This window comes from Pinus tabuliformis, chromosome J (genome assembly GCF_031772625.1).
Source record: "Pinus tabuliformis cultivar Carrire ecotype Pingquan chromosome J, CPIR1, whole genome shotgun sequence".
In the NCBI taxonomy this organism is placed as follows: Eukaryota; Viridiplantae; Streptophyta; class Pinopsida; order Pinales; family Pinaceae; genus Pinus; species Pinus tabuliformis.
Window position 1 is genome coordinate 1,448,175,295 of NC_142295.1, and position 72,089 is coordinate 1,448,247,383.

The window sequence follows — 72,089 nt, forward strand, 5'->3', positions numbered from 1 at the left end:
GCAGGCATCATTCAACATAAGACCCAACTGGAAAACAACACCATACCTTTTAAGAAAAAACTAAGACCTATTAGCCCTCTCTTATTGTCTTTTATTGAGAAAGAAATCAAGAAGCTATTGGATGCCAAAATCATAGTCCCCCTAAGGTATTCAAAGTGGATAGCCGACCTTGTGGTGGTAAGAAAGAAAAATTGAGAAATCAAGCTTTGTGTTGACTTCAGAAATCTAAACAAGTGCTATAAAAAAGATAACTATCCCCTACTCAAGATGGAACACTTGTTGTAAAGAGTCTCAGGGGCTAGAGTCATGTCTTACCTAGATGGATTTTCAGGTTACAATCAGATAGTTGTACACCCTGTAGATCAGGAAAAGATTGCCTTCACTACTCCTTCTGGCACTTTCATGTACTCAAAGATGCCTTTCGGACTGATGAATGCTGGGGCTACTTTTCAGAGTGCCATGGACATAGCTTTTGTGGGAGAGAAGGAAACGTTTGTAATTATTTATCTGGATGACATAGCAGTCTTCTCCATCAGCCACAAATATCATTTATAACATTTAAAGAAGGTCTTCCTAAAGTGTAGACGGTTTGGAATCTCAGTGAACCCAAAGAAGTCACAGTTTGCTCTAGAAGAAGGCAAACTTCTGGGACATATTGTTTCTGCTGAAGGTGTGAAGATTGATCCAGCAAGGGTTCAAGCCATTCAGACATTGTCCATCCCAAGGTCGAAAAGGACATCCAATCCTTCCTCAGTAAGATTAACCTTGTAAGGAGGTTCATTCCAAACTTTGCAGAGCTAGTAAAGAATATCACTTCCATGTTGAAGAAAGGATCAGAAATAAAATGGAAAGTTGCTTCAAGAAGCTCTTTTAAAGCCATCAAACAAGCTATCATGGAAGCTCCCACTCTAATCAGACCATATTACACTAAGGGGTTTTGCATCTTCTCCTTTTCCTCTTATGATACACTTCAACAATTCTGTTGTAGAAAAATGATGAAGCCATAGAGCACCCCGTGGCCTTTTTCAACAAAACTCTAAGGGATGTTGAATTAAGGTATGACCTTATTGAAAAACAAGCTTATGCTCTCATTAAATCTTTGAAAGCATTCAAAATTTATATTCTGCATTCCAAAGTAATTGCATATGTACCTTTAGCCTCAGTAAAAGATATCTTAACTCAGCCAGATATTGATGGAAAGAGGGCAAAATGGATTGCAAAATTCATAGAATTTGACATAGAGGTGAAGCCCACTAAGCTTGTCAAAGGCCAAGGCTTGGCTAAGCTTATGGCTGAAGAAAATTGCAGCTTGTTAGATATAAATTGCGTAGGTCTAAATTCAAATAATGACCAAACAGAGGAGACAGCAGAACATCAAAAGCAGAATGAGTCTTTGGCTAAAAATCTAGCCACATGTGAATGGTATTACAACATAGTTTATTTTTTGCAAAAGCTAGAAGTCCCTCTTGGGCTTAGCTCAATTCAAGCTCGTGCCATTAAACTTAGATCAGCCAAATTCTGCATTAGTGAAAATATTCTCTATTGGAAAGACCCATTCAGAATCCTCTTGAGATGTTTAAATAAAGAACAATATATAGAGGTCACACACCTATTCCATTCTAGCATCTGTAGAGGGAATCATTATTGGAAAACCACATCTCACAAAATCTTGAGGGCTAGATATTATTGGCCTACTCTCTTTTCTGATGTGTTTTATTTTGTAAAAGCTTGTGACAAGTGTCAAAATTTTGTGGGAGGATAGCAGCTAAAATATCTACCCCTGAAGCCAATACATGTCAATGGTCCCTTCCAGCACTGGGGCTTAGACTTTATAGGTGAAATCAACCCACATTCCAGTGGCCAACACAAATGGATTTTAGTAGCCACCGATTATTTCACCAAGTGGATTGAGGCTATACCCACTAAGAATGCAAATCATCAGGTGGTCATAAAATTCTTGAATGAGAATATTTTCACTAGATTTGGTTGCCTAACCATACTAGTCACTGATAATGCAGCAGCTTTCAAGGCAAAAGAATTGGTGGATGTGACTAAATCCATGGGAATTCAAGTGGTTCATTCTACCTGATATTATCCTCAAGGCAATGGCCTAGCAGAATCATCTAACAAAAGTCTGGTAAGGGTAATCAAAAAGTTGTTAGAGGACAACATAAAGAGCTAGGATTCCAAGTTGAAATTTTCACTATGGGCTAACAGAGTTACCATCAAAAACTCCATAGGGAATTCTCCATTCAAACTGGTTTATGGTGTTGATGCCGTTTAGCCCATCTAGATCATTCTCCCTATGACTAATTTCTTGTAAGAAGAACAAGAAGAAGAGAATGATATGGTAAGAAGAATGAATAACCTGGTTGAACTACTTCAAATAAGAGAGCAGCTAGTTGAGAAATCAAAGCCTCATTAGAAGGAAATCAAAGAAACTTTCGACAAGAAAGCAAAAGTGGACAAGTTCCAAGTTGGTGATTGGGTGCTTAAATGGGATGCATTTAAGGAAAACAGAGGTAATCATGGAAAGCTTGACTCCTTTTGGACAGGTCCTTTTGTCATCACTCAAGTTCAGCACAACAATACATTCATCCTGCACAATTTGGAAGTAGGAGATACCTTTAGTATCCCAGTAAATGGGTGATTCTTGAAATTCTATTTAATTTAAGGCCTTAAAGCCTTGGTATTGTAAATATGTTTTTCTTTCAGTTTTTATTTTTATGCTAAAAAGATCCATGCCCAATTGAACACTAGAAGGAAGATTTAATTTTTTTTTATAGGAAAGGCATTGATATGATATCCTTGAAACCTCATAGGGAGGATTCCATCCCCAGAAGGAGCCAATGTTAGCCTTGCTGGAAAAAGGCCCACAAATGGATCCAATAACACCCTTGACATTTTCAATTTTGGCTCAAAGATCATCTAATGATCAAAAGCGACGCAAGAGGAAAGCCCTTGGACGGGCATAAATGCACTATCAGGAGGCACAAAGCACTCCAAAACCATGAAAAAGCATTACCACAGGCTTAAACTAGGCATTAAACAGCTACTGTTAGATCTGGCCAATCAACGGCCCAGATCTAACAGCAAATCGCATATCGGCCGGGCAGAGGTGACAGGCTTAAAGCAGGCGCATGACACCGTCGATTAGCAATCGCCGATGATCAGATCGGTGGGGAGCTATGTTATATATATATATATATATATATATATATATATATATATATATATATATATATATATATATATATATATATATATATATATATATATATATATATATATATATATATATAGATATATATATATATACATATATATATACATATATATATATATATACATAGATATATATATATATATATATATATATACATATATATATATATATATATATATATATATATATATATATATATATATATATATATATATATATATATATATATATATATATATATATATATATATATATATATATATATATATATATATATATATATATATATATATATATATATATAAGTCCCGAGGAATGAGCGATCAAAGGTTGCGATCGGATCGCATCACTGTATTGCATCGGTGAAAACCAAAGGGGAAGGGTTTTAACATATGCATATGGTGCGACCCGAGAGCCAGGCCTGAAAGGGTTTCGGAGTTAAAATGTGTATTTTTTCAGTTCCACCAGCACCCAACTTTTAAATGTATTTTAGTGTATTTCGTTGTTTAAATGAAATACGAAGGAACACATGGTAGCACCAATAGTGATACAACCCAGACCCGAAAGGGTTTCGGGACAAAAATATATATATATTTTGAAATCCGGGGTAAGCCAATTTTCAATGTTTTTTACAGTTTTTGTGTATTTTCATTGTTTAATGAAATACAAAGGGAACAGGCTTCTTTGCGACTTGCGATGGAAACAAGGGCAGACCCGAGAGGACATAAACCATTTTTGAGGACTTTTGAAGTCCAAAAAGAACAGTAAGGCGCAAGAATTCTAAGAATTTGTTGTGCTTTCTGTTCATAATAGAAAACAGTCACTATCCGCATTTTTAAGAGATTTCTTAGGCTTGAAGAGCCATTTCACCACAGAGCAGGGGCCGAATTCATGATAAAGCAGTCATGGAGCCACAACTTGCCACACGGACAAATCAAAAAAGATCAAGGAACACCAATAGCAAAGACAGTGCAACAACCATCCTAACAAACATTATGGGGCATCTATGACATGAGAGAGCTCCTAGGCATCATGGCAAGTTGCCCAAAATACCTGAATATGGTTATTCTTCTGTCAGAAGAAGAAGCCTCCAAACCATGCCACCTATCAAGGGAATCAATAATTTGAAGAGAGAAAAGGATAGATTAAGACCCCTGAAGCCTCAAAATGGTTAGGATCATTGTAAACAAGATATAAATAACTGTTAGTAAGAAGTAACATGGGTTCGACTTCTAGAGACTATTGCTACTTTGTTCCTTCAAGCTCTTCATCTTTATTCTAGGAATGCAAACTTCTTTTGTGATCATATGTTCAACATCCATTCTCTTTACTATTCTATGCTTGCACTTGAATAGTCTTTTCATGTTTCCTTTGTGTCTAAGGCTAGATAATTGTTATCTTATCTATGCTCTGATAACTTACACTTGCAAGCTTCTTTGTTGCCTGTGGCTAACCATTCATATGTGGTCATATATGCATCCACTAGTACAGTCAATATCCTCCTTTACTACCTGTAGCTAGTCATTCATTTATGTTTATGTATGTAATCTACTGATACAGTCAATATTCTCCATCTATCCATTAAATCTACAAATTATTGAGCATTAGTGGTTTAAAGCCTTGTGTTGTTGAGGGTGTTCATGCATGCCTTGAGTGGGAATAGAGCAGAAATTGTCATCTAACTTGATCCAAACCATCATCCATTCCAATAGTTTTGAGAACAATATTGAATATTATATGTTACCAGGCATCTCTGAGCTGCAACCTAGGAGAGTTTCCTGGAGTGCTAACATGGACTATTCACCATATTAGAGAAGATTGGGAACAATTCCTTTCGTCTTGACTTGCCGGTATATATGCAGATGTACTCAGTAGTGAATGTGGAGAACCTGAAGCTGTATGAACCTCCTTTGATCATGGACACTGATGAGGTGGGCACAGTTCCTACCATCGATGATTTTGCACCTAAATATCTTGATGAGTTACCCGAAGACATCATCCTTGACAGAAGAACCAGGACTTCATGATGAGGAGATGTAGAGTACCTTCAAGTTGGATTCAAGGGAATGCATCCCACCAAGGCCAGATGGCTGGAGAAAGAGAAAGTGAGGGCACAGCTCCCTCACTTGCCAGTTGACTAATGAAAAGCTTTTGGCAGTCCAAAAGCTTCTCAATGGGGAGGATTGATCCAGGTGGATCTTTAGATACAATGGCGTGGAAAAACTAAGAAATCATAGTGACTGAATGAAGTCAACTTAGGACTAGAATGTATATCTCATCTTCCTAATTCCAATGGCACAAACAGTATTTCAATCTGAGTCTGGATAATGAAGTTATCGCAAGAAGAAGGATGCTTTAGTCCTTAAGAAAATGAGGAATTTCCTTTGAAAAAGGAGTCTGAAGCCTTAAGGCCAAATCACAATCGGAGGTTTCATATGGGTAGACTTAGGCTTTGGGCCATGGAACCCCCAATCATCAATCTCTGATCAGATCGGATCGGCAGATCGGAGGCAATAGCAATTGGAGGTCTTACACATATGGATATCGGTGAGCGGATAGTGCGATCGGCGATTAGCCAGATTGGCAGAACCCTTATCAGTCACCCCGGGCGACATATGTGGGAATGCTGACGTGATCGGTCGATGCTGATATCGGTGATTGGCCATCGACGATCGGTCATTCCCGATGACCAAGATAGAGACACCCCGATATACCTATTCGCGACCTCAGCACGAACCCAATAAGGATTATGTGCTTGATTTAATGACATTTGAAATCCAGGTGAATGGTTTTGCATGGATTTCTTAATGTTTTTGGGATTTTTGAAGTTTTATTGTTTTAAATGATAAAAGGCCATTTACAAGAATGGTTGTACCCACCGATACTTCCACTCTACCAACCTCTGTAGTTAACCAAGCAAGCCCTGATTTAAATGGGATCTTGTTCGAGAATCCATTATAAAAGAGTATCAATGGAAGAGCACGGGATGGGGAATTTTATGGTTGTAGCATGTTATTTTGTAGGAGGCCGAGAGCATCTATTGGTCTGTTCTTGAATAGTTTACATACTCTATCCCCTTTTATTGCCGCAGGAAGCTTTGGTGCTGCATACCACTCCATCTCAGGCATTCATTTCATAGCCATCTTATAGATTAGAGGTATAAGCCTCGTATGGACAGTTTGATGAATGTAATCCTGTTTATTCATGCCATTTAATAAGGAAGGCCTCCCCATTGTTGAGCTGGGCCTGGAGACGTAGTCCGAATTGGACGAACTCCATTATCAAGCCTTGGTGTCCTCTTTTGCACCTTTTATGTGTTTACTTCTTCTTTCCTTATGTGCACATTTAGGTATTAAGCTACAAATTTACATGTGATTCTTTTCTATACATCTATAAGTGGAAACATCCTAGATCAGTTTTGTTGTTGCAAGGGCTGACCTTGTCGTTGCAAAATTTGTCCCTATGGCTGCAGAGGTTGGCCCTGCAAGGGTATGGGTTGAGAGGTATGCAGAGCATATTACATCTGTTGTTGCGTGATCTGCTGCAACTGTTGAAAGGACTAGCCTTGCGGTTATTGCAGGTGACCTTGTTGAGGATAATCTGCCCTTGCTATTGCATGGGTACTTGAACAGTGCCTGAGAAATTACTGAATTGAATTTGGCCGTAGCCAAGCTAGATGTACTACCCAGTTTGGAGGGTGTAAGGTTGATTAACCAATCCTTGAGAACCATATGGAACGTAAGGATTTTGGTATTGGACTTGATCCCCATAGGGTTGCTGATACTGAACATTGCTCGATCTAGACAGACCACCAGGATTTTGAACCTGTTGGTACTGGACATTGCTTGATCCAATAGGGTCAGTAGGGTTGTAAATAATACTAGAAGAGGGTTGGTTTATACCAAGCATGTGAGCTTGCGAGCAACTCACATTAGTGGCACCTGACAAAATAGAGACATTTAGGTTCTGCCCCCCAGGTAGTGGCACAATCTGGCCACTGACTAACGAGGCAGAAGAACATGCAGAGACAATCTTTGAAACTGCTGATTGAGACTGACACATAGCTTGGATCGATGATACAAGAGTGTTCGAGATGGTGGGTTTTCACCGGGACTGAAGTAACAACTAGTTGGTAGGTCATGTTTGTGACAAACGGACCTAACATAGGCCTGATGTCTGACGCCCAAACAGAATTATGATAGAGCGATGAGGCACTAGGTGTGCCTGAAACTAAGTGCCCCAAAGACACATAGCCAGGTGGAAAACTAGCGGCAATACCTTTTGAATAAGGGAAACCCTCAGGAGGGAACTACAACTGCAATTCTTCCCCCTCAAGAGAGTGTGGAGTAGAGACTTCAGACTCATTCGGAGAAGTGACTGGGGCATCGCCTTCAGGTTCCATTTCTAAAAACAAACGACGATGAATGGTCGAACGTGTACTGGGGGATAGTTCCAAAGGAACACCCGGTTGGTCGTACGGACTGTAAGGATGTTGCAGTGATATCTCAACAATGTCAAATAGAGGGTTCAGAGGATAGATAAGTAGTCCAAGCTGACCGTCAACTATCAATGAGTTCTATGGAGTTCGAACAGGATTATCCGAAGATTCTGGGCCAAGATTAGCAGATGACCCTAAATCGAAAGTAAGCGGAGGACGAGATGGCAATGGCTTAACACTCAAAACAATTTTGAGTTCAACATTTTGGTCCTCAAGTGACTCTGGTAACTCAGGAAATGGCTCCTCAGACAATCTTTCAAACAGAGGAGAGGAAGAGAAATTGGGTGAACCAGATGGTTTAGCCATGATGACCCTTTCTTAGTTGACAGAACAAGTGACTTCAATGTTTTAAAATGTCCTTTTAAGGGAACTCATGATTTGTTCAAAAGCACTAACAAGATGTTTGTGGATCGTGGGTAATCAATTATTAAGATGCATAAAATACTGATGTTCTTTCATTTTTAACGAGTCAAGAAAGGAACAAAGATGACTTTATCACTTTCTATTAGAAACAATCTAGAAAGAACAAGTGCTCGAATGATATTTTAAGTTTAATAAGTCAAAAAGATCAAATGACTACTCTGGATGATCTAGGTAAACAGGATTACCAGGCAACCGTGAACTGCAAAATACCTCCCGGTGAACCAAGATGTACAAGTAGGAAATCTCCCCGAATGTTGTGTTCGGTGTATCACGCTCACAAGGCAACCGACTCAGCTTCCTAAGGATAAAAGGATTGCAGCCTAGTGGGGTCTCCCAATATATACTTGATGGTACGAGGAGCACAAATCCGTGTTAGTGATGTCTAATGCTGAAGCTAATGACAGCTGCTAGGTTTACAAATGCCAGAACATGTCTCTAGCCTAGACCTTCTAGATATGATCATTAATGTCAAATGCGCCTTAGGTTAACTAAATTCATTTTAGAATTGATCTTGAGTTAAGTTTCAGTTATCATGTCTTAGTGATGTTACTCGAAAAATCTAAAATGCAACTAAATGGGACAAGACCCTTTCAATTCGAAGAAATGCTTACACTAGAGAGGGTAGAAAATACTCAATCAGATGAAAACAATCAAGAAACTGAAAACGAAATGATCTTTCACTATTTCACTTTTTCGAAAAATAAACTAATGAAAAACGCATTCTGATTCCTAATTTCCCGACAAGCACTTATCTATCAGTCCTTTCGAAATGAAAAAATTTCTCTTCTTATTTCAAACGCTGATGTAATTCTAGTTTTTTAAGAGATGAAAATCATAATTATGCAACAAGCTAGAATTTCATATTTTCTCATGAAGAAATGAAACCAACTTTTCGCATACAATCTTTCAATGAAAAAAATTTCGAGACTATGAGCTCTTCAAGCAGATGCAAACATGAAAAGAGAAGTTTATTTAGATCAATGAAATACTGACCTTGCCAAACACAAGACCGACAATGTAATCTATGTCGAAAAAATACGTTCAAACTAGTAAACAAAACTTTTTCAAACTTGTGCAAAAAGGGGTCGAAGTCGTAAGAGGGATGAAAAGAAAATGCAAGGAGAAAACACACCCAAAACCAGACTTGATGAGTCCACAAGTTGTTGAATGGGTGACTAGCTAGATGTCGTAGTGTCACTAGCCACTCAAAGGCTCGATCAATCAAACAGCAAGATGACAAGCCAACAAGCAAGCAAAAACAAATGCAAAGTAGCTTCCTAATCAGGGAGAAAACAATCAAAAGGGATTAGGAGGTCAAAAAGACAAGAATAGAACACACTGGCCCAGATTTGGGTCTAGTCCTAATCTTCACTTGCAGAGATCAGTGCAACTGCCTAACTAACAATAAGCACCAAAGGCGGGTCGACGCGACTGTTCCTTCATAATTCACATTGGTTGCCATGACTGTCAGCCAATTAACCGTGCTATTTGAGGGAACTAAGGAAAAATAAAAAAAATTCAAAATAGGGACCAGATATGCTACTGTGAATTTGAGACTTAGGCCAATAGGCATGGGAAGAGAAACAAAACCAAAGGGAAAATTCAAAACTAGCAAAGTTCTCATGAAATCATGAAATCCAAAACAAACAAAAGATGGGATCTCCCTAGTGGAGTCGCCAATTTGTGGTGAAGTAAAATTATAAGTGCGGACACGAATGAATTCCTCTAGCCCGATAATGGGTCTAGCCACAATAGATACATTCTATGGAGTATTTCCTTAGGTTATAATCAATCAAGAGGGCCTACCTCTTGGTCATGTATCCTGCTTGATGATGTCCTCGCTTGCTTGCTCCAGCAATCTCTTGCTTCCTTCTTCAAGTTCTTGAAACAAGTAAACAACAACAACACACAAACATAATAATAGACAAATTTCAATTCAACCTACTTAATGAGTCAAGAAGCATCAAACCATGAATATTTAATATTACAAAACATGTAGGAAATCAATCGATAGTTGCATATATTAACATCAAAGAGAGATTACAACCATTCATCTTGACAGTGCAAGTCTTCCTCTGAGAAGACCAGGGTTCGACACATTTCTTCTAGCATTCCATGATGGCTTCAAACAACAATAGTTTAAAGGCCCTTCCCTTTCGAATTCACTCCAAACCAAACACACGTCTCCCTCACACAACTAGATGGCTACAACTAGTAATAGCTTTCTTGTCTAATCAAAATAGTATACTCACACTTAGCAAACACTCTAACTAGCTTGTGCTTGGGATGAAGGGAGGTCTATATAGGAAATATGGATAGGAGTTGGATCCTCTTCTCATGGGAGAAGGACTTATCTCTTGAGGTAGTTCCATCATTATAGGGGAAAGGAGCCCAAACTATCATCCTCGACCCAATCTGGTCAAACCATTTACCAAACTTCTGTTACGGAGCTTCTAGAGCTAGAAGCTTCAGCTCCAAATTTAAAAAACTTTCCATAATAGGACAGGCGCGAATAGAACAGAGCTCAGTCGCACCAATCAGAACAGGGAATAGTGTTAATCTCTTCACCTCGGCAAAGGTGAGACAATGGTCATTAGCGCCGGCCTTGTATACTAGGTAAAATAGAAGCTTCAGGGGAAATGGTGCAAAAGGACATTGATCTGCTCATGAAGAGGGAGATAATGGGAGTCTCTCCATGAAGGCAAAGCATGCGGGGTTCACTATAGAGGTCCTCCAGTATCAAGGAACGAGGAGTACAGGGACAGTGACAAAATTTTGTGTAACAGAGGGTAAGATCCCTGATGAAATTCCAGGGTCAAGTGTGTAGTCCCCTGTGTGATGAGTTATCCTATTTATCGTTATGGGTGGAATTTATTGTTCCTCAATGTGGTTCTAGGTTTAGATGTGCTCCTTGATGATATGCTCTCTGATGATAATTGATGATGATATTCTGGGTAGCAACCCGCTAGTAGAGATTTTAGATAGAAGCCTGATAGATAGAGGGTGGTAGCTTGATCTCCCCTCCAGTAACAAATTCTTCTTCTTCTATATTCAAGAGTGTTCATCATATGAACAGGAACAATCAAGTGAGAAGCAGTAACACGTAAAGGATAGATAGATATGTACAATGATGATTTGTGATGACGAGACACTTGAGATGGACATGGCATGACAACTAAATGACAAATATGACCCGTGATGATACGTTATGACACTTGAAGGTTCCAGAATGGCATATTGTTCGATGAACATATATTGGCAGGTGGAATTCTCCCTAGTTGATAGGGAGTGTTAATTTTTGTGACTGTGGTAAAATTCCACCTTGCATACCTCAAATGAATGATATAATGATTTCATTAGATTCCTCTTTTCAAGAGGACCAAAATCGACCTAACAATCACCCAATTGGTTAAGCTGAAGTTGAGTTATGAATTATTCTATTCACACATGTATTATGGAATAGGTGGGACCTAACCACATGAGTAACTGCTTGGATCAGTATTAACCCCAAGTGAACCCTTAGGAAAACCTATAAATAGAAGAGACCTCAAGATCATTTGGACACATCTTCTCTTCTCTTTTTTATTGGTTCGCATAAGTTTGACGAAAGGAGTTCACTCAAGGGTCTGAAATCACATGTGAAAGGTTCCCTCTAGGTTAGGGTTTTCTGGATCTGGGTCACTGGCATAGATTAGGGCATTCTAGTCCCTGACACCAGCACATAAGCCTATGAGAGTGACTATACACCCTCAAATGTTGGCACAAAGGCTTATGGGAGTGACTATGGCTTTAGAGACAGTTATGGAGATATCAATCCACGGTCGCTAGCACAGAGTGGTCCTGAGAGAAACTAGGACCTCTCGATCGCTCGCACTAAGTGGTTCTGAGAGAAACTAGGACCTCTCAGTCACTCGCACAAAGTGGTCCTGAGAGAAACCAGGACCTCTCAACTACTCGCACAAAAACAGTAAGGGAGAAACTCTAGGTTTTAAGTGTATTGTGCCACAATCACATGCATAAATACTTTCTAAGAGCAACCGTGTAGTCACAGTAACCCACATACGTTGACTAAGAGAGTGACGAGGAAGTTTTGGTCACACACAAACAGTTTTGATGAGAGTGACCAGAGTTTAGATCTAGGGTTTGACATGATGCCTTTAGTTGACTTCAGTGATCTAGTAGATTTGGGTTTCTCTCTACTATTATACAAATTTGTAGATGTGTATACCTGATTTGTTAGTATCTGCTGCAAACATGTAATAGATCTGACCTGCAAATTTATCAAAATGGAAATTTGCCCAATACTATAATTATAACCAAGAGACAAAACAAGAACAAATTAGAGAAATAGATAAACTTCATATCTTTATTAATATCAAACCCTTGAGATAGGGTAACACCATACTCACTCCTTAAGGAAGGAGAACACTCCACAAGTCATATGCTTGCCAATACAATAATTTGTAGTAACTCTTTTATTTTTTATAAGTTAGATATTAGTTAAAAAAATCAAAATGCCATATAAAAATGACAAGTTAGGATATGGACCAAAAACAAAATTGAAAAAAAAAAATTGTAGGATTTATTATCATTTCAGGTCCATATCATTAAAATGATAGGGTAGTTGCTCTAGAAAAGGCATTCAAATAAAAAAACATTAGATAAGCAATAAAAAGAAGAATATTTTCTTTAGAAAATAAAAATTAAGGGTGCTAGATCAAATGCACCTTTCAAATTGTTGTTTAGTTTTAAACAATGTTTAAATTCCTTAACTGGGTTTTAATTATTGTTTAAACTTGATCAATTTGCAAAAAGGTCATAACGTATGATGGGCGGAAGCGACAAAATGTCAAATCAATATTAAATAACCACCGGACACCTTTCAATAGATATCATTCACTCCACCTGGATCAATGGTGGAGGAAGCTTTTCAACCCTCCTTTGGTCGTTTTCCATTAACGCGAGGGGGGGGGGTTAGAAAAGTAGTTTTAATGGCTGCCAACTTTTGCTACATGGCACTCCCACAACGTTTCGGGCCCAAAAATCACAAAACCATAAACCACCACACCTCCCGCCCCAAAATCCCGCTCGTGGCTTTCCTTCTTTCCAACCATTGACCTTGTTCCTGCGCCGTGTCATAGACCTGTTATCCCCTCCTCCAAGAGAAATCCACCTTATTAATCTTCTATGTTCTCTGAAGCCACTAGACATATCATCTCCCTGCTATCATACCTCCTAGGTTATGAAAATGATCAACTTGTTGATGAATCCATCCCTGTATTCTTTCCATTTTCAGCAAAGAATATCAACTAGCTTTCATGTATAATTATAGCCAGTTCTTGGCTGATAGTATACATGAACAGTTTATGCATTTTACCACAAAAGGAGTTTTCAAATATCACTCAGTAATAATCCATTTGATTTTGTTTTAGCATGGAGATTCATTGCAGATTCAACTTAGCAAGCAAGATGAGTAGGGAGTGAATCAATCGGCGATTCACTGGACAGAGTTAGTGAAAGCAACATCAACAAATTTTAGGTTCTCTCAGTTCATAGACTCTTTTGTACATCCAGTTCATCAATTACTCAATAACTAGGCAGAGCCCAGAATTGGGGAAGAGATTAGTAAGACATTGGACTTATCAGTACAAAAAAAGACTGGTGACTGGTATCTATACCAGAACTACACTGAAATTAGAATATATGACAGTGAGTTAGCTCCATACAAACTGCCTAAGTATGTGCCAATGAGGATATTCTCACTAGAATACATCAGGTATATGATAAATATGGATGAAGTCCATTTTGTCTCAAGTAAGAAAAAGTCACAATTCAAACTCAAGGCCAAGGTAGGAAGTTTATCTGTAATACTAGGTCTGTAGGTATATAGGTAGACAAAAAATTAAAAGGCATGAATCTCTAGCCAAGCTTCACCTAGTCCTATGATCCTTTTGGGATCATTTCAGCCCTTAGAGTTCAGTTGAAGGCAACACCTTACAACCATACTCCCAAATCAAAATTGGAGAAGTTTATGAACCAGGGGTAGTGTTCTAAAGGGACTCTTTTACAAGTAGAAGAATAGGTTATAACCACTCCATAGGTAAATACTCCAGTCACTCAGAGTACTCAACACAAAAGAGGCAGAGAGGAAACTCAGTCAGCTACAGAATCAGTTAAAGAGTAATATATACTGCAAAAGAAATTGAGCATCGGATAGTCACTGGCATCAGGGAGCAAGCCACCAGAAATCATTGATCTTAGAGATTTGGAATATGCTTCATCAGAAGGGACCACTGATCCCAAACCTCCTTCTACTTCTTCAATTCCTTCTTCAACTGAAACTATGGAGATTATTCAGTAAACTGAGACTAGCTCAGCAGAAGATACTAATATCTTCTCAAAATTTTTGGAAATCAAATAGAAAAATAAAAGTCTTAAATCACAGGTGTATAATCAGTTTTGGAAGCAAACATCCACTTCTTAGCACAGACTTCTTTCTGCCTTTGACAGTCAAAGAGGAAGGATGCAAATGGCATTTTTGCAAGCTCAGACCCAAAAAAACTTGTGAGAAGGGCCAATTCCAAAATAAAACTTCAACCATCTTCTTCTTCTTCAGCCTTGCAGTCTGAAGATATAGTATCATCAGATCCCTTAGGGAACATTCCATGCAATCCAGATAGGACACAATTATCACCTAGGGTTTTTGAACTTCTAGGTAAGGGGGTTGATTTTAAATCAACATTCCTTATTCACTCACTGGAAACATGTCAATAACCCTCACTACCATTAGGATCACCTAAATTTGAGGTTGAATTGGGTGTTCATTTACCTAAATTCAAACCAACAGACTTCATATCCCCCACTACTTATTCATTCCCTTCTACTTCTAAACAACCTGAAGAAAACTTCTCTGTATACTCAAACCCACTCTTTGAAACAAAAGAGGACATTCACTCACATGTTTAGAAGCTAGTTATTAGGACTCCCTTAAAATGATTTAGGATATCTCCTCCTTCATCTCCTCCTTCTTCACCTCCACACAGATATACACCTTCTTTATCACCATCTTCCTCTTTTTCTTCTTCATCATCTACACAAACACCTCATACACCATCTTCTACTATGGAATTCCAACCCATTGTATAGGCTAGATATGCAACTTTAGTTTTGCCTCAAAACCTCGATGCATTCCCTTCTGGATATTTAAAACGCCTTCCTAGGTATAATGGAGAAATGGGTTCCTCAGCTGAGGACCATCTTCAATATTTTCTTGATTTTGCACATAATATGAACATAGAGCAATAAAATGTTTATATGAGGTTGTTTGTGGGTTTTTTGTCCAATCTCTTGATGGAAATGTTAGAGCCTACTTTAGGTATTTACTTGCCAATTCCATTAGGTCATGGGAGGAGTTAAAAAATATATTCAAAAACCAATGGGGTGTGAAGAAAGACCCTCTTTACTTTTTGACTGAGTTTGAAGAACTAAAACGAAACTTTGGTGAACCTATAGCTGATTTTATTAAAAGGTTCAACAAACTTGACCATAAGATGCCCCCTGATTGCAAACCCCCTGTAGCTGTAGCGAAATCTAGGTTTTCAAAAGCCTTTGAAGATGAATTTGTTGTAATGCTGAGAGAAAGAACTTCTAGGACTCTGGAAGACATGCAGACTAATGATATAGAGGTGGAAGCAAATAGGGTTGCCTCAACCACCTTGAAAGATAAAGAGGAAAAGGCCCAAAGAAAGCTTAAATGTAGTCAAGAGGCCTCTACTTCTTCAAAAAATAAAACTGAAGATTCCAAAATTGATGAGATCACTTCATTGCTTAGAAATTTATCCAATAAAATTTCCAAGATTGAAACTCAACCCAAAATAGTTCAACGGACGATCACTTGACCTCAAAATTAGAGTCAAGGTCAATATAGAAGAGCTCCACAAATACAAATTCTTCAAAGACCTAGTAATGATCAAAAGGTTCCAACTCCTTTATTAATCGATGATCAACAACCTAATGACAATACCATGACAATCACTGAAGACATTAACAATATAGATACCTCTTCTGGTCAGACCATTTTTGTTCCTCTTTCACAGAATAAACAAGTTCAAGAAGATCATGGATCCTCAAATATTTCCAAGTACCATGCCTTCTCTGAATTTCTACTTGCTGAGCTAAATAAAAGATATGATCTCAGACCTAGACCGGGTTCGAAAGACCTCTTAAGGAAAATCTAACAATTCAACCTCATACCAAAGTTGTTGAGACTCAGACAACTACTATTTGACCATTAAATCAGTCAACTAATACAACTCAAATTGATAAAACTACCTTAACTACATTTAATATTGAAAAGGAGTTAGAAAGAGTTAATATCCCTAAACCACTTTCATAACTTTCAAAAAACATTGGATATAAAAATCAAGTTTCCAAATGGATACAAAACACCTCTGTTGATGTTGAAAGCGATGTTATTATCCTTCAGGATGAAAAGACAATAGTTATCTTTGGTCCTAGCTCAGATATGATGGATGAAATAGTACCCACTTTCTATGTGACACTAAAGATAGATGATTCCATGTTATACTTGACTGTATGCTTAATTCTAGAGCATCACATAATCTCATGCCAAAAACCATCATGGATCATTTAAATCTTCACATAACTAGATCATATCATGATTTGTACACCTTTGATTGCAAGAGGGTACCTTGTCTAGGATTGATTAAGGATTTAGTAGTCACTCTTGCCTAAATCCCAGTAAAGAGCATAGTATTAGATATAGTTTTCATCGATATCCCTCCCAAATTTGGAATTCTCCTTTCAAGGTCTTGTTGTGCAAAATTGGGGGGACTCTTCTGATGGACATGTCTTATGCCACTATTCTGGTTTATGGGGGAGAACAACTTAGGTTTTATAGAGAAGCTAGATTTGTGCACACTGTATGCAAAACAGATCAACCAAGGAACCACCCCATCCATGCAATTGATCAAGATTTTCGCTGCTTCCAACTCTCTTCAAACCAAATACACGAATCTCAAGTAAAAATTGAAGATGTAGTCCAAAACACTATATCAAACCAAACTGATGTATGGAAGATATTATTTGATGGTTCTTGTAAAAAGGATGGAGTAGGGACTGGGGTAGTATTAATCTCACCAGAAAAAAGAAAACATTACACAATCATGTAAACTTTATTTTGAAGTTACCAACAATGTAGCAGAATATGAGGCTTTCCTTCTAGGACTATAGTTAGCCAAGAGTTTAAAGGTACACATTCTGAGTGTTTTCACTGACTCTGAACTCATTGTGAGACAGGTTAGGAATCCTTGCAAAACAATGAATCGTAGGCTTAGGTCTTATGAAAATTAGATTTGGGATTCCATTGAAAATTCCTTTAATGCCTTCAACATAACCTATGTCCCTAGAAATGAAAACATACATGCAAATTCTTTGGTTGTCTCTACAATCTCATTCAAGATTCTTGATCAAACACAAGTGTTATACAAAATCCAATTCAAGTACAGGCCATCCATACTAGATAACCAAAAGCATTGGTAGGTGTTTGAGGTCGATGAAAAACTAAAATAATTCCTTCAAGTTGTAGGTGAATTTTCTCTTCTGCAAATTGATGAATACAACCTTGACATGATTAATCCTCAAGCTAATGATGATCTAGAACTGAACTCCAAGTTTGCAGACCATGACATCATACAATTATCAAACAACTTCATTCCTAAAGGGTTAATTCCTTTAGAGAAATTATTCGATTATAATGATGTCCCTCTAAACCCTCCATCCCTTTCTCCTAAAGATGACATCAAAGAAATCAATATTGGAACCTAATAGAAAGTGCAAAATATAAAAATCTCTACATCTTTAACCCCAGAAGTGAAAAATGAATATCTTAAGTTACTTAAATAATACAAAGATGTTTTTTTCTTGGTCTTATCTTGATCTTAAAACCTATGACACATCCCTCATTGAACATAAGATCCCATTAAAAATTGAAGCTAAACCCTACCAGAAAAAACTCAGAAGAATTAACTGAGTTCTTCTACAAACTATTGAGAAAGAGCTTAAGAAAATGTTATATGCACAAATTATTCTTCCACTAAGATATTCTAATTGGATTGCCAACCTAGTACCTATCAGGAAAAAGAATGGTGAAATTAGACTCTATGTTGATTTTATAAACTTAAATAAAGCATCACTAAAAGATAATTATCCCTTACCTAAAATGGATCAGTTACTTCAACAAATTTTTGGAGCTAACATGCTTTCTATGTTAGATGGTTTTTCTGGTTATAATCAGATTATGATTGACAAGGAGGATAGGGAAAACACTGCCTTCACAACACCTTGGGGTAATTTCATGTATGCTAGGATGCCTTTTAGTTCGACAAATGTAGGGGCTACATTCTAAAGAGATATGTATATAGATTTTGTAGGCCAGTGTTGTGGCTAGCAACAACCCCCCTTTTATTTAGTTTTAGTAATAAAGCTAAATAAATGGGTACCCTTCTAAAAAATAAAAAACTAGCACTTATGTTTCTTTTTTAATAAAACATTCTATCATAAACTAAGGAAAACAACCACTAAACCTAAAAAATTTAAGTTTTATGATAATTTCTGAATAAAATCATTCTCTTAACAATAAAACATCGCATGGAAAAGGATAATGCAGGACCTCATATAAACAAATTTCTGAAATTGAGAAAACGTGATGCAAGATTGCGCGCCTTAAAGACCCATCGCGCATCACAACTTTCATATGCCGCAAGTATCACCTAAGGTAAAATATCCTGATCCGACGATATGCGATAAGACATATCGTAAATTGCATCTCGTAGACGCATAAGGTGATAAATGATTGTTGACAAAACGGATTAGCGATATTGTAATCTATGATATTGCAAAGAAAATCGCAAAATCGCTTTATCACATATCTGCAGGGCTCATCGTTCAATAAAGTTTTTGTCGTAATCTGATACCAAGTTATGGGCATTAATGTCAATTTAATGGTTAGTTGATGGTCATTTATGAGATAAGATTTAAATCTGATCGAAAGGTTATTTCACGTAGGGTGGTATATTTGATATGATTTCAGAATTAAAGAGCTTTCTCATCACTTTATCTATTATCATTATTCTTTCCTTATATGTAAATTTCCAGGAGCGGCAAGTAGAGTAATATACGTAGTAGTGTGCAGAAAGTAATGGGAAAGAAGGAAAAATCTCTGGTTGCAGAGGACAAAGATATGATGCCCTTATACACAGACACCACCTGTAACAAAGATGCCGACATAACTACTTGGGAAGGCATGCATAGTCTGCCTGAAGAAGAAAATCCGAGAGTTATGGAGGTTAAAGCAACAGTAGACTCACGTGGGTCGTCTAAGGCATCAATCACTGAACTTGCATGTTCGTTCTTGCACCGAATAGCGGCAAGACCGAAGATTCTTCCATACACAGACATGGTCAAGTGGGTACTAGACAGTGCCGATATAACAGATAGACAATTCAAGACTCGAGGCCAAGACCTCATTGGGTCATTCATTGCACAAGATTTAAGGCTTATGTATCATCTACCAGAACTGCAGGAAACCTACAACAAGTAGTTCGTAGAAAAGTTTGCCAAGGAAAATGAAGATTTGGCGGAGTGCACCAAGAACTGGTCGGTAAGGGAAGAACCATTGAAAAAAGGCAAAGCGCACTGACCAAGGCCTATCAAGACGACGCAACAGGCGAAAATAGCACCTGGGAAGCCTAGATCAGAAAAAAGGAAGCAGTTTCTAATGGGCAAAACCCCTCGAGAAGGAAATCCCCCGAGCATTCGATCACATGTAAGCTAAAAAACCACGGGGAAAAGTGCTGAAGGCTAAAGGGGAGACCCACATCCCAAAACTGACGGTATTTATCGGGTGCACCTTTGGGCAGTAAGTGGATTTGGCTGAAACCTAGCGATTCCATTCAACGCCTGACATGTGGTAGCAGAAGAAGTAGCTACAATGGCAAACAACGTCATTGACTGCATCAATGAAAACCTGCACAGAGAAAACCTCATTTCAGAGACTGCACCAGGATTTCTCCCAAAGGCACAACAACTACAGACAAGCTAGAAACAAAAAGCTGAGGAAAGAGCAAAGTCCATCAAGAAGTTAACCAAGTTAAATTGGGAAACTTACTGGCAATACTTGGTTAAACCGCACAGTCAATACATGACCTTCAAATGCCTTATGAACTCTGTTGAGAAGATAGCACCAACACTTGTCGATTCTGTTTTCGTAGGGAAACTAAAATTGGAGGTTAGCCAACCGACGCTCCTCAAGCCGATGCTAAATGCGTTCGACCACAGAGAAAAAATACATAGATAGTTATTTCCAGATTCAGTTTTAGTTTTAGTTTTGATTTATTTTTGCCTTAGATGAGGACGGTCATTTAAACCTCCTCCTATACTTTTGTAATAAACTATTTTTAGTATTTAAGAAGTAGTATTTTAACCCCTCTCGTGCATTTAGAGAAAGGTCTTGAAATTTGTCAAAAACATTTCCTCAGAACATGGCACTTCTGTACCCTCAGAGGAGGTTTTGATGAATGAATGGAACAAGATTTATTGATATCTGTGTTTAATATCTGCTACTGAAATGCGCTTTTGTACTCTTTGTAGATGTTGAATTAGGAAGAGATAAATCTATATTGCTAAAGCTCTGTTGGGATTCAAAATTGTCCTTATTCTCACTCCATTATTCACCAATACCTTCACATTTTACCTTCATGTCACCTCCATTCCACCTCCACATCATTACATTTACCTCATTATTGGGTTATAGCTATGCTTTTCCAAAGTTTATTAATTCTTAACATTTTAAAGTGGATTTATGGTTAAACTTTAGAAAATAATATGCTTATACTTATACCTAACAATTAGAATGAGTTTGTTGACATGTGTTGGTACAAAGGAAGCTTCCAGGGCATCTTTATGTGGCCTTGAATGATCAAATTCGAATTTGATAAGATAAGCCTCATGGAAAAGATCATGATCTCATGGAGAAGATCAAGGACAAAAGGGGGTTATGTGTCTAGATGGTTGAGAAATGTATGGAACTAAAGAGAGATTAGTGGATCATCATTATGAGCTTGTTATCTCATCCCATTGTATAAATAGGAGTACCCCCTCCATTCCAAAGGGGAGGACTCTTGGAGCATGTATCCAACTTATGATGGAATAGAATAAAGCTTCATTTTACATAAATTTCCATTATATAGTTTTCTGATGTTTTAGTATTTAGCTAGTTTTAAATTCAGTTTTTTTAAAACCCCCCTTGCATAAATAAAAACAAATCAAATGATTAGTATTCTCTCTTCCTGCGCTTCGTGCGATCGGGAAGATCAGAAAATCTATTGATTTAGTTCAAACAAAAATACTCTTGCTGAAAAATTGATATGTGACATGACAATTAAAAAAAAGTTTTATGAATAAAAAAAATCATCTTTGCCGAGGTCTCAGACGAGAATGTAGAAGCTAGCGCAAGTGCAGGTTCTGCTTGACCAACGCAGGCTCTGTGGCACGGCCAAGATGATCATCGGCGATGAAGGGAACCATGGGGGGTCCGGCGAAGAGAGGCGACGGGTGTCCATTGGTATTGATATAATCCATGATCCAATTTTGCTGTTCTTGGACGAACCAACCTCTGGGTTGAATTCCACTAGTGCTTTCATGGTTGTCAAGGTGCTGCAGCGTATTGCCCAGACGGGGAGCATCATGATTCTTTCCATTCACCAGCCAAGCTACCGGATTCTTGGACTGCTGGACTGGCTCATTTTGCTGGCACACGGGGAGGCGATTTGTTTGAGGTTTTTTTTTTTTTTCATGGAATTCGGGCACCCAATACCGGAAAACGAGAACAGCACGGAATTCACCCTAGATTTAACGCAAGAACTAGATGCCTCTCCGGGGGGGGATCAAGCCGCTGGTCGAATTCTTTAAAACCTGGCGAAAGACGGCAAGCTATGGCGAAATTGCAGAAAACGACACCGGAATTATGAGCCTCAAGGAAGCCATTGGCGCCAGCATAGCCAGAGGAAAACTGGTTTCTGCTAACCATCATGGCGAGAATGACAATCAAGGTGCTATGATCCCTGCCGCCGCCAATTCCGACAAGGATGCTAATTTCGCGAATCTGTCGTGGGTCGAAATCGTCATTCTGATGAGGAGAGCATTCACCAACATCCGCCGGACGCCGGAGCTTTTCATGATGCGATTGGGGATGGTCATGGTTATCGGATTCCTTCTAGCGACGATATTCTAGAACCTTGATAAAAGCTCCAAAGGAATTCAAGAACGGCTCAGCTTCTTTGCCTTCGCAATATCGACTACCTTCTATACCTGCGCCGACGCCCTGCCAATTTTCCTGCAGGAGCACTACATCTTCATGCGGGAAACCGCGTACAACGCCTACAGGAGATCCTCCTACGTCTTAGCCCACACCCTCATCTTTATTCTGCAGCTCACAATACTAGCCACAACCTTTGCCGTGACCACATTCTGGGCCGTGGGGCTCGCCGGCGGAGCATCCGGCTTTTTCTTCTTCCTTCACGCCACCATTGCCTCATTTTGGGCTGCCAATTCCTTCGTCACGTTCCTCTCCAGCGCGGTTTCGAATCTCATGATCGCCTACACGATCGTCGTGGCTCCGCTCGCTTATTTCCTGCTCCTCAGCGGCTTTTTCATCAACAGAGACCGAATTCCGCCCTATTGGATCTGGTTTCACTACATTTCCCTCATCAAGCATCCCTACGAGGCCGTCCTGCAAAACGCGAATATGGACAACTGTGCCCAATGCAAAATCTACCATTTCCAAAAGTCCTGAGAATTTCTGTTTAAGATTGCAGTTTGTATTTCTTGCAAAAGCTTCAACCATGCGAGTATTGACGGAAGTGATGAAAAATCCTCACATGTTTTAAATTTTGTTTTCCATTTTTTTTTTTGGGTTTGTTTTCCATTTTTAGTTTTAATTCGTTTTGATTGTATTTAATTTTGTATTTAGTTCTAATTTGTTATAATATTACAATTATATTAATATATTAATATAATTGTAATTTGTTATATTTCAATTATAATTCGTTATATCGTTTGTTATCATACTTAATTATTAATTAAGGTTTGTTATAAACATTAATATATTAATATGTTGTTATATTTAATTGTAATTTGCTGTATATAAGAGTTAAGATTCCTATGCATTTGTAATGGTAATTTGTTATTATGTTTGTTATGTTATAATAAATGGTTGTATTAATATATTATTAGATATGATTGTTATTGTTATGTTAGGTTTGTTCTCATTTTTTAAAAATAAGATAAATAATAAAAAAATTGCTATGTGTTTTGTGATTTAAAAGGTGAATATTGGCATGTGCAGGATATTAGCATTTCTATAAAACAAAACTTTGGTGGTATGCAAATTGAGAATTATAAAAAGTAGATGAAACTGCAAGAGTTGGTACAAGTACAAAAATTAAAAAAAATTAAAAAAAATTTCCACAAAATTCACGCAGGTTTGAAAATAAATAATGGAACATTTGGAAGAATAAATTAAAAGAACATTTGGTGGATTATTTAAATGCTGATTAACTTGCTTAGAGTTGGCAATTTGATATTGTTGTATGCTTTTATAACGTACTAATCTGCAGGACGCAACAAATCTATAATGCCAAACTTTTCGCCATACACAAAAGTTAGCTGACAAAAACAGGGATTATTACTTTTCATGGTTATTTTTAAGAATGGGTTGCTTTTAATATCATGATTAAGTCAATTTCAACACTTTGATTTTCCTTAATTTTTTTTATTTGGTATGAAATTTTTGCGTAAGAATCATGAAGAAACTGGCCATTTCTTCTAGAGCACACTTATGTTTTCTTTGTACCAAGTTTTTTACAGGTTACAGGATAATCAAATGATCATAAGGAGATTACATTGTGACGACAATTGGTCTTCCAAAGACTAAATTCATGAAAAATTCTAAAGACAAATCCAACTCTACAACCACTTCTTTGTAACTCCCTTTTTGCAAAAGATTTTGAATTCCACCAATTGTCAAACCATAAAGCATGACCTTTCCATATCCATTTTTCACAGCAAGAGTTCTTATTCACACACCATGCATTTCCTTACATCCATTCCTTACAAGATTATTTTCATTTTCCATGTCATTACCATTCCCCTTCATTACCGCAAATAAAACCCTGCTTCTGTGGATATCATTGAGTCAAAGTCCTAGAGTCCAATTAACTTTGTAAAAACACCTAGAGGCTTGCATGCCTTAATGGCAAGTACTCTTGCCAATGAACAATGGGAGTACATTAATATCCCTTGTTCGTTGGATCTTGTAGGTGACTCGACCACAACAAATTTATTCGTACCTACAAAGATGTGTTAGGCATTCTGACTCCCATTGGAATCAATGGTGGGAGCTCTTGTGTTGGCTAGGGGCATTCATTAATGGCCACTAAGTAAATAACTTCTTACTATGTTCGACATCGACACATTTAATCACATAGTAAGATTTGTGCCATCGAGCGTTGAAGACTTGAAGACCCATATTTTTTAGCAGATGAAGCCAATTTCCTTTCATTGTTTTCCAGTTTGTCATCACTTGAGGACAAGTCAATAAATAAGGCTGGGGGGGGAATGTAACTTCTATATTTTTTATACCTTCCAAGCCTTATACATTTTCAGCCGCATTTAGCAGCAGATTCCGAACATTCAGCAGAAGATCCAACAACAAATTCAACAGCAGATGCAGCAACAATAAAAGATTCACTTTTTCGATTTCATCCACCATTTTCACAACCAAGTAAAGAAGACTATGAACAACAGTTTTTGCAGCCACACGTGCACAACTCTCATCCATTTTTGGAAGGGTAAGTTAGGGTATGATATTTTCTAACTTTTAACCATTAAATTCCTTGAAAAGTTAGAATAATAATTTTTGGAAAAACTTCACTTCCTTTCCTCATTTCACATAACTGCCCAAACCATCCGTTTAAGGGAAAGGATACATTTACATACATACTTTGTCACATTCATGTAACATCCATATTCATATATCACATTTTAAAACCCACTTACCTTCAAAATATATTCACTATTACATGAGCATACAAATGGCTTTGACACAAGTATTTAAAAGTTAATTGGATGCCAACATAATCATGGTTGTTACACAAGAACCAACCATGATGCATTCCAACAAAAATACTTTGCAATAAAAATCACATTATCAATATGCAAAGATCATACATTAAAATTGAATGCAACAAACAAAATATGGTTGAAACACAAGAACCAACCAAGTTGTCGTTCATAAAAAAAAATGCTTTTCAAAAGTTAAGTAAATGATATCATGCAGAGTTTAATCCAAAGCTCAAGTACCAAAAAGTAATGTAATAGATTGCATGAGGACATGCAATACCTTCAGTTTGGGGGTATGTTGGGCTTCAAAATTGTCCTTATTCTCACTCCATTATTCACCAATACCTTCACATTTTACCTTCATGTCACCTCCATTCCACCTCCACATCATTACATTTACCTCATTATTGGGTTATAACTATGCTTTTCCAAAGTTTATTAATTCTTAACATTCTAAAGTGGATTTATGGTTAAAATTTAGAAAATAGTATGATTATACTTATACCTAACAATTAGAATGAGTTTGTTGACATGTGTTGGTACAAAGGAAGCTTCCAGGGCATCTTTATGTGGCCTTGAATGATCAAATTCGAATTTGATAAGATAAGCCTCATGGAAAAGATCATGATCTCATGGAGAAGATAAAGGACAAAAGGGGGTTATGTGTCTAGATGGTTGAGAAATGTATGGAACTAAAGAGAGATTAGTGGATCATCATTATGAGTTTGTTATCTCATCCCATTGTATAAATAGGAGTACCTCCTCCATTCCAAAGGGGAGGACTCTTGGAGCATGTATCCAACTTATGATGGAATAGAATAAAGCTTCATTTTACATAAATTTCCATTATATAGTTTTAGATATAAGTTGTCTTAGTGTAGTAAATGGAATAATTTGTCACTTTGTTCTTAAGAGAATTGAGCTCACTCTAAAAGGATGAAAGAAACATTTTATTTCATAATAGATCTTATTTCATTTAATTGCTTAGATGTTTGAGGGTTTGTTTGTGATTGATGAATGAGTTTTAAATTAAAATCTTATCAGCATATGAGGGGATAACCAAGGGTCTAAGTTAGGCTCTCTCTCCATTTGATTTGCATGAAAATTGAAATTCATTATTTTGCTTTTATGTTTCAAGTATTTCATTTCTTATGCTTATGAATGAATGTTAGTTTAGTTTGGATTAGTATATGAGGGGAAAATCAAGGGAATAAGTTAGTCTTTCTCTCTATTTGAATCTGAACAACAATTAAAGTTCATTCTCTTGTCTTTATTTCAAGTATTTGGTTTTATGTAATCAATTATTTCTTTTCAATCTATGATACTGTAGGGAAGGACAATCGGGACCTCCTTAATTAGGAGCCTCTTCCCTTGCATATTATATTGAATCGTAAATAATTTAGTTAGACATAGAGTTAGTTGCCTACTCCCGCATATATTTTGCTAGCATCATCACAAGCTTACGAATTTCCCTGGTTGATAATTTAATGAAAGCAATTTAAGCAATCAAATTTCCCAACAAGCTCATGAGTAGAACTTGTAATCAATGGTACTTTTATCTCTTAATGATTTCTGCTTATGTGTCCAAGTAATATTTTATGCTTAGTGATTTATATATGAAAGCTTGAATGTTTGAGTTATTATTTGGCACTTTTATACAGAAATGACTATTCTATTTATGCTCAATATATGAATGAATTATTATGAGATATGCTTCTCACAATTGTTTTGGCTAACTTTTTATACAAAACAATTCATTTTTATCGAATTATTTTCTTGTAGCTATTGAATGATATTTATTACCAATTGCAGTTAGAAATTATTTTAGATCGCATAGGTAAAAAATTGAATACTGGGTTAGTTTTAGACATAAATATTTCTATTCATTAGAATACAATTGAATTTTTAATTAGACCTAGATTAAAATCATTTTACTTAGAAATCTTTAGAAAACAAAAATATTAATCAACACACACAAATTGTGAAACTAGTCCCATTATCCCCAGTCGAACCCACCATACCAAACAGAAAAGGAGCTGCTTTCAAGGTCCAGACCGGGTGGATATCCCCCTTATTGTAGACCCGATTTTCAGGGCTTCAACATATTTGGAACTATAAGGAGGGCCTCGAACTATGAATGGCTATTAAATCCAAATCTGAATACCATTTTGAGAGTAAATCACCCTCAACATCTCCCCCGACGTCTCCATCACATTCCAAATCTTTAAATCCTAAGCGAGAAGTTGAGAAAACAATAACCACTACCACAAACCCAAACATTTCAGAGAAATCTACTATTGAACCTCCTGAAGTTGAATCTTTGATTCATAAACTTCAATGATTTTCCATATCACTACAAAAGTTTGAAATATCTCAAGGTAGTGTGACTTCGTAATACAATCCTTCTCATCCTTTAACCAGTTTGCAGAGTGAAAAGTTTGGTATCGAACCAGCTGAATTACCTCTACCTAAAAGGAAAAGAGCAAGGAAATCACCTCAAAGGTTTGATAGTGAGATTCTTTCATCATCAACATCCATTCCAACTTCTCCATTGCAAAGTCAACCATCCACCCCTCCACTTCAAATTGTTGTCCATCAGAGTACTGGAACTTTAACATCCTCATCCCTCCCACAAGTGACTTTGTCTGCACTTTCCTCTATTAGTAGTTCAACGATGGCCCAAACCACATGGAATAACCCAGGGGAGGTCTTAATGCCTATGACCTAGAGTCAAATACTAGCCCATCTTGAAAAATGGCTGCCTAAGTTTAATCCTGAAGTAGGCATGCTAGCAGAAGAACACATAAACAACTTTATGTTATCAATAAATTTAAATGGTGTTACTAATGAATATGTTGTTGTTCGGCTTTTCCCTTACACTTTACAAGGAGCAGCCATATCCTGGTATTTTTCATTACCATCAGGATCCATCACTAGTTGGGACATTTTCTAAGAGAAATTCTTGACTAAGTTCAGTGATGATAGATCTACAGCAACACTGATTAATGATCTATCAAATCTAAAGGTTGAATCAAGAGAACCTATCAAATATTTTAACCTGCATTTCAACAAGCTTTTGAACAAAATTCTGACCGCTTCCAAGCCTAGTGAAGAAGTTCGAAGTGAATGGTACATATCTGCTTTACCATCAAACATAGCAATCTTCGTTGATAGGGCTGCCAAGACAACATTGGCTGAAAACATGAAGGAAGCAATAGTGGTAGAGAAACGTAACTTAGCTTTAGAAAAGAAAAATGTTGTCGATGAAAGAAAATATAAGGTTACATTTAAATATGATCCTAAGAAAAAGCAATTAAAAGACCCATTTGATTTAGAAGGATTACTAGTCTTAAAAACCATGTCCAACGAAATGGTTGACATTAAGAAACAAGTAGCAGAGACTTCTTCGGAAAAGCCCTACAAGCCTTATAGAAAAAATACCTCAACTAATTCAAAGCCTCCCAACGCTATAACAAACACATAATCAGAAGAAGAAGAAGAGGAAGTTTCTAACGAATAACCTACTGTTGAAGATGAAGTTGTAGAAGTACAGGGAATGTGGGACTTCATTCTTCTAGACGAAGAGGATCAAGAGATATTACTAGTTAGTACAAGAAGTAGAAATCAACTCGATCCTCCAAAACCTAGTCCTAAACTGAAGAGTGCAAGCTTGACATCTAAAGATAAAGCAAGCCCAACACTGATTCAAACAAGCCCAATCCAATCTGATCCCTCAACTCCATCAAAAACACTGATTGTTTTTTATGAGATGGAGTATAATATCGTTGAAGGCATGAAGAAGACTAGGGCTAACATTACTTTTCATGAATTGAGCAAATTGAAACATCAACAAAAGATACTTTTGAAAGAGTTACGTGCAATTCTCGTTGCACCTCTTCTTGCCATTGTAATCTCGCAAGCTTCTCATGAGATGGGAAAACCTCCAAATAATATGGCAAATAAAGTTGATCCAAATGATATTGCTTTAATTGGAGGTAGGTCAAAATCCCATACTCCCCCATTCCTTCTTACTTACGAAATTTTCAACAAAAACTTGCATAATTGTTTGGTAGATTCAGGAGCTTCATCTAATATCTTACCTAAAACAATATGTGCAAAGTTAAATGTACAACCTCAAAAATCTGCAGTACGCATAGCTCAGCTCGACCAATCGCAGGTTGAAGTAATCGGTGAACTGAATCAAGCTACAATAAGGCTATCTTCTAATCCAATGGTATGTCAAGTTATTGATATTCTAGTTGCAAGCATTCCTAAATTTTATGTCTTAATTCTTAGTAGGGATTGGTCTGAAAAGCTTCATGGATACTTTGCGACCGACTAGTCACATATGTGGCTCCCTTACAATGGTAAACCGAATCAGATAAAGGTTGAGCGAGAAAGACACCAAAAATACATAGTGATGGAATTGGAAGGAGAAAATGAACCTGTAGCATACAACAACAATATAATTGGCAACTATTCTGTTGACTCTTTCTTGGGAAATTTTAATGATCATACTTCGCCTTACCTAGAACATTATGTTCTGTCTCAAGTGGAAAATTTTTCTCAAACAGATAGTTCTAAATGTGTTAATTTTATAGATAGTCCTGTAAATAAATCTTTATTTTGGAAATTATTTTTTGATGGTTCTAAGTCTAATGATGGAGCAAGAGCAGGATGTGTATTAGTTAGTCCAGAGGGAAACAAAACTATGCTAACATGTAGACTCGAGTTTGATTGCACAAACAATACTACAGAATACGAAGCTCTAGTCCAAGGACTATACAAGGCAATCGGATTAGATATCAAGTATCTACAAGTATTCGGAGACTCTGAGATTGTTATTAAACAGGTACAAAATACTATACATTGTGTATCAAGTCATTTAAAACATTATCAATCTTTAGTGCAAGATCTAACTGAACATTTTATAGCATTTAATATTTCACCTATTCCCAGATTCAAAAATGCTAGTGCTGACCTCCTGGCTAATGTATCTTCCAAGCTCATTCCATTAGAAGACTATAGCCCAGACATATTCTCAATCTAATTGATCTTTAGGCCCTCTATCCCTGATAATGTTACAAACTGGAGAATTTTCAATGATGATCCTGATATTGTAAGTTTCCTAACATTGGAAGGATCTTACACTAATCAGATAATTGATTAGGACCAACACGACCAACCGTTACAATAAGAAGGCACTAATAATGTTATACCAAAATTTGTAATCAAGTTGGAAGACCTATATGATTTGAAAGACCGTTTTAAAAGATCTACCAATTCAAAACTTCAGAGTTCAACCCTAAACTATGAATCACTAAATCTAGGAACAGATACCAAGCCACAAAATATCAACCTAAGTCTTGGCCTAGCCCCAGAAGAAAAATTAGCCTATGTTTGTCTACTGAAACAATAAAAAATTGTCTTTTCTTGGAACTATGATGACCTTAAGGCTTATGACACTTCAATTATTCAACATACTATCCCAATGATAGCTGATGAAAAACCTGTCCAACAAAAGTTGAAGAAGATCCATCCTAATCCGGAAAGTTAGATTAAGTCTAAGCTTAATAAATTATTTAAAGCCAAAATTATTTTTCCCGTTTGACATTCTAGATGGATTTCCAACATGGTTCCTATCAGAAAGAAAAATGGAGATATTAGAATTTATATTGACTTTCGAAATCTTAACAAAGCCTGCCAAAAGGATAATTTTCCCCTGTCTCCTATGGAACAAATATTTAAGGGGTTGCAAGATCAGAATTAATGTCCTTTTTAGATGCTTTCTCCAGCTACAACCAGGTTTTGGTCCATCCTGATGATTATCTAAAAACAACATTCAGAACCAAATGGGGTACTTACGCATATCAAAAAATGCCATTTGGTTTGATTAACGTTGGTGCCACATTTCAAAGGGCCATGGATATCGCATTTAAGGGATTAATAAACAAATCAGTATTAGATGACATAACAACATATTCTAAAAAATGCAGTAATCACCTCAAATACTTAAAGCAGATCTTCCAATGTTGCCAAAGGTAAGGGATCTCACTTAATCCAAAAAAGTCCTTTTTTGCATTAAGTGAAGGAAAAATTCTTGGATTTATAGTGTCAAAATCTGGAATCCATATTGAACCCGATAGAATTAAGGAGATTTCCAAAATATCCTTACCGCATAATAAGAAAGACATGCAATCCTTCCCTGGCCAGATTATTTTTGTCAAAATATTTGTTCTAGACTTCTCAAGGATTGTGTCACCATTACAAGCAATGATATAGAAGAATTCACTCTTCAAATGGGGCCAAGAGGAATATGAAGTATTCAATCTAATCAAGCAAGTGATTATTAATGCCCCATCCTTAGCGACTCCAAATTTTTCCTATCCCTTTATTTTGTATACATTTTCCTCTGATAAATCATATGCTACAATACTAACTCAAGCCAATCAAGACAAGGCAGAAGCTCAAATTGCTTTTTTTAGTTCAAGTCTGCAAGGGCCTGAATTAAATTATTCTGATGTTGAGAAACAAGCTTATGCTATTTTCTTGTTATTTATCTTGATGATCTTATAGCCTTTTCTAATTCTGATAAAAAAACATTTAAAGCACTTGATGAAGGTTTTTGAAATATGTAGGAAATTCAGAATATTGTTGAATCCAAAGAAGTCTTTATTTGCTATCACAGAAGGGAAATTGCCTGGCCATATATTTTCTAAAAATGGAGTAGTCATTGATCCAAACAGAGTATTAGCCATTCAAATATTATCATTGCCAAGAAATAAAAACGAAGTTCAAGATTTTCTTGGTAAAATGAACTTTTTAACAAGATTCATACCCAATTACGCTGAAATTGTCAAGAACATAACTGATATGCTTAAGAAGTGTCACGAAGTTAAATGGAATGTCTCTTCCATACATGCATTTGATCAAATCAAGTAAGCTATTTCTGAAGCCCCAACCTTGGACAATCCTAATTATACCAAACCATTTAGTATCTTTTCCTTTGCCTTTGAATCAACCCTTGCTACTATCTTATTACAAAAGAATGAAGATTCCCATGACCAACCTATAGCCCTTTTCAGCAAAGTCATGAGAGATGTTGAGCTCAAATATGACATAATTGAGAAGCAGGCTTATGCCCTAGTCCAGTCTTTGAAATATTTCAGGATGTATGTTTTACATTCAACCATCATAGCCTATGTCCCCAACAATGTTGTTAAAACTATTCTCACTCAACCAAATACTGATGGGAGAAGAGGTAGATGGATCACCCAAATTTTGGAATATGATCTAACTATCAAAACTACAAAGCTAGTAAAGGGTCAAGGATTGGCTAAGCTTTTAGCTGAGTCCAACTGTAATGTGCTAGGCATCAACTCTGTTTTGGAAATACCAGGGGAGAATCCACATGAACCTTCCCAAAATTCAAATGAGAAGAATCCATAAGAACCTTATGTCTATGTAGAAGGGGAGAATCCACAAGAACCTTCCCAAAATTTGAACGAGGAGAATCCACAAGAACCTTCCCAGCACCCTGAAGAAAAGAATCCATAAGAACCTTTACCTTCAGATTAGACCATTTCTGTACATATTGACAAGAAATTTCTTTTGCTAAATTGGTATCAAGATATTGTAAATTTCTTGATTCATTTTCAATGTCCTGCATCATTTTCCAAAAGTCAATGTAAAACTCTCAAATTGAAAGCAGTCAAATACTATATCATAAATGCAAATCTGTACTAGAAAGAGCCACACAACATCTTGTTATTACGTTTAAAATAATGAGAGACCAAAGGAACCATTGATCAGTTTCATGCAGGATTTTGTGGAGGACATTATGCTTGGAAAGAAACATAATATAAAATATTAAGGGCGGGATTTTACTAGCCAACATTTTTCTTACAAGTAGTAGCAAAGGTCAAAAGTTGTGTCCTTTGTCATATGTTTGCTAGTAAGAAAAAATAGCAGCTCTTCCACTAATCCCAACATTGGTCTCAACACCTTTTCTCCAATGGGGATTAGATTTTATTGGAGAGATTCACCCTACCTCAAGAAATCAACATAGATGGATCCTCACTGCAATAGACTACTTTACTGAATGGGTGGAAGCAATTCTAGTAAGAAATGATACTGATGCAATAGTGATCAAATTCATTGAAGAAATTTTTTTATCCAGGTTTGGTTTCCCAAGCCAGATTGTTATTGACAATGCCACAAAATTTTCCAGTGTTAAAATGATTGAATTTTGCCATAAATATTAGATTTTGTTACACCATTCAACTCCATATTATCCTCAAGGTAATGATCTTGCCTAATCATCTAATAAAAGTTCGGTAAAGGTTATCAAAAAAACCTTAGCAAATCATAAAAAGAGTTAGGACACTCATCTAATTTATGTAGTCTGGGCAAATAGGATTGCCCCAAAGAGATCTACAGGAAAATCTCCTTTTCAGTTAGTTTGTGGGAAAGATGAAATTTTCCCGACTAACTTCGCTTTCCTTGTTTTAAAGTTTCTGTAGGAATCAATTGATGAACCTAATGATTTTTCAAGGATGATAAATGAAATCATTGAACTGAATGAGAACAGAGATGAATTCCAATACAAATTGAAAAAATATCAAAATAAAATGAAGAGCCTGTTTGATAGAAGAGCCAGGGAAAGGGACTTCAAGGAGGGAGATTTAGTTCTAAGATCGGATACCAAGAGAGAAGGAAAAGGAAAACATGGAAAGTTTGACAACCTATGGTTCGAGCCTCCAACTATTGCTGAAGTAAACGAAACAACACTTTTGTGCTAAAAAATCTAGAGGGACAATATTCCACATTTCCTGTTAATGGAAGATTTCTAAAGCATTATATTCAGTATTGAGAAATTGAAGTAGATTTTACTAGTCATCATTGTAATATGTTTGGTTTTTATCTTCCTTTCCAATTGTCAGTATGATTTGTTTTTATAGCAAAGTGTCCAGAGCCCGAGGAGAAGGCACATGGATTTGCAAGTTCTCTACATTCTACAGGAGAAAGCAGTCCCCAGTTGGAGCTAATGGTGTAACTCTTTTAATTTTGATAAGTTATATATTAGTTGAAAAAATAAAAATTCCATTGAAAATGATAAGTTAGGCTATGGACAAAAAACAAAATTGAAAAAAAAATAAAAAAATTGTTAGGATTTATTATCATTTTTGGTCCATATCATTAAAATGATAGGGTAGTTTCTCTAAAAAAGGAAGGTAGATAAAAAAAGTTATAAAATAAATAAAAAGAAGAATATTTTCTTTAGAAAATAAAATTAAGGTTGCTAGCTCAAATGTTCCTTTGAAATTGTTGTCTAGATTAAAATAATGTTTAAATTCCTTAATTGAGGCTTAATTATTGTTTAAACTTGATTGCTTTGCAAAAAGGTAATAACGTATGATGGGCGGAAGCAAAAAATTGTCAAATCAATATCAAATAACCATTCGACACCTTTCAATGGATATCATTCACTCTTCCCGGATCAACGACGGAGGAAGATTTTTGGCCCCCTTTGGTTGTTTCCCATTAATGTTGGGGGGGGGGGGGGTCCAAAAAGTAGTTTTAATGGCTGCCCTCTTTTTCTACATGGCACTCCCACAATGTTTCGGGCCCCCAAAGCACATAAACATAAACTGCCGCACCCCCACTCCCCACCCCCGAAATCCTGCAAGTGGTTTTCCTTCCTTCCAACTGTTGACCTTCTTCTCGCACCGTGTCATAGACCCATTATCCCCTCCTCCAAGAGAAATACACCTAATTCATGTTCTATGTTTCCTGAAGCCAGCAGACATATCATCTCCCTGCTATCATACCTCCTAGCTTATGAAAATGATCAACTTGTTGATGAATCCATCATTGGATTCTTTTCCATTTTCAACAAAGAATATCAACCAGCTTGCATGTATAATTATAGCTAGTTCTTGGCTGATAATATACATGAATAGTTTATGAATTTTACCACACAAGGAGTTTTCAGATATATCTCAATCATAATCCATTTGATTTTTTTTTCAGTAGGGAGATTCATTGCACATTCAACTTAGCAGGCAAGATGAGCAAGGAGTGAATCAATTAGTGATTCACTCGACAAAGTTAGTGAAAGCAGCATCAAAAAAGTTTACATTCTCTCAGTTCATAGATTCTTTTGTACATCTAGTTCTTCAATTACTCAATAGCCAGGCAGAGCCCAGACTTATGGAAGAGATTAGGAAGATATTGCACTTATCAGAAGAAACCAAGACTAGTGACTGGTATTTGTACCAGAACTACAATGAAATTAAAATACATGGAAGTGACTTAGCTCCATACAAACTTTCTAAGTATGTGCCAAGGAGGATATTCTCATTGGAATACATCAGGAGATGATAAATATGGATGAAGTCCGTTTTGTCTCAAGTAAGAAAAAGTCACAATTCAAACTCAAGGCTAAAGTAGAAACATTTATATGTAATAATAGGTCTGTAGGTACAGAGGCAGATGAATTATTAAAAAGCATGAATCTCCAGCCAAGCTTCACCTAGTCCTATGATCCTTTTGGGATCATTTCAGCCCTTAAAGTTCAGTTGAAGGGAACACCTTACAACCATACTCCCAGGCCAGAATTGGAGAAGCTTATGAACCAAGATAAGTCGTCTGAAGGGACTCTTTTAGAAGAAGATGAACAGGTTATAACCACTCCACAGGTAAATACTCCAGTTACTCAAAGTACTCAACACAAAAGAGGCGGAGAGGAAACTCAACCAACTACAGAATCAATTAAAGATTACTATATACTACAAAAGAAATTGAACACTGGATTGTCACTGTCATCAGGGAGCAAGCCACCAGAAATCATTGATCTTGGAGATTTAGAAGATGTTTCATCAGCAGGGACCACTAATCCCAAACCTCCTTCTACTTCTTCAACAATTTCTTCTACTAAACCTATGGAGATTATTCAGTCAACAGAGACCAGCTCAACAGAAGATACTAATATCTTCTCAACATTTTTCGAAATCAAATAGAAAAATGAAAGTCTTAAATCAGAAGTATAGAGTTAGTTTTGGAAGCAGACATCCACTTCTTAGCACAAACTTCTTTCTGCCTTTGACAGTGAAAGAGGAAGGATGCAAATGGAATTTTTGCAAGCTCAAATTCCATTTCCCAAATCTACAAAAGATTACGAGACTATATTTTCATTTGATTTAAATGAAATACATCCTAATGACCAAATGTATTTACATAGGCCATCAGGTGAAACATTATTTTCAACAATGAATACAACTACCATTTCTCTTTCAAATCTCATAACTGCCTTTTCAAATGTGCAGTCACAGCTTAAGACTAAAAATTTGTCATCTTTAGCTAAAGATAACAAATTAAAGTCTTTAGAAGATATTATTATCAAAATTGTATATGATCCCCAAGACTATAAATCTATTGAAGAAAGACTCCAGAAGAAGAATATAGAGATAAAATCTTTGAAGAAACAATTGAAACTGCCTTCAACTAAGGATCCCCAAACCAAAGAGATGGAAGAAAATGAATAGCATAGGGAGGAGATGTTGAAGCTCATTATTGAGCAAAACATACGAATCAAGAAAATGGAAGAGGAAATAGAACAATTTCTTAAGGAAAAAGAGGCATCACAGCTTGTTGTCACCTGAGTGACAACAATTCCCATAGCAAGTACAGAGCCAAGCTCATCTCCTACTAATATTGCTTCATCTTCAGTAACAGTTGAAACAACAAGGATACCATAGGAGTTACAGGCACAAAAACAACAAAATGAAAAGTTACTTCAGAAGTTCCAAGCCCTAGAGTCATAAAAGGTAAAGAATGATACTTTGTATGTAGAAGAAATGAAAAATTCACACAGGTTAGAACAAAGGGTCAAACAATTAGAGAGTAAGACTCTAATGGAAAACACTTTGGCCCAGGCCAAAGAGGACCTCTGGTTAGATATCAGCCAATCCATAACAAAAAGATGGCCATCTATTCAAATTATTTTTGAGCAACAAGAATTGACTACTAGATGCACGACAAAGATAGATAATCACAGGGCAGCATTGGGCACAGAACCCAAAGAAGCAGCAGGGATGATCAAAGTACTAAACTCTACGACAAAGCAACAATTACAAGAGATAAATATTCTAGATAGGACAACTACTATTTTGGAGATTAAGAAATTCCTAATGAAGAAGAATATATTGACTAAACTAAAAGAAAAATGTGAAGCTTTGAACATTGTATTCAAAAGGTTTCATTCTAAATTCAGTATTCTGAAAAAGAAAGGTTTAGCAGAGTTAGTGACATCAGATGGTCAGATAGTAAAATTGGATGATTACTCTGAAAGATTATATACTATTGCAGTAGACAATAGTCAATTTGAAGGGATAAAAAGACAGATTACTGGCAAATATTTTTTGGAAGCTTTTAGCCCTGACCTTACAATCAAATATGAAGTTGGACATCTTTTTCTCACCAAACCCAATTTTGAAATATTTACTGAAGTTCATGAGATACTTAGAAGAATGGTAAATCTGGAGATACCAACTGAGTAGAGGTGGGATCAATTGTGTGAAACAATTGATTAACTTTCCATTCCAAGAAGAAGACAACACAACAGTTTTGAAGGAACAAACATCAACAACTTCCTACCTAATAAGGACACATCATTCAGCAGTTTTATTTTCCTATTTTATTTCAAGATATTTTTGTAATCAATTTTGTAGGTTTTAACCTCATATAGAAATTACCTACATACGAATTCTAAAACACATACAATAAACAATGTGAGAGCATAACACATAAAACACATATACACAGAGATTTTCCCCTGGATCCCAAAACCAAGACTACGAACTTGATTTTTCATTATCTTCCATTCAATGTTACAATACATATTTATACATGCTGAAGCATCCAATACCATGGACCGAAAACTATCGCGTTCAAAACCATGGACCGAAAACCATCGCATCCAAAACCATGTGCAAAAAACATGCACAAAATCATAGGTAGGTCTGCCCAACCTAATATATGGTCCAAACTAAGATTTTCCGAGGCGTTGCCCTAGACCCCATAGGTTGGGGTTACCTGCAACCCTCAAACCCCCTGTGACTCCCCCTGCTACGCAATCGGTGCAACGAAGGGGGGGCTCCACCCCCCTTCTAACCCCCCAGTTAACTACCTGGTCTAGTCGTAGAAAGAATAGAACACAACCCAACATTCTCCCACTTGTTGTTTTCTTTCCACAGGGGGCCACAAGAGAGCTTAGTCATTTATCCAGCCCTGCAATGCCCATTGTTTCTCTACACCAGGAGAACTTCTCAAAGCTCACAGATTTTGTCAATGCATCTATAGTATTCTTCAATGTGTCCACCTTTACCAGCAACACCTTTTTGTCTTCAATCATATCCCTCACAAAGTGATACTGAACATCAATGTGATTTGTCTTTGAATGATATGTAGGGTTCTTTGCCAAGAAAATTTCACTTTGGCTATCATAGTCTATCCTTATAGTTCCTTCTACTGACCCCATACTTGAACACATTCTCTGCAACCAAACTGCTTCCTTGCTTGCATGAGTGGCTACCATGTATTCTACCTCTGTAGTTGATAGTGCCACTACATATTTTTTCTTACTCATCCAACTGACTGCACCTCCAAATAGGTTAAACACAAACCCACTTGTAGATCTTCTCTGATCTAGATATCTAGCCCAGTCTGCATTAACAAAGCCATGAATATCCAACACTCTGTCCAATCCTGCTCTTCCTTGGTAGCACAAACCATAATCACTAGTGCCACACAAATAACTGAAAACCTGCTTCACTATTGTCCAATGCTCCTTTCCTCGTTTTGACATAAACCTGCTCAATACGCCCACTACATGTGCAATGTCTGGTCTAGTACAAACCATTGCATACATCAGGCTACCAACTGCACTTGCATATGGAACATGGGACATGTCCTCTTCCTCTTCTTGTGTCTTGGTACACTGTTCGATAGATAACTTTACACCTACAGGAATAGGAACCTTCACCGGTTTACTATCCTGCATATCAAATCTCTGCAATATTGTCTCAACATACTTCCTCTGGTTTAACCAGAGCTTCTTGTTTTCCCGATCTCTTTTAATTTCCATGCCCAAAATATAATTTGTAGCACCAATATCTTTCATGTCGAATTTGGAGGACAATTGTGTCTTCAAATCTTGGATAATTTCTTTGACATTTCCAACTAGCAACATATCATCCACATACAAGATGAAATAAATAACATGGTCACCAAATAATTTAAAATACACAAAGTGATTTGTTTTGCTTCTGGTGAAGCCAAGTCCCCATATAAATGTATCAAATTTCTGATACCACATCCTTGGTGACTATTTTAACCCATACAAAGACTTCTTTAACTTGCATACTAGTTCTTTCTTACCCTTCACCGCAAAGCCTTCAGGTTGCTTCATGTAGATTTCCTCTTCCAGATCCCCATGAAGAAATGATGTATTCACATCCATCTGTTCTACCTAAAAATCAAAAGCAGCAGCAACAGATAAAAGTAATCTAATAGAAGTTACCTTGGCAATAGGAGAAAAAATATCACCAAAATCAATTCCCGACACCTAGGAATAACCTTTGCTACCAACCAAGCTTTGTATTTCTCCACCTTTCCTTCTGCATTTGTCTTCTTCTTGAAAACCCATTTTTTGCCAATGGGTTTCCTTCCAGTCAACAACTCCACCAGATCCCAAGCCTCAATTTTGTGCAAAGATGCCATTTCTTCAACCATGGCCTCTTTCCAGAGTTTTCCATCCTCTAAATATACTACTTCCTTCATACTTCTGGGATCATCATCAGTAATAGATAAAGCAAAATTTGAAAAGAAATCAGATCGACTATACCTTTCTAGCTACCTTCTTTCTCGAACAGATCTTCTCACACCTGGAGTTTGTGGCTCTTCATCTTCTGATTCCCCCTCTACTGTAGAGTCTGATTCTTCCTCCTTTAGCTCAAACACTATCTCCTTAGGTTCCTTTGGTTGGACTTCATGTTAATAATATATTTCACCTCTTTGAACACCACATCTTGGCTATACACAACATTCCTTGTTACTGGTTCCAAAGCTTATAACCCTTTAAACCATCCTTATACCCAATAAAGATGCACTTTTTAGATTTACTATCCAACTTTGTTGATTTCTCCTTTAGAACATGTACATATGCATCACATCCAAATACCCACAGATGTGAAAGAGAGGGTTTCTTACCATTTCATACCTCTTGTGGAGTTTTATCCTCCAACGTTGATGAAGGTGATCTGATGACAAGGTAACATGATGTCTCCACCACCTCTACCCAGAATTCCTATCCTAACACGGCACCACTGAGCATGCTTCTTGCCCTTTCCATCAACGTCTTGTTCATTCTTTCTGCAACTCCATTTTGCTAAGGTGTATATGGAGTAGTCTTCTACCATGCTATACCACACTTCTTACAAAATTCTTCAAATTCCTTACTGCAAAACTCTCCACCGTTATCTATCCTCAACACCTTTATCTTCTTCTCTGTCTAGTTTTCCACCAGTGCATTGAATTCTTTAAACCTGTCAAAGACTTTAGATTCCTTCTTAAGGAAATATATCCATGCATTCCTTGAAAAGTCATCTATAAATGATACATAGTACATAGACTTACCCAGTGATGGAACCTTCACAGGTCCAAACCCATCACTACGCACAAGCTATAATATATGTTTCACCCTCTTACCACCAGAGGGGAAACTTACCCGATTCTTCTTGCCATATACACAATTTTCACAAAAATCAAAATCTAAAGAGCTATTACTCATACCTTCTACCATACCTTTACCATGAAGTATTCGAAGGCCCTTCTCTCCAATATGTCCAAGCCTTTGATGCCACAACATGGTATTCTCTCCAGAGACCACTATATTTTCTGCTCCACTTTCATGAACCACAAAACTGTTGCACCCATCAACAACAGTGCTACCTTGCAACTTGTACATAGTTCCAATTTGAACTCCCCACACCAATACCAGTGGCCCTCGAACCATCTTGCAGGTATCCTTCTCGAACACTGTTTTTACACCTCCATCATCCATCTTTCTTACAGAAATCAGATTTTTGGCTAATGTAGGAATATGCAAAACACCCAGAAGTGTTCTAACCCTTCCACCTTGCAACTTCAACTTCTCCGCGACCAACGATTCTAGCCTTCCTGTCATCCCCCAAGAAGATATCACCACCATCATATTTATCATACTCGCAGAACCACTCTCTATGGGGAGTGAAGTGAAAGAATGCACTTGAGTCAATCGACCATGCCTCGTGATCTACATGTGTACTTGAAGAAGCCAAGTACACATCCCCACCTTCATTTGAGGTGGTTTTCGCCTCTACAAAAGGAGCATCATCAGATCCCTTTCCTTTGTCAGGAGCTTTATATTTATAGTCCCTTTTGTAGTTCCCTTCCTTTCCGCATTTCCAACACACCACCTTTATAGGTTTTCTTGGAGATTTAGATCTCCCTCTAGATTTAGATCTCCAACTCGATGACTTACTTTTGTTTCTGTTCTAGGACTGTCCTCATACAGACAAGGCATCACTGTTATGGCTCTCCATATTTTTCCGTCTCATCTCCTCCATCAACAAGGATGAGAGTATTTCAACAAACTGTAAGGTAATTGCAATGCTACCTATTGCAATAACTAGACTATCCCATGAATCTGGTAGAGAACACAACAAACTGATGCACTTATCTTCATCTGAAATTTTAATATCAACAGATGCTAATTGACTTACCACAGTATTAAATGCATTCAGATGCTCTATCATCGAGTCTCCATCTTTCATCCTCAATTTATACAGCTTTTTGGGCAGGAACGGTTTATTCACCAGAGACTTAGATTGGTACAAAGTCCCTAAGTTGTACCATAAAGCCTTCACCATAGCTTCCCCTGATACATTCAGCAATATTGAATCTAAGACACACAATCATATTGTGCTCTTTGCCTTGCGATCCAACTTCTTCCATTCTTCATCGGACACTCCCATTTGTTTAGTACTCGGATCTACTGCAATCCACTGATCTTTATCCACCAACTGATCATCCATCTTGAGTTTCCACAACTCAAAACTCTGACCATTAAATTTCTCAATCTCTATCTTTCCACTGCTCGCCATATTCTTTCACCACCAGAATCGATCTCACAAATCTCCCACTGAACATGGTCTACCACAGGCCCAAGCGAAACCCCTCAGCAACAAAAGTGTCCCCTTGAAGCTAAAATAGCTCTATTACAAAATGTAGGTTTTAACCTCGTACAAAAATTACCTGCATACGAATTCAAAAACACATAAAATAAACAATGTGAGAGCATAACACATATACACAGAGATTTTCCACTGGATCCCAAAACCGGGACTACCAGCTTGATTTTTCATTATGTTCCTTTCAATGTTACAATACATATTTATACATGCCAAAGCATCCAATACCATGGACCAAAAATAATCACGTCCAAAACCATGGACTGAAAACCATCGTGTCCAAAACCATGTGCGAAAAACATATACAAAACCATAGATAGGTCTGCCCAACCTAATATATGGTCCAAAACCAAAATTTTCTGGGGCACTGCACCGGACCCCATAGAGTGGGGTTACCTGCACCCCTGAAACCCCCTGCTATGCAATCGGTGCAACGAACGGGGGGCTCTGCCCCCCTTCTAACCCCCTAGTTAACTACGTGGTCTAGTCATGGAAAGAATATAACACAACCCAACAAATTTAGGAAGTTTGTTCACTATCCAAGCTAGTATAAATAACTCTTTTCTACGAGTTATTAAAGGTGGTACCTTTGCATAAGCAATTTTGTAAAGCTTTGATGTGCAAGATTTTTCTAGATCACTAACAATAAAGTAAAGGATTCTGAATTTGGTATCATACAGTCTCGTTTTCTTCTGTAATTCTTTCATTTGTTTCATTCATTCTGTTTATTCTACATATGTTTAAGTTTTACAGAGATATCAGGTGAGAATAAATGCGTTACAGTTATTCTTAAAATTCCTTCTGAAGTTATTATTATAAAGAGATAGAGATATTGGGCTGTTTGTCTGAAAGGCTCCCTCCAAATCATAAAATTGTCAGTATCTTATGTAATTTTAAGCATATTTTGTTTAACTTTTGAACATTGGTCAAATGTTTTCCCACTTATGATTATTTATCTTTATGTCTGAAATGTGAAGCAATCATATCTCCTTGCTATTCTTTCTGCACATCTTATCAGATTAAAATTATTGTGTGAAGTTAAATAGCAGCCCTTTGGTTATTTATTAGTACTATATAAAAAAGTTAATACATCATTCTTATAATTTGTTTTATGTATTGGTCCTCCATAAAAACCAAAACCAAAACCAAAAGACATATATCTTAAATGCTCTGGCATGATCAATTGACCATTATCATCTCAGAGGTACAACATAGTAATTACCCTCTCTCGATGGGGAGTCTCTAGCCTTTATATATGCTTCATGCATACAATACCCTGGGTCATTACCATGGGTCTATCAATACCATATATTTAATACAATGGACTTATCACATTATTCCTAACTACTAGTGGTCCCTTACATGATGCGGGTTAACCATTTTATTTATTAACTATGGCCCATCACATTATTACTTTATTCCCTTGGGTACCTCCCTTTGTACCCCCATACCCCATAATATCCCCCCTAGGTATACTAAATTCCACCCCCCTTAAACATGTTTCATCTCTGAAACATAAGAGGAACACAAATAATAAGATCTACTCAAAAGAGTAGTCCACTGGTATCATGAACGTGCATTTAGTCATCAAAGAGATAGGTGATTACTCGATCTAGCTGGTGCCTCACTCACTTGAGATGGGAGTTGATCCTGGCAGTTCCTCTCTGGTAATGTGCTATGGTTGGATCTTTGCACCTCTCTATCTATCGTGCGAGGGTTGTTGTTCTTGTTGTTAATTCATTGCCATCGTGTTGGTTTTTTTCTCATTGGGTGATGTAGTTGGTGATATGCTGAATTTTTAACCAATGGTGTATCTTTCTTTAATTCACCTCCTAATGGAGCTTGATTGGTATTTGGTACATGTTGTGGTGCGTGCACTTGTTTCTTATCTTTCAATATTACTTCAACCACGGACTCCTCATCTGATGTATCGATACCTGCAACATTTTTTGCTTTAGCCTCCTTGGACTCTACCTGATTATTGATGAAAATACCATGTAATGTAATTTTCTTCTTTTTATACTAGAGTTTCAAGAATTTCGTATGCACATTATTATTGATTTTACCAAAAGATTCCATCCAAGGGTATCCTGAAACAACATCCTACAACATTTTCTGCTTCAGCCTCCTTGGACTCTACCTGATTATTGATGAAAATACCATGTAATGTAATTTTCTCCTTTTTATACCAGAGTTTCAAGAATTTCTTATACACATTAATATTGATTATACCAATAGATTCCATCCAAGGGTATCCTAAAACAACATCCACATTAGCTATATCTGAAGCATAAAAATCAGAATGCAATACATACTTATCCATAGAAATCTGCAAATCTTTATAAACTTTCACCTGCTCATTATTAACCTATGTGCACTCCATTTGTTTGGCTAGGACTTGGAATCTTTTAGTCAAATGAACATTAATAAAATTATGCTTTCTATTAGGATTGATAGACACAATTATCTTGTCTTTCTTAATATAGCCATGAGCCTATAATAGGGAGATATCATCAAAAGATAACCCTTTCTGTGTTTCATTCTCCTATTGTGTAGCATGAAACCATTTTTCCAAAAGGAGCTTGTCAAATTCTTCATCTGAATTTTTGGACAATTTCTTGCTGTCAAGTGAGCTCCACCATATGGCAACCTCATCTTTGAAACAAGGTCATTCTAAACCTTTCCAATGTTTTGTAGACGTTTTCTTAAAATCTTTTATGACTTCTTCAATAGTATGACCATTATCTTTCCCTAAAAAAAAAAAATCCTTGCTAGAAGCCATGAAGAGGGTTTTGAAAAAATAACTTACTTTGGCGAAAATTTAAAATGGACACAGCTCAATCAATATGGCTCAGAATCCTTATTATAACCTATTTTTGGAAATGGAATAACCATTATGCATCTTTCCATGTGATAGAAATCTCTATCTAGGAACTTTGGAAATTCATATTTGCTTTGCAACTGTCCTGCTATAAAAAAATTTCTGAAAAAAGAGTTGATTTTAAATCGGCGATATCTCCCTCATCCAAACACCAATTTGACCGTTTTTTTTCAAATTGGGTAATTTTTCAAGAGGAACTCAGATATGCAATTATTTTCTCAAAATTCCCTACAAAAACTGCAAAAATTTACTAGAGATCTATCATCCACGAATTGTCGTTAGAGAAATTTCTGTAACACTGCTGATTTTTAAATCAACAATATCTTCCTCATCTGGACTCCGATTCAGCCGATTTTTTTTTGAAATTGGGTATTTTTTCACAAAGAATCCAAATGTTCAATTTTTTCTAAAAATTTTTCACTAGAAGTTTCAGATCTAATTTGCAAACTCACCGCCCCAAAAATTCCTACAAAAAATAAAAATAAAAATCTCTTTGTTTTGTCAAAGAAAGTGCTCTAATACTACTTGTAATAGATCTAATGTGAAAATATATTAAAATGGAAAGATGCCCAATATTGTAATTATACCCAAGAGCCAAAACAAGAACAAAATAGATAAATAGATAAACTTTTGATCTTTATTAATATCAAACCCTTGAGGTAGGGTAACACCATACAATCACTCCTTAAGGAAGGAGAACACTCCACAAGTCATATGTTTGCCAATACAATAATCCTTGACATCTCTCAATGGGGAGTCTCTAGCCTCTATATAGGCTTCATACATATAATACCTTGGGTCATTACCATGGGTCTCTCAATACCATATATCTAATACAATAAACTTATCACATTATTCCTAGATACTAGTGGTCCCTTACATGATGCGGGTTAACCACTTTATTTATTAACTATGGCCCACCACATTATTACCTTATTCCCATGGGTACCTCCCTTTGTACCCCATATCCCATAATATTCCCCCTAGGTATACTACAGAACATATGTATTGGGCTCATTGACATTGACAACATTATTCATCAGTTTGTGAGAGCACAATACAACCATCAGTATGAGGGTTTTGACTCCTAGCATTATTAGATCAGTTTCATAGATATCATTATTTTTTTCTGCATAGATAAATTTATGGATCATTGTACTCTCTTCTGTTGCATCATTTAATGAAGATATAAGAAGAAGAAGATTTGCAAGGGTTTTCTCCATAGTGGGTTTTGCCTTGGTCTCGAACCAACCCTGATGTCTCTATATGTGTGCATGATTTCTTCTATTGTTCCTTTCATGTTCCAATGCATTGATGATGATGGTAATGTTGTTTCTTTCTATGTAATAGCATATCATGATGGATAATGGTGTAGATATGAATAATGTAATGATGATATGGGGTGAACTTAATGTATTAATGATGAAATGCAACTATCATAACAAAGAACAATGTCGCCCAAAGAAAATTTAACACAACATGGCCTTCTGGTTTGTTGTTCCCATTGGATCCCCCTCTTATAGCCTCACAGGCTCCACCTGTACCAATACAGGTCCCTCTTGTTGCATTACAGGACCTCATGTAGAAATACAAGTCCCTCCTGTAGCATCACAATGAGGAGGTAAAATTGGAGTGTGTGGTTGATTAGATGATAGAGAGAGATGGGTATGTGAGTCGAGAGTTTGGAGATTAGGTGTATGGATGGAAGGATGGATGGAAACTTGTAGGTTTTATCTTGTGGCCATAAAATATTCCAAATGTGTGTAGTCCCGTAAAAGAAGAAGAATGTTAGCAGAAATGGTGTAAGAGATACTTCCATGTGTTTCTCTTTTCTCTTTTGTTTTTATTTTTTATTTTTTAGACAAGTAGGCTTCCTCTGTAGAGGTTTTCAACTTGCATGCCTACCCAAGGTGCCTCAAAGGAGGTTTTCATCTGCGTTAGTTCCAAGGGCATTTACTGAGGTTTTTGCAGATGGTATTTGGTGGATAAAGGAAAATTCAGTTAATCTTCATTCTAGAAGATGATAAAATAAAAAATTATGAGGATTAGTGCTTTGTATTGATTATACCTTTCTTTGTTGATAAACTGGTGAAGTGTGAATCATAAAGGGTTGGATTGAGAGAGAATGTTAGCTACAATTTTGTAGTTGTAGATTAGATATTAGATTCGTGATTTGTTTATGTTATAGGGGTTTTATTGGACAGATTTTAGTTGTAGCATCATTGTATGTGTTTTGTACGACTACTTGTTGCTACATGGTTGATTTGTTGTGATCGGATTTGTTATTTTGTTGATGGAGTTATGGTTAGAGTGTTTATTCTGGAGGTTTGATATTTGGTATATTGTATATCATATTTGTCGTGGTATTGCAGATTTATATGTATGTTTATCATTGTGTTGAGGTTATGTATTGATTGTGGTTGAGATTATGTTGGAGGGAATGTATTTATAGTTTGATATATGAGTAGATGGTTATTATGGGTCTAGTATAAAAATGGACAAAGTTTGGCTCACAAGTGTTTGATTGCAAAGATTGTGGATCTAGTATGAAATATTCTGAAACGTGTTCGACAAAGGAGCTTGAAGGTTGGGGCCTCTAGTGAGGCAAGTAGTTCCTTGCATTTTCAAGTTGTAGCGACATCCTTCAGGTAGTGGCCTAAGAACTTGAGAGTGGAAACTTACATCCAATGGTGGCTTCCTCCAGGAGGTGTTCTGTAAACTTCATACAATTAGTGGCCTGCAATGAGTAGTGTCTCACATGATTGGAAAGTTGTGGCTTGCACACTAGTTGTGGTCAGTGACTATGTGAAAGAGAATTTTTTCAATAATAGAAGAAGAGTGAAGTAGAATATTCAACGATGATTTTGTCCCTTGTGGTTTCAACCTTATATCCAGTGTCTCTATGTATGCATGTTGTATTTGCTTATGTTGTTTCTCATGGTTATTTTGTTTCATGGTTATGTGTTTTGATATTTTGGTTATGTTTTATGTTCTTGCATAGATTTTCTCATGTATTATGTTGCTAATGAATGAATGAATTAGGGTTTGAAATAAGAAATGAAAAAAATGGTAAAATTTTTTACAAGGCAGAATACTAATTTACCCCCCTCCCTCTTAGTATTGTTCAAGGTTTCCAACAAGTGGTATAAAAGTGGGAATCTTGGTTGCAATTTAATCGTTGGAGAGAGAGTATTAGTAAAAAACAAATTTTTCTTTGAGGTATAAAAGTGTGGATCTTGGTTGCAACTTAATCGTTGGAAAGTAGTTTCAGGGAGTATTAGTAAAAATATTTTTTTTATTTCTTTATTATTTATTTAGTTAATTTTTTTTCTTCAGAATGAATCCTCCTAGAGTTTTGTCCTCACCACCACAAATTTCAAAGTATTACATCAAAATATAAATCTCAATTATTAGCTTGTGGATCTAACATTTCGAAGTTGGTATGTGAAGGATGTGGAAAGGATCCACTAGGACCTGAAGTATTTCGCAAGACAAATAATATATGAAGATATCCACAATACATATATAAAGAAGATAACATATTTGAAATATGCTAAAGATATGTGGGACAGAATGGAGACCTTTTTTAGAGGTGATAACAACAACAATGGAGAAGTTGAGAAGAAGAAAAAGAATAAGGATCCTTTAAATCAAGAACCTCATCCTGAGAAGATGAACCCCCCAAGTACGAGTGATGCATTTGACGAATTAGAAAATAAAGCTTTAGCAGAGACAAGTTTGCTTCCATGTAGCAGATATGAAGGTATAGATACTAATGGGTTTACTTGGATTTATATTTTGGATGGTTTTAATTTTATTCATACTAAGTTTCCCATTGAAGATGAGGATAATCTTGATATTCTTAGAGCTAAGTATGATTCTGTTGTGGTCATTACTAAAAGATTATTTGTTGAGGTTAATAAGCTAATGAATATAGGCAAAGATCAAGAAAATTTATTGCAAATTTGTGATGAAAAAGAGAAGAAGCTCGAGGAGATTGTAAGTTTCATGACCCAGTTGGCATAATCAAAAGGAGTCAAACATGTTATGAGTAGCCATCACAAAGAGCAAGAGATCCAAGTTATACAACTTGAAGGTGAAGTTATTACAATAAGGAAGCAGCTCGAAGGAAAAGAAAAGTAGCTAAAGATGGAGAAGAGCACCGAAGCCTTGGAAAATTTGCTTGAAAAGAAAATATCTTTATTGAATAGATGTTGTCTTGGTTTTAAAAAGGGAGAGTCCAGTCTGCATGTAGGCAAGAAAAATAATTAAGAACTAAAAATTCCTGTAGCAAACAATAGCAACAACATGAGTGGACATAACGAAGGAAAAAAGCAACAACAGTAGAGAAGAATACCTCAACAAGCACCTACATTAAGAAGCTCATGCACTCTAAGAGAGGATTATGGAAAATCTATCAAAGTTCATAGGAATCAAAGCCTCTTTATTCCTTTGATGGACAAGGTAGAGTGTTACAATTTTCACAAGTTTGGACATATTACAACCAATTATAGGAGAAAAGTGTACAAATCTAGTCAACAGAGCTTCCAACATTATGTGTAGCGAAGGAGATCAACCATCAAGTATAATTATGCATTTAATGGATTATGTTTCTCATGTAACATGTTTGGACACAAGGCAGTTGATTGTAAATCTAGCCCTTTGAGGAGAGGCACATTTTATATGAGGCACATATCTAGCATGAGAAACAAGATATTTGATCCTCTTACTTCTTATCTTGGCCATGTGGAGTGTTATACATGCCACAACTTTGGCCATATGGAGAGAGATTACATGATGCCTAGTCTTTCAAGGCAAAACCAAAAAAAGTAGCAACATTTTCAGAGAGGACCTAGCAGAAATCCTGAGAAGAATTCCAAGCAAAGAATTAGCATAAGACCATGTGGAGAAATAAGGAGAAACAACCCATGAAGTAGAGATATCAGTCCCCTTTGCAGTCCATGGTTACGTCTTGTATATTCATAGAGGATTTCAAAAGTTTATGAGAGGTGCATAGCTTCAAGGGGAGTATATTGTAGTAGTATGGCAGCATGATGAGTTGGTTGAGTACAAGTTGTAGTAGCAACATTTTGTTTTGTTCATGAGCCTCATTACATTTTCAATTCTACAAGATCAACTTTCCTATTGGAGGTATAATGAGCTCAGGGGGAGCTACGCATGGTATAATATTTGCATGATTTACTTGTCATTTTATTATTACTTTTTCTCATTCATTTGTTGCAGCTACATATGTTTTTCCATGAGTGGAAGAGTACATTTTTCAGCAATATATATATGCTCTTGGTTCTCATGAAAATTGGTTGAAAAGTTCTTGTGCAACCATGCATAGAAGGAGATCATTGACTCAACCATGCATATAGAACCCTGATTGATATAACAATCATGTAGAGCACTCTTATGTCCATTTGAGAGACCATGCATCATCCATGTATTTATCATTGAGTTATTGGTTGTGTGTACATTGTTTCAAGCATGTATTGTAGAGAAGTCATATATGGTTGAAGAGTCTTTTGGCATGCATAGTAGTGGACATATATTATTGCCATGTATGCACTCATGTGTGCAAGATCATCTTTGTAGTCACTCATGTATTGGTGAATTAGTTGATTGGTACATATCTTGGAGAGAGTTATGATTCTTGGTCATGCAATGGAGAGTTTTGAGCATGATGTAAAAGCCATATGTTTCACATCGTACATCATCATTTTCATCCATGTCCTCCCATATGGAGCTTTGTAATATGTTGTTTCATCATATTGTGGATTGCTCCTAGAGTCAAGGGAGAGAGCCATGGATCATGTCATGCATGTGTTGATGTGAGTTTTGTTTGAGAAATGAGAGCTATTACAACCATGTTTGGGCTGATGGATGTCATGTGTTTCAATCATGTATGGGCCTTTGGTGTCATTGTATGGGCCATGTGTTTCAATCATGTATGGGCCATTGATTGAGTCATGTGAGTGATGTTCATGCATGAGAGATGACTCATGGTCAGTCATTTGTTGGCTATTTTGAGACATTGTACAACCATGATAGATCATTTACATTATCGTGTATTAGGTCTCTGAAGCCCTGTAATAATTGGATATCTTTTGGTCATGTATGCGTTGAGTATTGGTCCATGAGGAGAAACCTTTGTATGTGACAAAGAGCCATTGGAAGTAGTGAATAGAATTTACACAAACATCAAGAGCTATTTTGTACATTCATTGCATGTTCAGGGGGAGTTTGTTCCGTTTAGCAATAGAAGAATGTGCATGGTATTGACATAAAGGCATGGTGTTGGTGTTGGTGTTGGTGTTGGTGTTGGCATAGAGGAATGGTTTGTTAGAATGGTGCTGGCATGAAGAGCTAATTATTTTTCATCTGCATATTAGTTGATACTAGCATGTGTTAGCCATATTTTTTCACCCTTTGCCCTTGATGTCAAAGGGGGAGAGTGACAACCACAAGAGGAGAATGAGATGATCAATTTTGTTGTTGTGGTTGTAAGTTGAGTTCAACGCCAAAGGGGGAGCATGTTGGGCATGTTTTCTCATGGTGTTTCCATTGATGTCAACCTAGCAGTGGTCATAAGGCACAATTTTGATTCACTAGCAAATCTCCCCCTCCCCCCTCCACCATCTCAGTATTGTTGAAGTTTTCCAACAATATAACTATATATAATTTTTTTAAATATAATTGAAGTAACTAAAGTAATATAATTATATAATAAAATTAATAAAATATCATATGTAATTAAAATAAATAAATGTTTTATAATTATTTAGAAAATAAATTTAGTTAAAAATTTAAAGAATGTAATTTTATAATTATTGACTATTTATAAAAGGGTTGCTCTCTATTAATCTCAAAGATTTCCTTTTTTAAGTAAATTTTTATTGCCTTCAAACATTGATATTTACATCAAAAAGTTCAATTGATTGAATAGTCTCTTAGAAGGGAGACGAGATCATAACCAAAAATACACCGTTTGAAGAGAGGACATAGATAGTTGTACAGAAAAAGAACCATAACAACATAGAAGGTTATTGTGGACCTTTCGTGGGATACAAAACTAAGAGCTGCTAGTATCCAAAACTACTCAAAACAGAGTCATCAGAAAAAATATCTAGATGAGTCAGAATCCAAGGTGGCTATCTACATATGCCCCTCGAAACCCTCCTTAACTGTTGATGACGAGAGAGGGTTACTCGATTACTTCTAAATCATGTTAACCCTACAATCCATTCTACCCATATGGCTAAAGTTGTGATAGAGGGAATGCCTAATGTCCTCCCAATTCTTCGCATATCAACCAATGTAAACCCTAGAATGTATTGAATAAACCATCCCCTAGTTTGCCTAATGTGTTGGATCCAATCATCCTATTAAACTAGAACCTCTATATCAAAGACATGGGGGCTCTAGCTTTACCTTGGGAAATTTACTCCCTAACCAGGCATGGAGTTAGCTCTTTGTATCACCCAACAAATATCTCTACTCTTTAGTGCATATGAAATTTCCCCCGTAAGGCTTGATCCCAATAATATGTTTCAATTCTCCTTGCTTATTCCCTTCAATGTGGCATTATATCCAATGGCTTATGCTTCTCCAACAAATGTTCCACATAGTGATATTCTTTTTACCAAAAGGGGCTACAGATCCCTTGCCACCATTACGGGTTTCCCACCTGAGGACCTGAGTATAACCAACAAACATCCCACTCAATAAACCCCCATATCCCCCATGCAATGGGATCAATATAGAAAATCCCAAGGAAATTATGCCATGCCGCATATTGTCACCTCAACTTAACAATGTATACCAACATCACCACCATGCCTCCTTCTGATTGTTTGGACGAAGCATCAACCCAAAAGTCCTTCCTTCGCAATACCAAGGGGTTAGGTAATTTAAGATAGATACCCCAACCCAAATCAAAAGTTCCCTTGGAAAATATAGTATGGACAACAATCCATTGCTTCTCCCTCGACCTTCTCAAGTTCACACCTTCCAACAGACCTCTTCTAGAGTATTCAAGTGCTGAAGGAGATTGAGTCCCCAACATCGAAGCAAACACGATTGAAAATAAATTCGAACTTTACTAGGGGTGAGACTACCCAAAACCAATATCCCACCCCCTTGGTCCTCCAATGACTTCCACAAATAAGATTAATAATAGAATTAACCAAGACTAATCTAGTGTTGACCCAAGGTTTCACATCTTCCCCAATACACAACAGCATAGAAAAGAAAAAGGGGAAGAAAAATTAATCTAACCTGACATAAGTGGAGTCCCCTAAAACTCCGCAGTTGGAGCTAATTTTTCCTCCTCTATTCCAAAGCTTCCACATAGGTTCACCTTGCTTCCTAAGCTAGTTGAAATTCGTCATGGAGGTGAAGGTCCAAGCCATTTTTTATCAAAGTTCTCCCCTACAAACCTAGCTCCCTCTGGTTTCAAAGCCAAAATCCCTACACTCCGGTGCGACATCAAAATACTACCATACATACATAGTGGTATGCTTTTGCACGTGAAATACCAAGACTACAATTATAGACCAAAGACCTCTCAATTCATCTATCAACTTTCTTTTTCTCCTCATCTCTCCCTCTATTTTTTTTCCACAATTCATTATTCCTCCACTAGCCACGCAGAGTGGGCGAGTTGATATAAGAATCAAAGATCAGATAGGCACGTGTGTAGATTATCCTCTACATTATCAATGCCTCTTGGCTTTCCTTCCCTCCTTCGCCCGACGATGGATTAACATAACGATTGTCATAACTTCGACCTCTACCTTCACACGCTCCCACTCGCACAGGAATCCATATGACCTACACACCATTGTTCTTTCCATAATTACATATGCACGCATTATAGTAAGTTGAGCACTCGAGATTAAACTTCAAATGCCATGTCCCCAACATGCTTGCTAGATGGGGTCACCCCGCCCTCTCCTCCTCCAAGCTCATCACCCCCATTTTGAGAAAGTTCTCTATTATTAACATTATTGTCAAAGTGTTAGATAATGATTTTAAGATATTTTTATTGATGTATTGTAAAATAGGTTTTGTTTTCTTTCACCTTTCACGGTTTTCATAAATAGCGTATGTAAGTTTAAAAATTAGTTGAAAACTTAATTAATGTTGAAAGTCGGCTTTATATTAATGTTAAAAAGTTAGATAACAACCTTACCATATTTTTATAGCTAGTTCTCACTTTCAACAACTTTCTTGAAATCTGTTCTAGCTATTTGACTTTGTGATCTGATGTTTAACAACTCCTCGAACATCTGCATTTGGTCGTAGTTTAATTAGATTTTTTTTCCTGGGAAATCATGGAAATTTAGGTGATCATGATTTTTGTAAATTTAGGTTGGAGTTGTCAAACCTCAAATTTTTGGGCTAGCTTAAAGTTGTCAAACTTCAAAATTTTTTATGACATTCAAGACATTTCCACTAGCAAAAATATGATTCAAATATTGCTATACAAAATTTCTTGATTTTTTTTTGCCCAAAGTTTCCCTTACTTTTAAGTTCCAGGTAATTCTTTCGCACTTAAACTAATTTATGATATGAGTGAGAGAGTACACCTCAGACAAACCATTTAGTGCACACTTCAGCGACAAATTTAATTTTATAACGTGATAAAGGCAAATCGACATTGAGAGGCCCAAGTATTCTAATAATATCATATTGTAGGAACTTTACCGAAAGAGATTTTATATTTCATAAACTAATGACACCACTTAAACTTATGATGTGAGGTAGAGAGAGTACACTTCAGACAAACCATTTAATGCACTTCACCGATAAATTTAATTTTATATCGTGACAAAGGCAAATCGACATTGTGAGGCCCAACTATTCTAATAATATCATATTGTAGGAACTTTACCGAAAGAGATTTTATATTTTAAGTTTATCAAATTTATGAGAATCTTAAAAAAAAATTAATTAATGCATCTTAAAATCAAATACCAGAAGAAAAGAGATGTAGCAAATTTGAGAAATTAAAAATACAAGATAGAAAATCAACGAACCAAGTTGCCTGTTATGCTCAACTTTCGAACCAAGTTACATCAACAAAGCTTTGCCACTGAATTCTAAAGGGCTGTAAGTAAATGGCAAAAAACCACTAGAGCAACACTGACTATAAAGCACATAAATCTGTTTTCACTGTAACAGTGAATTAAAAAATTGCGGTAATTATAAAACATAGTTTTATTATCATACAGTCTTTAAATCTCTTTTTGTTTAACACTGACTATAAAGCACATCAATCTCTTTCACTGTAACAGTGAATTAAAAAATTGCTGTAATTATGGAACATAGTTTTATTATCATACAGTCTTTAAATCTCTTTTTGTTTTCCCATAGAAGGTAAAACTTCTCCTTAGCAACACTCTTCGCACATAAAGCAGCAGCACAAAGCCGCAAGGCTGCAAATCCAAATAAAAGCAAAACAATTAATAACACAAAATCATATCCCAATAAATCAATAAATATATATAATTGAATTGAATTCATACCATCCTTCAAGGCATCCTTTCTCTCCTCTCGTCTTCTTTTTAACAGATCCAGCTGCTTCAGCATACTGTGGAGGAGGAGCCTGAGTGGGATACCCTGATAACCACATTAAAACCCTTTTTAATGAAAAATGAAACTTATCATTTTTAAAACTTTTCTCAGCAATTCTACAATTATGATCTGTGGTTTTTTGTGCGTAATTTGCGATCTATGATTTTGCTGCAGATTTATGATCTCTGTATGCATAATTTCGTGGTATAAAAATACAATTGATGAAAATAAGAGAAAGGAAGCGCAGAGAGGCGAACCTGGCGGAGGATTTCCTTCAGGGTAATCTGCAGGTGGTGATTGAAACTTGTTGTCCGACATGGCGAACTTCTTCACAGTCGACCTCTGGAACTTTCAACTCACAGAAGTTAAGGAAAAACGATGATGATGCACTGATTCTGGAACTTTCAACTCACAGAAGGTAAGGAAAACGACGATGATGGATTAATTCTGTAGTTCTTGATGGCTTCAAAATTGATGTTATATACCAGTGAATGAGAAATAGTAGAGAGGCGGTGCAAAGGATATGAGAATATTCCACGCGTTCGCTTGTACAACAAGCCCACTCCTTTAAGGCTCTAAACGTCAAGTTTGAAGCGTAATTTAACAAATTTCAACTAGAACATATATCTGGTAACGCGTTTTGTAGTTTTACAGATCTAACGGTCAATTTATAGCCGAATTTACACAATTTCAACTTTGGAACATATACCTGGTAAGACGTTTTCCACTTTTACGGATCTAACGGTCAAATTTAAAGCAGAAATTATACAATTTCAACTCAGGAACATATACATGGTAACACGTTTTCCAGTGTGACACCATGGCACATCATCTCAACCTTATCCCGTCCCCGCCTTGGCCGGGATAAGATTTATGTATTGCCGTGTTGACGAAGCAAAGCAAAAACTCGCTGTCGCTTCTTTGTGATTTGGTAGGGAAAACATCTGCATTAAGAATTGTCTGTGAATTCTGATGCCTCGTGCTTTCAGGTCACTAATATTTGTGTAGTTATAGTTTATGTTATTTATTATATTCGCCGCAGTTTGATATTAGGCGTTTTAGTTTTGTGCATTAGTTTGTTTTTATCAAAAATTATTGTTGGTTATCTATAGTTTAATATTGGGAAATATTTTTGGTTATTTTTATTATTATTTAAATCTTTTTTTGTAAGGTAGTTGGTTGAGGTTTTATTATGGGTTATTAAGTAACTTTCATTTCTATTAGTTATTATTTTTTATTTTTTATTTTATTTCTTTTTTGTTTAACTTTTTAATTTTGGTTTTTTCTTTTTCCTATTATTTAATTTTCGTGACTTTTATTTATTTTCTTTATATTTTCCAGAAGAAGCATATAGAGATAACAACATTGAAGAATGACTCCAGAAGAAGAATATAGAGATAACAGTTTTGAAGAAACAATGGAAACTACCTTCAACTAAGGATCCCCAAACCAAAGAGATGGAAGAAAATGAATAACACAGGGAGGAGATGTTGAAGCTCGTTATTGAGCAAAACATACAGATCAAGAAAATGGAAGAGGAAATAGAACAAATGCTCAAGGACAAAGAGGCATCATAGCTTGCTGTGACCTCAGTGAGAGCAATTCCCACAACAAGTACAGAGCGAAGCTCATCTCCTACTAATATTGCTTCATCTTCAGTGATAGTTGAAACAACAAGGATATCATAGGAGTTACTGGCACAAAAACAACAAAATGAAAAGTTATTCTAGAAGTTCCAAGCCCTAGAGTCATAAAAGGTAAAGAATGATACTTTGTATGTAGAAGAAATGAAAAATTCACACAGGTTAGAACAAAGGGTCAAACAATTAGAGAGTAAGACTCTCATGGCAAACACTTTGGCCCAGGCCAAAGAGGACCTCTGGTTAGATATCAGCCAATCCATAACAAAAATATGGCCATCTATTCAAATTATTTTTGAGCAGCAAGAATTGACTGCTAGATGCAGGACAAAGATAGATAATCACAGGGCAGCATTGGGCACAAAACCCAAAGAAGCAATAGGGATGATCAAGGTACTAAACTCTACAACAAGGCAACAGTTACAAGAGATAAATATTGTAGATAGGACAACTACTATTTTGGAGATTAAGAAAGTCCTAATGAAGAAGAATATATTCACTCAGCTGAAAGAAAAATGTGAAACTTTGAACATTGTAGTCAAAAGGTTTCATTCTAAATTCAGTATTCTGGAAAAGAAAGGTTTAGCAAAGCTAGTGACATCAGATGATCAGCTAGTAAAATTGAATGATTACTTCAAAAGATTATATACTATTGCAGTGGACAACAGTCAATTTGCAAGGATAAAAGGATAGATTACTGGCAAAGAGTTTTTGGAAGCTTTTAGCCCTAACCTCACAATGCAAATATGAATTTGGACATATTTTTCTCACCAAACCCAATTTTGAAAGGTATACTGAAGTTGATGAGATACTTAGAAGAATGGTAAATCTGGAGATACCAACTAAGCAGAGGTGGGATCAATTGTGTGAAACAATTGATTAACTTTCCATTCCAACAAGAAGACAACACAACAGTTTTGAAGGAACAGTCATCAACAACTTCCTACCTAATGCGGAGACATCATTCAACAATTTTCTTTTCCTATTTTATTTCAAGATATTTTTGTAATCAGTTTAGGATATTTTGTTCACTATCTAAGCTAGTATATATAACTCTCTTCTATGAGTTATTAAAGGTGGTACCTTTCCATAAGCAATTTTGTAAAGCATTGATGTGCAAGATTTTTCTAGATCACTGATAATAAAGCAAAGGATCCTGAATTTGATATCATACAGTCTCATTTTCTTCTGTAAATCTTTCATGTGTTTCATTCATTCTGTTTATTCTGCACATGTTTAAGTTTTATAGAGATATCAGGTGAGAATAAGTGTTTTACAGTTATTCTTAAAATTCCTTCTAAAGTTATTATTATAAAGAGATTGAGATATTGGACTGTTTGTCTGCAAGACTCCCTCTAAATCATAAAATTGTCAGTATCTTATCTAATTTTAAGCATATTTTTTTAACTTTTAAACATTGGTCAAAGGTTTTCCCACTTATGATTATTTATCTTTTTGTCTCGAATGTGAAGCAATCATATCTCCTTACTATTCTTTCTGCACATCTTAGCAAATTAAAATCACAGTGTGAAGTTAAATAGCAGCCCTTTGGTTATTTATTAGTACTATCTAAAAGAGTTAATACATCATTCTTATAATTTGTTTTATGTATTGGTCCTTCATAAAAACCAAAACCAAAACCCTAAAACATATATCTTAGATGCTTTAGCATGATCAATTGACCATTATCATCTCAGAGGTACAACATAATCCTTGACATCTCTTAATGGGGAGTCTCTAACCTCTATATATACTTCATACATACAATACCCTGGGTCATTACCATGGGTCTATCAATACCATATATTTAATACAATGGACTTATCACATTATTCCTAACTACTAGTGGTCCCTTACATGATGCGGGTTAACAACTTTATTTATTAACTATGGCCCATCACATTATTACCTTATTCCCTTGGATACCTCAGTTTGTACCCCATACCCCATAATATCCCCCCTAGGTATACTACATACCAGCCCCCTTAATCATGTTTCGTCCCCAAAAAATAAGAAGAACACAAATAATAACATCTACTCAAAAGAGTAGTCCACTAATACCATGCGCATGCATCTAGTCATCCGAGAGACAGGTGATTACTCGATCTAGCTAGTGCCTCGCTCACTTCAGATGGGAGTTGATCCCCGCGGTTCCTCTGTGGTAATGTGCTATGGTTGGATCTTTTCACCTCTCTATCTGTCGTGTGGGGGTTGTTGTCCTTGTTGCTAATTCATTGCCATCATGTTGGTTGTTTTCTCTCTAGGTGATGTAGTTGGTGATATGCTGAATTTTTAACAAATGGTGTATCTTTCTTTAATTCACCCCCTAATGGAGCTTGATTGGTATCTGTTACATGTTGTGGCATGTGCACTTGTTTCTTATCTTCTAGTATTACTCTAACCAAGGACTCCTCATCTGATGTATCAATACCTGCAACATTTTATGCTTCAGCCTCCTTGGACTCTACCTGATTATTGATGGAAATATCCTATAATATAATTTTCTTCTTTTTATACAAGAGTTTCAGGAATTTCTTATGCACATTAATATTGTTAGTACCAACAGATTTTATCCAAGGATATCCTAAAACAACATCCACATTAGCTATATTTGAAGCATAAAAATGATAATGCAATACATACTTATCCATAGAAATCTTTGAATCTTTATAAACTTTCACCTGCTCATTATTAACCTATGTGCGCTCTATTTGTTTGGCTGGTACTTGAATCTTTTAGTCAAATGAACATTAATAAAATTATGCTTGCTATTAGGATTAATAGACACAATTATCTTCTCTTTCTAAATACATCCATGAACCTGTAATAAGGAGATATCATCAGAAGATAACCCTTTTCTTGTTTCATTCTCCTATTGTGTATCATGAAACCATTTTTCCAAAAAGAGTTTTTCAAATTCTTCATCTGAAAGTTTGGACAACTTCTTGATGTTAAGTGAGCTCCACCATATGCAAACCTCATCTCTGAAACAAAGCCATACTAAACCTTTCCAATGTTTTGTAACGTTTTCTTAAGAGCTTTTATGACTTCTTCAATAGTAGGACCATTATCTTTCCCTGTAAAAAAAAATCCTTGTTAGAAGCCATGAAGACAGTTTTGAAAAAATCACTTACTTTGGCGAAAATTTAAAATGGACACAACTCAATCAATATGGCTCAGAGTCCTTATTATAACCTATTTTTGGAAATGGAATAACCATTATGCATCTTTCCATGTGATAACAATCTCTATCTAGGCACTCTGGAAATTCAGATTCGCTCTACAACTGTCCTGCCATAAAATATTTCTAAAAAAAGAGCTGATTTTAAATCGGCAATATCTCCCTCATCCAGACTTCAATTCGACTGATTTTTTTTTTCAAATTGGGTAATTTATCAAGAGGATCTCAGATATGAAATTATTTTCTCAAAATTCCCCACAAAAAATGCAAAAATTTACTAGAGATCTGTCATCCACGAATTGTCGTCAGAAACATTTCTGCAACGTCGCAGATTTTTAAATCAACGATATCTCCCTCATAAAGACTCTGATTCCACTGATTTTTTTTTGAAATTGAGTATTTTTTTGCAAAGAATCCAGATGTTCAATTTTTTCTGAAAATTTTGCACCAGAAGTTTCAGATCTAATTTGCAAACTCACTGCCCCAAAAATTCCTACAAAAAATAAAAATAAAAATATCTTTTCTTTGCCAAAGAAAGTGCTCGGATACCACTTGTAATAGTCTGATCTGACATGAAAATATATTAAAATAGAAATATGCCCAATATTGTAACTATACCCAAGAGCCAAAATAAGAAAAAAATAGATAAATAGATCAACTTTAGATCTTTATCAATATCAAACCCTTGAGATAGGGTAACACCATACAATCACTCCTTAAGGAAGGAGAACACTCCACAAGTCATATGCTTACCAATACAATAATCCTTTACCTCTCTCAATGGGGAGTCTCTAGCCTCTATACAGGCTTCATACATATAATACTTTGGGTCGTTACCATGGGTATCTCAATACCATATATCTAATACAATAAGCTTAACACATTATTCCTAACTACTAGTCGTCCCTTACATGATGCAGGTTAACCACTTTATTTATTAACTATGGCCCATCACATTATTACCTGATTCCCTTGGGTACCTCCCTTTATATCCCATATCCATAATATCCCCCCTAGGTATACTACAAAACATATGTATTGGGCTCATTGACATTGACAACATTATTCAGCAGTGGACATCAGTTTGTAACAGCACAATACAACCATCAGTATGAGGGTTTTGACTCATAGCATTATTAGATCAGTTTCATAGATATCATTATTTCTTTTCTGCATAGATAAATTTATGGATCATTGTACTCTCTTTTGCTGCATCATTTAATGACGATATAAGAAGAAGAATATTTGCAAGGGTTTTCCCCATAGTGGTTTTATCCCTAGTCTCGAACCAATCCTGGTGTCTCTATATGTGTGCATGATTTCTTCTATGATTCCTTTTATGTTCCAATGCACTGGTCATGATGGCGATGTTGTTTCTTTCTATGTAATTGCATATCATGATGGATAATGGTGTAGATATGAATAATGTAATGATGATATGGGGTGAACTTAATGTATTAATGATGAAATCGAGCTATTGTAACAAAGAACAATGTCGCCCTAAGAAAATTTGACACAACATGGCCTTCTGGTTTGTTGTTCCCATTGGATCCCCATCTTGTAGCCTCACAGGCTCCACCTATAGCAATAGAGGTCCCTCTTGTAGCATTATAGGACCTCATGTAGCAATACAGGTCCCTCCTGTAGCATCACAATGAGGAGGTAAAATTGGAGTGTGTGGTTCATTGGATGATGGAGAGAGATGGGTATGTGAGTCGAGAGTGTGGAGATTAGGTGTATGGATGGAAGGATGGATGGAAACTTGTAGGTTTTATCATGTGGCCATAAAATATGCCAAATGTGTGTAGTCTTGTAAAAGTAGAAGAATGTTAGCAGAAATGGTGTAACAGATACTTCCATGTGTTTCTCTTTTCTCTTTTGTTTTTATTTTTTATTTTTCAGACAAGCAGGCTTCCTCTGTAGAGGTTTTCAACTTGCATGCCTATCCTAGGTGCCTTAGATGAGGTTTTCATCTGCGTTAGTTCCAGGGGGCATTTACTGAGGTTTTTGCAATGGTATTTGGTGGATAAAGGAAAATTCAGTTAATCTTAATTCTAGAAGATGATAAAGAAAAAAATTATGATGATTAGTGCTTTGTATTGATTACATCTTTCTTCATTGATAAAATGGTGAAGTGTGAAGCATAAAGGGTTGGATTGAGAGAGAATGTTAGCTACAATTTTGTAGTTGTAGATCAGATATTAGATTGTTGATGTGTTTGTGTTGCAGGGGTTTTATTGGATAGATTTTAGTTGTAGCATCATTGTATGTGTTTTGTACGACTACTTGTCGATACATGGTTGAGTTTTTGTGATCGGATTTGTTATTTTGTTGATGGAGTTATGTTTAGAGTGTTTATTCTAGAGGTTTGATATTTGGTATATTATATATCAGATTTGTCGTCGTATTGCAGATTTATATGTATGTTTCTCATTGTGCTGAGGTTATGTATTGATTGTGGCTGAGATTATGTTGGAGGGAATGTATTTATAGTTTGATATATGAGTAGATGATTATTATGAGTCTAGTATGAAAATGGACGAAATTTGTCTCATAAGTGTTTGATTGCAAAGATTTTGGATCTAGTATGAAACATTCTGAAACGTGTTTCACAAAGGAGCTTGAAGGTTGGGGCCCATAGTGAGGCAAGTAGTTCCTTGCATTTTCAGGTTGTAGCGACATCCTTCAGGCAGTGCCCTAAGAACTTGAGAGTGGAAAATTACATCCAATGGTGGCTTCTTCCATGAGGTGGTCCGCAAACTTCATACAATTAGTGGCCTAGAGTGAGTAGTGTCTCACATGATTGGAAAGTTGTGGCTTGCACACTGGTTGTGGTCAGTGACTATGTGAAAGAGAATTTTTGCAATAATAGAAGAAGAGTGAAGTAGAATATCCAACAATGGTTTTGTCCCTTGTGGTTCCCACCTTATATCCAGTGTCTCTATGTATGTATGTTGTATTTGCTTATGTTGTTTCTCATGGTTATTGTCTTTGATGGTTATGTGTTTTGATATTTTGGTTATGATTTATGTTTTTGCGTAGATCTGCTCATGTATTATGTTGCTAATAGATGAATGAATTAGGGTTTGAAATAAGAAATGAAAAAAATGGTAAAATTGTTTAGAAGGCACCATACTAATTTATCCCCCTCCCTCTTAGTATTGTTCAAAGTTTCCAACAAGTGGTATAAAAGTGGGGATCTTGGTTGCAGCTTAATCATTGGAGAGTAGTTTTAGGGAGTAATAGTAAAAAACAATTTTCTCTTTGTGGTATAAAAGTGGGGATCTTGGTTGCAGCTTAATCGTTGGAAAGTAGTTTCAGGGAGTATTAGTAAAAAGATTTTTTTATTTTTTTAGTTTTTTTAATATTTATTTATTTAATTTTTTTTCTTCAGAATGAATCCTCCTAGAGTTTTTGTCCTCACCACTACAAATTTCAAAGTATTACATCAAAATATAAATCTCAATTATTAGCTTCTAGATCTAACATTTGGAATTTGGTATGTGAAGGATGTGGAAAGGATCCACTAGCACCTAAAGTATTTGGCAAGATGAATAACTTATGAAGACATCCACAATACAGATATAAAGAAGATAACAAATTTGAAATATGCTAAAGATATGTGGGAAAGAATGGAGACCTTGTTTAGAGGTGATAACAACAACAATGGAGAAGTTGAGAAGAAGAGAAAGAAGAAGAAAACGAAGAAGGGTCCTTCAAATCAAGAACCTCGTCCTGAGAAGATGAACCCTCCTAGTATGAGTGATGCATTTGACGAATTAGAAAATAAAGGTTTAACAGAGCCAAGTTTGCTTCCATGTAGAAGATATGAAGGCATAGATACTAATGAGTTGACTTGGATTTATATTTTGGATGGTTTTAATTTTAGTCATACTGAGTTTCCCATTGAAGATGAGGATAATCTTGATATTCTTAGAGCTATGTATGATTATGTCATGGTCATTACTAAAAGATTATTTTTTGAGGTTAATAAGCTAATGAATATAGGAAAAGATAAAGAAAAGCTATTGCAAATTTGTGATGAAAAACAGAAGGAGCTCAAGGAGGAAATTGTAAGTTTGATGACCCAGTTGGCAGAATCAAAATGAGTCAAACATGTTATGAGTAGCCATCACAAAGAGCAAGAGATCCATGTTATACAACTTGAAGGTGAAGTTCTTACAATAAGGAAGCAACTGGAAGGAAAAGAAAAGCAACTACAGATGGAGAAGAGCACCAAAGCCTTGGAAAATTTTCTTGAAAACAAAATATCTTTATTGAATAGATGTTGTCTTGGTTTTAAAAAGGGAGAGTCCAGTCTCCATGTAGGCAAGAACAATAATGAAGAACTAAAAATTCTTGTAGCAAGTAATATTAAAAACATGAGTGGAAATAACCAAGGAAACAAACAACAACAGTAGAGAAGAATACCTCAAGGAGCACCTACATTAAGAATATCATTCGCTCTAAGAGAGGATTGTGGAAAATCTATCAAAGTTCATAGGAATCAAAGCCTCTTTATTCCTTTGATGGACAAGGTAGAGTGTTACAATTGTCACAAGTTTGTACATATTACAACCAACTGTAGGAGAAAAGTGTACAAATCTAGTCAACAGAGCTTCCAACATTATGTGTAGCCAACGAGATCAACCATCAAGTATAATTATGCATTTAATGGATTATGTTTCTCATGTAACCTATTTGGACACAAGGCAGTTGATTGCAATCTAGCCCTTTGAGGAGAGGCACATTTTATATGAGGCACATATCTCGCATGAGAAACAAGGTATTTGATCCTCTTACTTCTTATCTCAGCCATATGGAGTGTTATACATGCCACAACTTTGGCCATATGGAGAGAGATTACATGATGCCTAGTCTTTCAAGGCAAAATTGAAAAAGGTAGCAACATTTTTAGAGAGGACCTAGCAGAAAACCTGAGAAGAAGTCCAAGCAAAGAATTATCATAAGACCGTGTGGAGAAATAAGGAGAAACAACCTATGAAGTAGAGATATCAACCGCCTTTGCAGTCCATGGTTACCTCTTGTATATTCATATAGGATTGCAAAAGTTTACGAGAAGTGCACAGCTTCAGGGGGAGCATATTGTAGTAGTATGGCAGAATGAGTTGAGTACGAGTCGTAGTAGCAACATTTTGTTGTGTTCATGAGCCTCATTACAGTTTCAAGTCTGCAAGGTCAACTCGCATATTGCAGGTATAATGAGCTCAAGGGGAGCTATGCATGGTATAATATTTGCATGGTTTACTTGTCATTTTATTGTTACTTTCACTCATTCATTTGTTGTAGCTACATACGTTTTTCCATGAGTATAAGAGTACATTTTTCAACCATATATATATGCTCTTGGTTCTCATGACAATTGGTTGAAAAGTTCATGTACAACCATGCATAGAAGGAGATCATTGATTCAACCATGCATAGAGAAGCTTGATTGATATAACAATCGTCTAGAGCACTCTTATGTGCATTTGAGAAACCATGCATCAACCATGTATTTATCATTGAGTTATTGGTTGTGTGGTCATTGTGTCAAGCATGTATTGTAGAGAAGTCATGTATGGTTGAAGAGTCTTTTGGCATGCATAGTAGTGGACATATATTATTGCCATGTATGCACTCATGTGTGCAAGATCATCTTTGTAGTTACTCATGTATTGGTGGATTAGTTGATTGGTCCATATCTTGGAGAGAGTTATGTGTCTTGGTCGTGTAATGGAGAGTTTTGAGCATGATGTAAAAGCCATATATTTCACATCGTACATCATCATTTTCATCCATGTACCCCCATATGGAACCCTATAATATGTTGTTTCATCATATTGGTGGACTGGTCCTAGAGTCAAGGGAGAGAGTCATGGATCATGTCATGCATGTGTTGATGTGAGTTTTGTTTGAGAAATGACAGCTATTACAACCATGTTTGGGCTGATGGATGTCATGTGTTTCAACCATGTATGGGCATTTGGTGTCATTGTAGCCATGTACTATCATGTTCCTCTTATGGGCCATTGATTGAGTCATGTGAGTGATGTTCATGCATGAGAGAGGACTCATGGTCAGTCATTTTTTGGCTATTTGGAGACATTGTACAACCATGATAGAACATTTACATTATCGTGTATTAGGCCTATGAAGCACTGTAATCATTGGATATCATTTGGCCATGTATGTGTTGAGTATTGGGCCACGAGGAGAAACCTCTTGTATGTGAGAAAGAGCCATTGTGGGTAGCAAATAGCATGTACACCAACATCGAGAGTTTTTTTGTAGCTTCATTCCATGTTCAGGGGGAGCTTGTTCAGTTTGGCAATAGAAGAACGTGCATGGCATTGACATAGAGGCATGGTGTTGGTGTTGGCATAGATGAATGGTTTGTTGGAATGGTGTTGGCATGAGAAGCTAATTAGTTTTCATCTGCATATTAGTTGATACTAGCATGTGTCAGCCATATTTTTTTGCCCTTTACCCTTGATGTCAAAGGGGGAGAGTGACAACCACAAGAGGAGAATGAGATGATCAATTTTGTTGTTGTGGTTGTAAGTTGAGTTCAATGCCAAAGGGGGAGAATGTTGGGCATGTTGTCTCGTGGTGTTTCCATTGATGTCAACCTAGTGGTCATAAGGCACAATATTGATTCACCAGCAACACCCCCTCCTCCACCCCAGTGTTGTTGAAGATTTCCAACAATATAACTATATATAATTTTTTTAAATATAATTTAAGTAACTAAAGTAATATATCTATATAATAAAATTAATAAAATGTCATATGTAATTAAAATAAATAAATGTTTTATAATTATTTAGAAAAATAAATTTAGTTAAAAATTTAAAGAATGTAATCTTATAATTATTAACTATTTATAAGTAAATTTTTGTTGCCTTCAAAAATTGATAGTTACATCAATAAATTCAATTGATTGAATAGTCTCTTAGAAGGGAGACGAGATCACAACCATAAAAACACCCTTTGAAGAGAGGACATAGATAGTTGTAGAGAAAAGGAACCATAACAACCCAGAAGGTTATTATGACCTTTCATTGGATACAAAACTAAGAGCTGCTAGTATCCAAAACTACTCAAAACATAGTCATTATTAAAACTATCCAGATGAGTTAGAATCCAAGGGGGCTATATCTATATGCCCCTCGAAACCCTCCTTAACCGTTGTTGACGAGAGAGGGTTACCCAATTACTTCTCAATCATGTTAAGCCTGCAATCCATTCTACCCATATGGCTAAAGTTGTGATAGAGGGAATGCCTAATGTCCTCCCAATTCTTCTCATATCAACCAATGTAAACCCTAGAATGTATTGAATAAACCATCCCCTAGTTTACCTAATGTTTGGGATCCAATCATCTTATTAAACTAGAATCTCTATGTCAAAGGCATGGGGGCTCTAGCTTTACCTTGGGAAATTTACTCTCTAACCAGGCATGGAGTTAGCTCTTTGTATCGCCCAACACATATCTCTACTTTTTAGTGCATATGAAATTTCCCCCTCAAGGCTCAATCCCAATAATATGTTTCAATTCTCCTTACTTTTTCCCTTCAATATGGCATTATATGCCATGGCTTCTGCTTCTCCAGCAAATGTTCCACAGAGTGATATTCTTTTTACCAAAAGGGGCTACAGATCCCTTGCCACCATACCAAGTGTCCCATCTGAGGACCTGAGTATAACCAACGAACATGCCACTCAATAGACCCCCATACCTCCCATGTAACGGGATCAATATAGAAAATCCCAAGGAAATTATGCCATGTTGCATATTATCACCTCAACTTAACAATGTCTACCAACATGACCACCCTGCCTCCTTGTGATTGTTAGGACGAAGCATTAACCCAAAAGTCCTTCCTTTGCAGTGCCAAGGGGTTAGGTAATTTAAGATAGATACCCCAACCCAAATCAAAAGTTCGCTTGGAAAGTATAGTATGGACAACAATTCATTGCTTCTCCCTCGACATTCTCAAGTTCACTCCTTCCAACACACCTCTTCGAAGAGTATTCAAGTGCTGAAGGAGATTGAGTCCCCCAAAATCGAAGCACACATGATTGAAAAGACATTCGAACTTTACTAGGGGTGAGACTACCCAAAACCAATATCCCACCCCCTTGGTCCTCCAATCACTTCCACAAACAAGATTAATAATAGAATTAACCGAGACTAATCTAGTGTTGACCCAAGGTTTAACATCTTCCCCAATACACAACAGCATAGAAAAGAAAAAGGGGAAGAAAATTTAATCTAACCTGACATAAGTGGAGTGCCCTCAAACTTTGTAGTTGGAGCTAATTTTTCCTCCTCTATTCCAAAGCTTGCACATAGGTTCACCTTGCTTCCTAAGCTAGTTGAAAGTCATCGTGGAGTTGAAGGACCAAGCCATTCTGTTATCAAAGTTCTCCCCACCAAACCCAGCTCCGTCTCGTTTCAAAGCCAACATCCCTACACTCCACTATGACATCAAAATACTACCATATATAGTGGTATGCTTTTGCACGTGAAATACCAAGACTATAATTATAGACCAAGGACCTCTCAATTCATGGATCAACTTTCTTTTCCTCCACTAGCCACGTAGAGTGGGCGAGTTGATATAAGAATCAGAGATCAGATAGGCAATTGTGTAGTTTATCATCTAGCTTATTAATGCGTACTGCCTAAAGCTCTTGGCTTTCCTTCCCTCCTTCGCTCTACGATGGATTAACATAACGATTGTCATAACTTCGATCTCTACCTTCACACGCTCCCACTCACATAGTAATCCATATGACCTACACCATTATTCTTTCCATAATTACATATGCATGCATTATAGTAACTTGAGCACTTGACATTAAATTTCAAATGCCATGTCCCCAACATGCTTGCTAGATGGGGTGGTGGTGTCTCGCACCTCGCCTTCTCCTCCTCGAAGCTCATCACCCCCATTTTGGGGAAGTTCTCTATTATTAACATTATCGTTAAAATGTTAGACAATGATTTTAAGATATTTTTATTGACGTATTGTAAAACAGGTTTTTGTTTTTTTATACTTAGCTTTCACCTTTCACAGTTTTCATAAATAGCGTATGTAATGTTAAAAATTAGTTGAAAACTCAATTAATGTTGAAAGTCGGATTTATATTATTGTTAAAAAATTAGATAATAACCTTGCCTTATTTTTATAGCTAGTTCTCACCTTCAATAACTTTCTTGAAATCTATTCTAGCAATTTGAATTTGTGATCTGATGTTAAACAACTTCTCTATGTCATTCCCTGTTCTTGTGGGACCCCATACATTGGTGAGACTGGTCGCTCTATTAATCAGAGGATTAGTGTGCACTTGGCAAACTTAAAGCATGGGAGGTCCAAGTCCTCTGCCCTTGCAGAGCATGCCGAAAATACCAAACATCATGTTTGTATCGAAGAGGCTCGTGTTTTTGTGAAAGTTTCGCAGTTTCACCATCGAAAATTTGGGGAAGCCCTTGAAATCGAGAAAATGCCTAATAATCTCAATAGGAATGATGGCTGGAAGATTAGTAGTTGTTGGATTCCAGCCCTTTCTTCCAAGCCTTCTTCATCCCGTTCGTTGTTTTTTCCTTTCCCTGGCCTTTTCTGTTTCTTTAGCTTACCTTCATTTATAGTCTTTTGATATCTTATGTCTTCTTTGATTGGTTGTAACAATATGATCCCTTGATCAAGTTTTAATTTATGTACTCTTTAATAAAATATCTTAATAATTAGTAATAATGGAACAAACAAATGGTATGAGAGTGGGGGAGCTCGAGGCAAAGGAAAATGGCAGATTAGGGTTTCTGACAAACCCTTACACGGCGCAGAGACAGAGCAAGCACTCTCTCAGGACCACACAGTACTACTGCCAATGCAAGTTTGGCGGATCTGGTATCCACAACCAATGAACATCCCGATGGGGGAGGCAATGGAGCCGCCCCCCACAGGCCGCAACAACGAAGACTGACCACTTGAAGGCGGAAATGAGAAGACTTCAACTAAGAGTGCAGAGCAACCAGTAGTACAGCCTGTGCAGCAGCAGGAGAAGAACGAACAAGCAGATCTGGACAAGGAAACAAGAAATAACCCTGCAGCATTTGAGCAACCAAAGAAAGCATCATCGTCCACCTACAAACCCATTGCAATAGTATGACCCAAGATTGAGTTACCCAGTCACATAATCAATGCACAAATACAATACATGAAAGACCATGCACTGATAGGTAAATTTATAGGCTACTGGCCCACTGAAAAAGCTCTGCAAGGATGGATAACTTCAAAGTGGAAGCCCAAGGGACATGTTACCCTACAGCTAGGCCCCAAAGGCTTCTTCACAGCCATCTTTAACTGTATTGAAGACAAAAATCATGTCCTAGATGGAGGACCCTATTTCTTTAACGCAACAGGTCTCTATTTATGAGACTGGATAGAAAGATTCAATCTAGACAAGGAAGACTTCAGCTGGGCACCAGTTTGGATCCACATGTACTCCTTACCTCTGGAATACTGGGATGAAGAATCACTTAAAGCTATTGGTAATGGGTTAGGAGAATTCATAAAGACTACAGAGGAAACAAAGCTTCGCCGGTACACCTCATATGCTCGTATCTACGTTTACATGAAACTTGGCAAGGCGCTCACGGACTCGATAAGTCTCCTTCACGATGACTTTGAATGGATTCAACCCATAGACTATGAACATGTACCTTTCAGATGCAGGAGATGCCATGCCCATGGACATCTATTCCGTGACTATCCTTTAAATGCCCCTCCTAAATCTACAGACAATGGGGGAAAATCTGATCCAGAAGGGTTCACCAAAGTTGCCAGTAGAAAGAAGCATAATAAAAAACCTCCTACAACACCAAAAAATGTAATACCATCCTCTGATGTGCCATCCTCAAGCAATAGCTTTGACATTTTGTCAAACCTAGATATGCCTGAATCAGATCCCTCCACGATAGCAAAGACAACCTCTGCACCATCCACTAAACTTTTTGTTGCACCTATCCATAATGAAGCTAGTCAACCATCGATAGCTATAAACTCTGATCCCCAACCAACAGCCTCGCAACACATTCCCATCCATGATCACCACAAAGCCCTCTGGTCCGCAAAAGAAATGGACATTGATAATCTG

At 36.5% G+C, this 72,089-nt stretch overlaps 1 protein-coding gene and 1 pseudogene across 1 annotated transcript; one reads left to right on the plus strand and one right to left on the minus strand.

The window, feature by feature from the left end:
* The first annotated feature begins 21,632 nt into the window (after positions 1–21,632).
* On the plus strand, positions 21,633–23,019 carry LOC149232820 (ABC transporter G family member 2 pseudogene; annotated as a pseudogene).
* Positions 23,020–55,550: 32,531 nt separating this feature from the next.
* LOC149232821 (protein CYSTEINE-RICH TRANSMEMBRANE MODULE 12-like) lies at positions 55,551–56,567 on the minus strand. The gene is made up of 3 exons (XM_089379525.1): positions 56,360–56,567; positions 56,054–56,147; positions 55,551–55,963 (listed from the first exon to the last, which is right to left on the minus strand). The coding sequence occupies exons 1-3, from the start codon at positions 56,418–56,420 to the stop codon at positions 55,918–55,920; spliced, it is 201 nt and encodes a 66-aa protein (XP_089235651.1). The 5' UTR covers positions 56,421–56,567; the 3' UTR covers positions 55,551–55,917.
* Between the last annotated feature and the right edge of the window lie 15,522 nt (positions 56,568–72,089).

What these genes read in the sequence shown, in the direction of transcription:
- LOC149232821 (XM_089379525.1), bottom strand. Translation starts at nt 56,420, where the DNA reads ATGTCGGACAACAAGTTTCAATCACCACCTGCAGATTACCCTGAAGGA. An exon ending in TGAAGGAAATCCTCCGCCAG is followed by an intron (nt 56,148 to 56,359) that starts GTTCGCCTCTCT and finishes TGTGGTTATCAG; the next exon opens with GGTATCCCACTCAGGCTCCT. An exon ending in AAAGGATGCCTTGAAGGATG is followed by an intron (nt 55,964 to 56,053) that starts GTATGAATTCAA and finishes TTGGATTTGCAG; the next exon opens with CCTTGCGGCTTTGTGCTGCT.